General features: G+C 37.6%; 4 protein-coding genes across 9 annotated transcripts; 3 read left to right on the top strand and 1 right to left on the bottom strand.

Moving 5' to 3' along the window:
* Window positions 1-2,781: 2,781 nt before the first annotated feature.
* Window positions 2,782-12,205, bottom strand: LOC129248143 (ATP-dependent Clp protease proteolytic subunit). The gene is made up of 3 exons (XM_054887587.1): window positions 12,084-12,205; window positions 6,287-6,703; window positions 2,782-3,240 (listed from the first exon to the last, which is right to left on the bottom strand). The coding sequence occupies exons 1-3, from the start codon at window positions 12,123-12,125 to the stop codon at window positions 3,013-3,015; spliced, it is 687 nt and encodes a 228-aa protein (XP_054743562.1). The 5' UTR covers window positions 12,126-12,205; the 3' UTR covers window positions 2,782-3,012.
* Window positions 12,206-20,076: 7,871 nt separating this feature from the next.
* Window positions 20,077-21,747, top strand: LOC129248451 (60S ribosomal protein L9). Of its 2 annotated transcripts, none has more exons than XM_054888004.1 (3): window positions 20,077-20,145; window positions 21,043-21,302; window positions 21,372-21,747. In XM_054888004.1, the coding sequence occupies exons 2-3, from the start codon at window positions 21,062-21,064 to the stop codon at window positions 21,701-21,703; spliced, it is 573 nt and encodes a 190-aa protein (XP_054743979.1). In that variant the 5' UTR covers window positions 20,077-20,145; window positions 21,043-21,061; the 3' UTR covers window positions 21,704-21,747. The 2 variants fall into 2 exon arrangements, with proteins under 2 accessions (XP_054743979.1, XP_054743980.1); XM_054888005.1 differs by lacking the exon at window positions 20,077-20,145 and adding an exon at window positions 20,161-20,184.
* Window positions 21,748-23,367: 1,620 nt separating this feature from the next.
* On the top strand, window positions 23,368-30,046 carry LOC129247839 (alpha-methylacyl-CoA racemase). 3 transcript variants are annotated; one of them, XM_054887177.1, is made up of 3 exons: window positions 23,368-23,673; window positions 28,146-28,231; window positions 28,294-30,046. In XM_054887177.1, the coding sequence occupies exons 2-3, from the start codon at window positions 28,181-28,183 to the stop codon at window positions 29,314-29,316; spliced, it is 1,074 nt and encodes a 357-aa protein (XP_054743152.1). In that variant the 5' UTR covers window positions 23,368-23,673; window positions 28,146-28,180; the 3' UTR covers window positions 29,317-30,046. The 3 variants fall into 3 exon arrangements, with proteins under 3 accessions (XP_054743152.1, XP_054743151.1, XP_054743153.1); XM_054887178.1 differs by lacking the exon at window positions 23,368-23,673 and adding an exon at window positions 23,726-24,204; XM_054887176.1 differs by lacking the exon at window positions 28,146-28,231 and having other exon boundaries at window positions 23,369-23,673.
* A 7,438-nt stretch (window positions 30,047-37,484) lies between these two features.
* On the top strand, window positions 37,485-56,811 carry LOC129247058 (importin subunit beta). Of its 3 annotated transcripts, XM_054885941.1 has the most exons (7): window positions 37,496-37,699; window positions 46,690-46,784; window positions 48,521-48,762; window positions 48,819-49,847; window positions 52,996-53,922; window positions 53,991-54,412; window positions 54,492-56,811. In XM_054885941.1, the coding sequence occupies exons 2-6, from the start codon at window positions 46,727-46,729 to the stop codon at window positions 54,390-54,392; spliced, it is 2,658 nt and encodes an 885-aa protein (XP_054741916.1). In that variant the 5' UTR covers window positions 37,496-37,699; window positions 46,690-46,726; the 3' UTR covers window positions 54,393-54,412; window positions 54,492-56,811. The 3 variants fall into 3 exon arrangements, with proteins under 3 accessions (XP_054741915.1, XP_054741916.1, XP_054741914.1); XM_054885940.1 differs by having other exon boundaries at window positions 37,485-37,558; window positions 53,991-56,811; XM_054885939.1 differs by having other exon boundaries at window positions 53,991-56,811.
* The last annotated feature ends 13,949 nt before the right edge of the window (window positions 56,812-70,760 follow it).

Here is a 70,760-nt window from a genome sequence, read left to right as displayed (position 1 = left end):
AAGTGTACAAATAAATGTGGATATATATAGATATATATTTTTTTGGGTGTTTGGCCGAGCTCCTCCTCCTATTTATGGTGTGTGTTTTGATGTTGTTCCGCAAATGGAGGGACCTACAGTTTCAGGCCGATTCCGAAAGGCAGATATTTTTATGAGGAGCTTTTTAATGGCAGAAAACCACTCGGAGGTTTGCCATTGCCTACCGATGGGCGACCGCTATTAGAAAAATGTTTTTCTTAATTTTGGTTTTTCACCGAGATTCGAACCAACGTTCTCTCTCTGAATTCCGAATGCTAATCACGCACCAGGCCATTCGGCTACGGCGGCCGCATATATAATACAATATAATATATTCCACCTTTTCATATTGATCGCTGCAGTACGTAAGATGTAACATGTTGTATTTCCATATACATATATAATATGTTATATTTACATATGTATAATACAAAAAAGTAAAGTAAAAGTTGCGACTATTTTCCGCTAGCATTTCGTAAGCCACATCTTGCGAAATATACATTGCATTGGCATTACATTGCATGTAAAACAAAAAGAAAATCTGATACATTATTAAGTACTGCTACGAGCAATGTAAAAAGTCGGAAAGATGGCTTAAAATAAAGTGCTGTTTATGAAGCCCAACAGTCTGAATTAACGACCAAGAAGGCATTCCCATGGCAGCCGGTTCTACGTTACCGGAATGACTCGAGTTTTCCCGACCAAGGGCTGCCGCACCAGTAAACTAGCCCTGTCTGGTGTACCGTACCCCACACCCAGTCTATCGTCACAGGAACAATCCTACGCAGCATGTCTACTCCAAATACTTCTCTTCAGGGCTGGTATCGAACCCAACCCTAGACCAGAAGTATTCTATTGTTGTATTGGCCACAAACGGCTCCACCCGAACTCCAACTCGGTTATGTGCAATAAGTGCAACGGGTGGTGCCATCTTAAGACCTGCTCAGGCCTTAAGACACATAAGGAGCGGTCCACACGGCTTGTGGCCACGTCCTGCTCTCGACACCAGGCGGCCCCTGCCTCAACGGCTTCAACGTCAAATGTGCCGGCACTTCAAATTGCCGCCACTAATCAAACCTAAACGGTTAGGAGTCCACCGGTGCAGCATGACTCCCTCTCCGACCCACAACCCTCCTACTCCAACCCCAGTGCGGGGATAAGCTCCAGTCAAGTGCAATTTTTGCATTGGCTGGTTTCACTTTCGGAGGTGCTCTGGCCTGCCCAACACCCGTTAGTTGACACGTGACTTCGTTACGCCCTGCTGCAGAGCTCTGTACCCGCAAGCGCCCCGCGTGGCGCGGCCGCCCACCGCCATCAGGCCGCAACAACTACTGCGGAATGCACAGCAGGGCCAACGCAGACAACCTCAACCGTCCCTCACTCCGCGCGTTACGGCTATACTCCCGAGGAGATTCAAGCTCCTTCAACTGAATTGCAACGGACTCATGATCAAGATAGACGAGATAGTGGACTTTATGGCCCGTCATGAAATTAAGATAGTCCAAGAGACAAAACTGCACGCTAGCTCCTACCTGGTCACCTGGGATGGCTACAACGTACACACAAAGGATCGCGAGCGAGATAACGGTGAAGGCACAGCGTTCATAGTCTATCGTACAGTGCAGTATCGTCTCATCGGTGAAGGAATCGACCGCAGGGACAGCACCTTAGAATGTCAAGGTATAGCTGTCCGGTCAGGCGATGCCTTCAAACCCTATCTATCTACTTGGTCTACTACGCCGACGACTGCACGATAATGGCATCGGGCAATGACATTGATGGCCAGTGCTCCAAGGTAAACAACTACCTCGCCCGCCTTTCTCGCTTCTTCACTGCGCGGACCCTACAACTTTCCCCACGAAGTCCGCGACGACCAGCTTTACCACCTGGACAAAGGAGGTCAAACTGCAACTTAAGGTAAAAGTCAATGGTACACCAAAATTCCGACTGTGAATAACCCCAAACTCTTGGCAGTTAACTTCGACAGTTTGCTCTCCTTCTTGCCACTAAAGTCCAAAAAGGTCCTCAAATCGATTGCCGGCAGCACTTGGGACAAAGAAATGTTGCTACTGACAATAGACCGACCGTTTTTAAACTATGCTGCGCCTATCTGGTCGCCCGGAACCACTGATTCGCAGAGGACGAAGCTAGAGACTTGTCAAAATATTGTCATTCGGACTGCGACGAGATGTCTTTCCACTTCAACATCTACATGACGATGCCCATATGCGCCCTGTGAAGGAGCATAATAAACTGCTCAGCAAGCGGTTTCTCTTAGGGTGTTACCGCACATGCCCCATCAAACCCACTCATATAACACCACTCTCCCTGGACCCAACCTGTCGAGTCAAGTCAAGTTTCCTGGGCCTACCGTTAGATGAGCTAGACGTAGATGATGGTGACTACACTACACTGACAGGGCAAAGTTACTGCTACTGCTAAAACACCAACAACAATGACCAAGGTCTTAATATGTGTTTGTTGGTCTTAATATGTATTGGAAGGGGATAACCCAAATATGTAAGTTTATACGTCGAAATAAAGCGAAAACATGCTCAGAACTTTTTACTTGACTTAATACTATTTTCAACAACTACTTTTGTTAGCCACATTATCATTTGAAATAAATTATTTAGTAGAAACACATCCGTGGGCTTTTAACCAAATGATTTTCAGCGACTTATAATTTTCTAGCTGTAAAAAACTAAATTGCTGGGTATTAACCATTCATAGCTGTAGCATAAGAAAATATTTCCATACAAGTTAAATCTGAATATTTAGGTATATTTAATAAAGTAAAAAGTAATTAAAACTATAATTGTTAAGACACTAGTAGCCAGGAATATCGGCTAGAATGAATATGTAATCGGTATTAATGGCCAAAGAGTGAGTATAACACATATATTTACGTACACATGTATACACACATAAACCGATTTTAACCTTCCATTTTATTTAAAATTCTCCTTTAACGACTTTTATTTCCTGAAACTTTTATGAACTTCTTGTGTCCGCTTCCGTCGCCGTTTCAGGAGGATGCTCAAGAACATGGTCAATCAAACCCATTTTTTTTGCCTCTTCAGGTGACATAAAGTTATCACGTTCCATACTCTTTTGAAGAGTATCATAGGATTGCTTTGTGTGCTTTACATATATATTTATCAATTGCTGTTTTAGCTTTATAATCTCCTCCGCCTGAATTTGTATGTCCGTCGCTTGTCCCTGTGTAAGAAAAGAAATTAACATTTAGAGAATGCGGACAACAACTTTCTATTTCTATATATAAATATTGACCAATACATATGTACAGAATAAAAAATAGCTATAAGCATATCGTAATTTAAAAGTAATTGTAAATACAATTGTTAATAAATAAGAAAAAAACCAAACTTGAAATAATGAAGAATGCAAAACTTTGTTTATTTATTTTCTTTTCATATCATTTTGCTAAGTCCGTTAGTTGTTGAGATAAATACACCTTTAGTTCACAATAATCTATAACGTAAAGCAGTGTAGCTTTCAAAAGTAACTACTATTACGAATTACGAGATACTTTGGCATCCGAAATTGACCATCTATAGGTATGGTGCGGATTTTGGAGAGTTGAATGAAGTCTTTAGCAATGGAATTTGATATGGATGATTTAATAGGCTACCTCAACGACGACGACCTTAACTCCAAACCTGAGGTAGAAGTAGAACAGACATCATCTCGTTCTGACATTCCAGGTAGTTCTAGTCCCTCCGCAACACGGCATAAGCCTAAAAAAGTATCATTATTGTGAAAAAAGGAATCTAGAGCTGAATCTACAGCAGCTAATGTTTACTGCCAACGAGTCATTATGTTCTGATAATTTTGAAACTCCTATACAGTTCTTTCTTTATTTGTCTTTGACACCAGAAGCCACAGACACTGGAGTACATGGAACCAAAACAGAGCGATTTGTTCCGATTGCCATTCTGGTCGACAGTCAGGGAGCACTCAAGCCGTTGTCCGCATTGATCCTTGAGTGCATCGAGAAATATGATTTTCTAGGAATGCATAATCGCATCCGGTTCTTATGGGTACCAGGACACAGGGTATAACTGGGAACGAAGTAGCGGATGCATTGGTTAGAGAGGCTGCGGTCTCGTTATTAATAGGGCCCGAACCATGCTATTAAATAACACACCAAGAAGAAGCTTAGAAGTGAAGCCTTAGCTAAGAGTCGTGAGCTAGCACCAAATTATGGGGCTATAATTGGGGCGGCCGCCATAGCCGATTGGGTTGGTGCGTGACTACCATTCGGAATTCACAGAGAGAACGTAGGTTCGAATATCGGTGAAACAGCAAAATTAAGAAATACATTTTTCTAATAGCGGTAGCCCCTCGGAAGGCAACGGGCAAACTTCCGAGTGTATTTAAGCCATGAAAAAATCTCCTCGTAAAAATATAAGTAGATGATCTACTTTTTCGCGCTTAACTCAAAATCCGTAATTAAAAAGCGCGATTTCCCATATAAAATTTCTCTCAAAAAATCTGAGATTATAAAATAATCCTAGATAATAACGATACTTTTTGACATTCAACCCTGTGTTTTCTGCGTTATCGATAATTATTATTACGAATGTAAAGAAAAACATCAAAATAAAAACTAAATGAAATGGATGCCGGCAAAGAAAACCGGTCTGTAAACATAATTCTAATAAAATGTTTGTTAAATATTAATTATGGATTCATTTCCCATACGTAGGTATTGTTGCCATAATTTTTTGAAACCTCAGTAAACGTCGAATACTTTTCATTACGAACAGCCAATTGCGCAATTAAATTATTCTATTACTATAACTATTCCTTCTCCTTGTATTTTCTTCATATCATTAATAATTAAAGAATACAAAAACATCGAAATATTCTACCAAAATAATTTCTATGAAGAAAAACCTCTCAAAGCAGTATTGACAGCTGATTGTCAGTTTTGCAGGTAATCTGCCATATGTGAACGGGTAGGTTAATTTGGTGGATTTATAGGTGATTAATGCATATGTGAACGTGTTATAATACAGCGTAAACTTTGCTGCATATTTCGGATGATCTGATTTGCGACCTCGTGCTTTGCGAGAGGAAGTCGGCGTTGCATGATGAATTCTTCGCTTCCTGTTGAGGTCTATAAATGTTGGCTATGGCTTCCACCGCCCGGTGTTTCCCAAAACAACTTCTTTAGCTGAAATCAGTTTATTTAGCAGGAATCATTTAGCACGGTTTTACTTCTTGTCTCTTCAACAGCTTCTATAACCACTTCACTTAAGGGTACCTTTCTGGACTATAGATTGGGTTCATACGCTATCTCCATGTTCTGGCACGACAACACCCTTTTACTCAAATCCAATGTAAACCCCACGACAGCATGAAATCTACGCCAATTATTACATCCCCGTAATCTCAGCCAGTAAAAATGTGTGAACAACTGACAAAGCAAATCATAGCTTTCGTAACTTGTAGGCAACGACTGATTCCACATTACCCCTTATCAAATCTGACCAGAAAATCGCTTTCTTCGCACCTGTAATGGTGAGCACATGTGAGCTGTAGCAGGTTAAACTCCTACCTATCCAGAAACGACCCCAATATATGTCCAACATGTGAAGGCACACCACACCTTTTCACATGTCCCATCAAACCAACACATTTAACACCCCTTTCCCTGGACCTCTCTGGACCAGACCTGAAGAAACAGCACGTTTCCTGGGACTACCGTTAGATGAGTTAAACGAAGACGACCGGTAACTATATCGCACTGACAGGGTTTAGTAAGCTTCTACAACAACAACGGCACATGGCATCGATCATTCACAACTCCTTTCACTGCGAAATTATTGCTTTCTAATCCAGAAAATGGGAACTAGTTCACGCCCCTTAGAGCTGGTTCGTTTTATTTTAACGGATGCTGTGTATCGGGAGCCCCATTGTCAGCAGTTCGCTTCCTTCCACCTGAGTTCGTCTTCGATTATTGTAACACTATATATCCGAACTGCTGGGTCGTGTCATTTGAGATAAGAGATCTCGTAATAGTCTCCTGATGATTTCGTCCATGGAGGTACGCTCAACTTCAAATCAATGGACTTTGTGTAGATACTTGTTTGAGAGTTTAGTTTTAAGAATATGTATTAGCTGTAATTCAATTTAAAGTTAAATTCAAAAAAATATGAATAAACTTATAAGGCATTAAAAAATAATTTGTATTAGCGCAAACTAAAATAATATTAGGTTATATTTATATGTTATATACCTGCGCCCCTCCGGATGGTTGGTGTATCATGATACGAGCATTTGGAAGGGAATATCTCATTCCTGATGTTCCTGCTGTTAAAAGTAAAGATCCCATGGAGCTTGCCTGACCAACACACCATGTTGATATTGGCGGTTTCACGTACTGCATAGTGTCATATATGGCCAAGCCCGCTGTTACAACTCCACCCGGAGAATTTATGTACATATGTATTGGCTTATTAAAATTTTCAGATTGAAGGAAAAGAAGTTGTGCTACAACCAATGAACTTAAGTCGTCATGTATTGGTCCCATGACACATACTATACGCTCTTTTAATAATCGCGAGAATATATCATAGGCACGCTCACCTCTACCCGTCTGCTCAACAACCATGGGAATCAAGTGGATATTTCTGGATTTTGATGACGTGATTTCCTGAAAATATAAAAAGTATAAAAACTTTAAAAATAAATACAAACAGTTTTTCTGCAATAGTAGAAAACCTTAATATTACCCTTTTGTAGAGAAACTACGTGCACCACAGTCATTAAGCTAGAATCCAATATCAAGCGTTACAGGTGCCGTGGCTTTCAGCATTTTATTCCGCTATACGATTTATTAGTTGAATATCATAACGACGGCAACGCTTTTTATGGAGTTCCAGGATTATATTATGTTCTCATTGCAATATAAAATCAATTTTAAATTTTTATATTTATGAACAACTGTCAAGCTTTCTCATTGGGATGTTTAAAACCTCAGTTTGATTGGACATTTGTTTGTTTACATATTCTTATAAACATTCTTATTATCTACGCAAAATTCAATTATTTTATTTATTTTTTTTTTATTAATTATATTTAATTACAATTTAAAAATTATAATTAATGAAAGCACTAGAAGAATTAATTATAGCCCTGGCAGTATCAGGCTATATTTATTATTTAATTTTGAATCATGATATTTACCAAAATGCCTTCCAGTACAAAACTTTTTTTGTTAGTTGTGAAAATGCATACATACACATCTGGTCATTAAAATAGGTACGCTGCCTTTATCTACTACTATCGCTTTATTACAAATTGCAAGACTCGTTATATGAAAATGCATTATTGGTTGCGCAGATTCAGCTATTTTCATAAAGTGTAATTTTACGTGGCCACTTAAATAGGTACTTTGCGAATAACTCTTGCATTTTAACTATATATGGTCGCATTGCATAGTTGAGGAGCGGAGGTTTGTTGTCAATCTGCACAAAAAAAAAATCGTACAAATTTATCGCTCAGTCTCATGGACGGACCAAAAATTTTGTTGTGAATGCCCTTAAGCCCAGAACATCTACAGAACCACGTGATGGCAAAAAGAAAATGACTTGCATCCTTTGAAGTCATCAAAGGCCTTTGCAACTAAAACAACAAACAAGGTATGGGTTTTCCAAACAGAGGTGTTATTTTGATATTCAAAGAAAAATGCTATTTTTTAATATAAATGATCGGATGTTTATTTCATTATAAAGAGAAAGTATGCCGTTAATAGTGGAAGATAACATCAGGCAAATTACGCTTACAGGACAATATCCTTTTCAGGAAATTTTCAATTACCAAATTGCAAAGTGACTGCCCTATATCCTCGATAGCCTCACGAAATCCATTTTTGAAGTCTTGAATCGACCCTGGGCTGTTGGCGTAGACCTTCCCTTTCACGTGGCCCCAAAGAAAAAAGCCGCAAGGTGTAAAATCACAAGATCACAAGAATCGGTGGCCAATTGTGATCACCTCTTCGAGAGACAACACGGTCCGGAAACTTTTCTCGTAAAAGATCAATGATTTCGTTGCTTGTGTGGCCCGTAGCGCCGTCTTGTTGAAATTCCGGTCATAAAAAATCGTTAATCATCTCTGTATAGATCCATCACCTATAACATCTGTTATTGGAAAACCCTTTAGTTATCCAACAATCAGCCAAGCGTATCCTGTAAAATTTTACTAGGAAAGGCTTCGGTAAAGGAAAAGTGATATCATCAAAGAACACGGAATTGCTAAATCTGCAGCTCCCACTTCATCAGTCAGGCGGCACTCGAGGCTTTCTCATCCTGTGAGATTAAGATCTCATTGGCCCTTAGTGTACCGAGAAACTGAATATGTTAGGTACGCACAATCGTATCCGACTAATTTTGGGCCCAGGACACAGGGGTATACCTGGGAACGAAATAGCGGATGCATTGGCGAGAGAGGCTGCGGCCTCGCCTTTAACAGGACCTCAGCCCTTACTTGCTATGGGACAACACACTAGGGCTAAGGGAGGTTTGCTGGGACCAAACAATGGGGCTACGCCAGACAGAAATCCTTACTGAAAGGGTACAACAATAAGAGGTTTAAAAACTCATAACCCTCCCCAAGGATAACCTCAGAATGCTCACGGGTATCCTCAGAGGCTACTGCAGACTGCGTAGTCATCTGCAAATGATCGAGATATGGTCCACTGACTTTTATCGCTTCTGTAAGAACCCCGTGAGTCTACGATGCGCCTTCTCCTTGAACGCAGCACTATAGCTCGAAAAAGGTTGAGACATCTGAATTATGTGCAGCCGGAAGAAAGGCACATGCGCTCAGTCCAACTCAGCTCTATCTCAAGATTAATAAGGGAACTAGGTCTGCATGAGGCACTGTGATGAGTAGAGGGCACAAAACACCATTAGGTCGTAGTGCAAACCTCCAATAAATCTAAATCTAGGTTTACTGAGGCAACTGGGTTTGGGTGAGGTATTGTTTTGAGTAAAAGGAGCAAGAAATCTTTCGGTCGAGGTGCTAACCTCCAATTATTCTCTTATATTCTATTACACAATTTTCAGTTCAGTGAAGTTATGTATTTCAGATGTGATCGATGGTAAATTAGGACTCTATAACAAAGCAAGTAAGTAAAAAGGAATATGACAGACAAAACACATTCCCATGGCAGCCGGTTCTACGTTACCGAAATGACTCGGGTTTTTCCCGACCAAGGGCTGCCGCTCCAGTAAACTAGCCCTATATAGTAACCAGTATATCACCCCACCTCTTACGTCGCAGGAGCAACTCCTCGCAACAATATTGCTCCAAATACTTCTCCTCAGGGCTGGTATTGAACACAACCCTGGGCCAGAGGTATTCTATTGCTGCCATAAACGGCTACACCCGAAATCCCCCTCGATTAGGTGCAATAATTGCAACTGGTGGAGCCACCTTAAGAGCTGTTAAGGACGTGATGCCTCAACGGCTACTACCCCGCTGATAAGCCGGCACTTCCAACCACCACCACTACCCACACCGCCACGGTAAGAAGCCTATCGGAGCAACACAACTCAGCCCATCCTCTTCCCTCCTGCTCCAACCCCAGTGCGGGGACAAACCAGCAGCTCTTGGTCCCCCGCACAGTCTGTTCCATGTGTCAGACCGAAATACCTCGAAACCTGGACATGATCGCGAGCGAAACAATTGTGGTGGCTTAGCGTTCATAGTCCACCACACAGTGCAGTATCGTCTCATTGATGAAGGAATCGACCGCAGGGACAGCACTTTAGATTGTCAAGGTATAGCTGTCCGGACCAAATGGGTTGAGCACCTGAACACCTGCAATTTCCCCACTGGTGTGAGTAAGCTCTGGTCCACCGTTAGGTCTCTGTCGAACACCACGAAGCACAATGACAAGGAGGCTATCACCTTCAGCTGTTGCACTTCGTCTGACCCGAAGAGATGCGCGAGCTATTTTAGTCGACTTTTTACACTGCATCCTCCGGCCGACAGAAACAAGCGTCGTGCCACCAGGAGCTGCAAAAACTGACGAACGACAGTGCGCCACTTGCTTTCTCCAGTGATGAGGTTCAGGGGGCCATCAATAAAGCAAAATCAACCAAAGTCATTGACCCGACGGGCTGAGCACGCTGCTGCTGAAGCACCTGAGACCATTAGGGTCCCACTACTGAACCCGCCAACCAAGGGGAATCTTATCGACCGGAAACTCTCCTTTCTCTGAAGAGGGCTTCACCTACTCCCACTCTTCACGAAACATCTGGTCCCTGCCCACATCAGCATGGTTTCCGACGAGGGCATACCATCACCACTGGACTCACAGTCATAAACGCCAAGATAACAAAAACCGCCCCTGCGAGAGGACTGTCCTAGTAGCGTTGGACTTGAAGAAGGCTTTCGAAACAGTCAGCCATTCCACGCTACTAGATGATATTTATCAGTCGACACTCCCGCCTGGGCTGAAGAGGTGGTCCGGCAACTATCTGAGCGGTCGTCACCCGTCCGTGATTTTTCGAGACCAAATATCAAAACAGAGGAAGATCAAGCAATGTGTTCCGCAGGGTGGTGTCCTTTTACCCTTGCTGTTCAACGTTTATATCTCGAAACTCCACCAACCACCAGAGGGAGTCTACCTGGTCTCATACGCTGACGACTGTACGATAATGGCGTCGGGGAATGACATCGATGGCCTGTGCTCCAAAGTGAATAACTACCTCACCGACCTTTCTCGCTTTTTCACTGCGAGGAATCTCCAACCTTACCTCACTAAGTCCACGGCGACCCTCTTTACCACCTGGACAAAGGAGGTCAAATTGCTTCTCAAGGTAAGAGTCTATGCCACACCAATTCCGACTGTAAAGAATCCTAAAATTTTGGGTGTAACCTTTGACAGTTTGCTCTCCTTCTGTGCGCACACAACCGCGATTGCCACTAAAGTCCAAAATCGCACGTCAGGAGACACCTCTTAAACTACTCCCACGACATCCAGGACAAAACTAAAGGTTATCTACTGGACCAGACAGTGCTTAGACAGACATTAAACGACATTCATCGGGAGACCGTTACCACCTTCTTAAGCTCACAACCCCTGACTGCCGCCATGGGAATCGAACCACCACCCACTGCGAAGAGCTCCAACTTCCCTGAGAGTCCCGGGTAACCTTGGCACAATTATATTCTTGATACTATAGCAGGTTAAACTCCTACTTATCCAGAATAGACCCCAACATACCAAACCAACGACCTTTTCACATGCCCTTTAAAACCTACTCATATAGCGGCAAATAAACTGCGATTTTTCAACTGAACTGAACGGGTTGCCTGAATCATATCAATATCCATTAGCATTGCCTGAAGATTTCACACTTGATGCATTCAAAATTCTTCAATCATCTTGATTTAGTTTTCTTCAAATTAGAGTATATTAACTTTTAAAGGGTTTCAGGACAACAGAATGGTATTTGGTATTAAGACATTTCAGAAAAAAATCCCAAAGACCATCGAAGAGATACTTTCAAGCAAACAAGGAGCGACAGTGTATCTACATGGATTTTTGAACAAGGCAAAATTTTAAGTGGTCATATCGCTAATCTTCACGTGTACACTATAGAACGAATCAATTTGGATTTAAGCTAAAATACGAAAAAAGTGTACAAGATCTGTTAGATACTTTGGTTATACAATAAACCAACATAGTTTAAACCCAACCCCAACAAAGCGAATGGCGTATTGTACACTCATCCAAAAAATCAAATGAGCTGCTCTTCTGATATCACTTGGAAATTTTCTGAATGGAGCTAATTTTCAAAGCTGACAAAAATATTTCAAACAGTTTCACGAGCAAAAGGGCAATTATCAGAGAGTCTTGCACACTATCATACTTCCGTTGCATATAGTCAACAGTTTTAAGACATCGATGCACATACGTATATTCGTCAAAATCAACCAAAAATTGATTAAATTATAACCAAAGCATCTAATTTAATCAAATAATTCCATTTTCATAATTTCTTATATATAAAATAGCATACCAATACAGGTTTCAAGCATCTTTGCAGCGGCTTTCGAAACATATTTAACTATTACCTACACTTTAAACTAGATATTCTAAAAATGTGTCGATACATCGATATTTCCTTCGCTATACCACCAAGATTCCACTCGCGATTGAGTTACATCATTATTTATAAATTAGGATTAAATAATATGTGCCATACCATAACCGTGGTCTTAACCATAACGTCATTTACTGTCATCTATTCATGGTGCCATAATCATACACAGGTGGTATTTATATACTCTGCCTAAAAGCCTGCTTCTGCCTTCGTTTCGAGAGAACAGATACTTAAGAAAAAATAACAACATGAGCAGTGACGCGGAAAATAGTAATTTATTCATTAATAACGGGTGATTTTTTAGCTATTATCTTTTTAAAGAGTTTGTTTAAATAGCTGACGCACGTTTCGTGTTTTGTTTCACTGTCAAACATCTTCAGTTTGGTCTATAATTTAACCATGAATCGTCTTACAACCGAACAACGCTGCAAATCATTGAGTTTTATTATAAAAATGCGTGTTCTGTTAAGAAAGTTTATCGCGCGTCTTCCATTTTATGGTCAGTTTAATGGACCCACTGAAGCGGCTATTCCAGCTATTGTGACTAAATTTAGAACCAAATTTACATTATTGGACATCAAACCACCAACACGCTTACGTAGAGTGCGAACTGAAGAAAATATCGTAGCTGTATCGGCCAGTGTTAATGATGACCATCAATTATCGATTCGCCGCCGTTCGCAGCAATTGGGCCTCTGTTGCTCAACAACGTGGAAAATTTTGCGAAAGGATTTAGATGTGAAGCCTTTCAAAATGCAGCTGGTGCAAGAATCGAAGCCGAACGACCTACCGCAATGTAGTAAAGAATTCATATCTTAAAAAACGTATGAGCCATGTTTATGTTGAATTCTAAATTTCTTTCAATTTCTAAATACTTAAGTTCATATAGAATTAATTATTTATATACGAAGAATTTTTTATGTAATATTTTTTACTCAAGTACTCAATCCAATTTGCATCCTGCATTGAAATATTTAAGAAACTATTGACGAAAGTTCTTTGCATTATATGTTAGCGGGTTTGTTTTTACATCCGAACCAGAAACTGATACAGAAGTAAACGTCAAACGCTACGAATGTTGTCGAGAACATTATTGCCGTGCAGAGAACATTTATGTATAGAGAAGTATAAATGACAGGAACGTATGGAATTTTGAGGGGTACTCGTTTCGCGAAGACTAATCGCGACAGACCCATTTTTCACCAAAAGATAACAGTAGGAGACTGAATTATGTAAATTTAGCAGCAGTCGATAAGAATTTGTTGGTGATTAGAAGCAAAGATTGTTAGGTAGCTTTTTAATATGACTATGTATTTGAATTTTTTCCAAATCATACAAAATTATATACATATATTATGTCTGTCTGTCTAGTGCTCTTAAAATCCTTTCAACTGAATCAAAATCCTGTACAGAAAACACTTCATTACCAGGCACACAGGAAGATGGCATATGCAAATTTGAATTTGTGAATTTATTTATTTATTGTGCGGCCGCGTGCAAATATAGCAAAAAATGTCTAAGCATTGTGCTGTTGTTATGAACAGCGCTGAACAGTTCACATATGTATTATGTGTATGTATATGTATATGTTTGTTGCTCAACCAAATTAAAATCCTTTATAAAGAATTGATTCATTACCAGGCACACAGGAAGAATAGGCATATGCAAATTTGAATTTGTGAATTTATATATATGCGCATATATATATGCTGTGAGTATGTATATATGTGCACTTGCCACATCAAAAAAAAAATAACGGTAAAACTTTTCAAGAAATCTAGCGCGCATTCATAGGCACAGCGCACATTCATAGGCACAGCATTGTATGTACAGTAACCTTCAAATATGTACATGAACCTTCAAATACTCTGGTTTCAGAGTAAGTTTCTAACTTTGCTGATATATGTATATGTTTTGTGCACTTTTTATCAATTGGAGAACTACATACGTAAAATAACATACTAATTTATTATTAACCTACTATCAGAGAACGGCCTCCGTAGCCGAATGAGTTGGTGCGTCACTACCATTCGGAATTCACAGAGAGAACGTAGGTTCGAATCTCGGTGAAAGATCAAAATTAAGAAAAAGTTTTTTTTAATAGCGGTCGCCCCTCGACAGGCAATGGCAAACCTCCGAGTGTATTTCTGCCATGGAAAGCTCCTCACTCCTCCTCGGCCACTCGATTTAACCAAAAATTCAAGATTTGCCAAATATTGGCAAATAATTCTACGCGAAATATTCCAATATTGACTATTTTCGAATTGTCGAGAAAATTGGCATATGGGCGGCTCGTTTAATGAATGAAAGTACTTTGCTCGTGCATCGAGAAATTAAATTTTCTAGGAATTCATAATCGCATCCGGTTCATATGGGTACCAGGACACAGGGTATAACTGGGAACGAAGTAGCGGATGCATTGGTTAGAGAGGCTGCGGCCTCGTTATTAATAGAGCCCGAACCATGCTATAAAATAACACACCAAGAAGAAGCTTAGAAGTGAAGCCTTAGCTAAGAGTCGTGAGCTAGCACCAAATTATGGGGCTATAATTGGGGCGGCCGCCATAGCCGATTGGGTTGGTGCGTGACTACCATTCGAAACTCACAGAGAGAACGTAGGTTCGAATCTCGGTGAAAGATCAAAATTAAGAAAAAGTTTTTTCTAATAGCGGTCGCCCCTCGGCAGGCAATGGCAAACCTCCGAGTGTATTTCTGCCATGGAAAAGCTCCTCATAAAAAAATACGTGCCGTTCGGAGTCGACTTGAAACTGTAGATCCCTTCATTTGTGGAACAACATCAAGTCGCACACCACAAATTAAGAGGAGGAGCTCGGCCAAACACCCAAAAATAGGGTATACGCGCCAATTATATATATATATATATATATATATATATGATACGCCAGATCATTCAATCTTTTAATCACTTAATATTAACCTCAAAATGCTTACAGTTTTGGAAAAGATCGCTTTCTTTCTTTGCGGATTAAAATGATGTACCAGATTAGCTTCGCGGAATCTTTCGGAGTTCATAGCATGGTCAAATCTGTTCTTCATCTTGTTAACTTTTAGCAGAGTATGTTGTCTCACATGATGGTGTAATTCTTCCATGTCATTCTGCAGTGTTTCCCAATGACTACCTACGTCCCCATTTTAGGAGCGGCACCTCTTCCGAACGATAAATCACCCTTAAATCTCTTCCAAAAATGGTCCTAGCAGGCGATTGGCTAGTAGTTTCATGTACAGATAAGCGATATGCTAACAGGATCATTTGGATGTGTTTGTCCCAATTTTGTTGGCACTTTCCAATTACATTTCGCAAGTGCTCCTCCAGAGTCCAAGAGAGTGAATCTTTCGACCATTACATCTGATTGGGGATGTAAGAGCATTGTACGTGGTTTGCAGTTCCTTCCTTAGTTTGAATGCAACTCAATAGGTACTCCAAACCGAGTCACCCAATTCTACACAAAAACCTCAGAAATGGTTTTGGCCTCTGGATTTGGTAAAGCGTCCACTTCTGGCCACTTACTTATGTAGTCCATAACAAGGAGCACATATTTTTTGCCGGAATGACTTGTTGGAAACGCGCCCGCAACATCCATGACTAATCGCTGAAAGGGTAAACCCTTGATCTACTGCTGTAATCTTCCACGACTTCTCTCCTTTGAACCTTTCGCTGCCATACACTCCGCGCAATTTCAAATCCATTCGGCTACTGATTCTCTGGAATTCACCAGCTGTTTATTCTTCTGTAGCGTTTTAGTGACACCCAAATGGACTCTACTTGCCCTATATGGAATTCCGAGATAGCGCATCAGCATTTCCATGTTGTTCCCCTTTTCGATGCTCAATTGCAAAGTCGTAATTTTGCAGTCTTTCGATCCAGTGCTTCATGGTCGAATCTTAACTGGAATCGTTAATCGTAGAAGTATTTGTGGAAATGTTTTACGCACTCAACCACAGCTAACAGTTCTCGTCACGCAGTAATTAATCTCCGGCTTTGCGGGGACTCTACTATGGTATGCGATAACTATTTCTTGCCCATTGCAGATTTATGACAGTAATATTCCGTATGCGCTAGCACCTGAATCCACAACAAACTTTTCTCCGGCGACCGGATACGCAGTACAAAAAAACTCTTTCAATTGCTGGAACTGTTTCTCCTGTTCTTTGTGCCACACGAAGTAAGATTGTGTAGATCTCCGAGCAACATTTGCGAGTCCTGGAACAAAACGACGGCAATACGGCAATTTCGTGCATATTTCTTGGTCGTGGCCAATATTTTAATCCTTTTATTTTCTCCTCGATCGTCTTGATTCCCTCGGTTGTCACCTTGTGGCCAGGATGACTTGTGTCTTGAACAAGGCCCATTTCTTCGGATTCAATCGTAATCCCGCGGAAGTGATGCACTGAAGAAGTTTCCAAATTTTTCAAATGGGCGCAATAAATTTTACCAATAGTGATGATCCAGATAGACCAAACACGTTTTTCAGTAGCGGATAAAGTATCAAGAGTGTAGCCTATTCGTGGCTGTTCTGTCTACACAAAATCGGGCGTTTCCATCTTCTTAACCAGCACAACCGGTGAGCTCCATGGGCTTATTGATGATTTAATAACTCTGCTTTGCTACATATCCTGGATTATGTAATTTGCTTTTTCGCACTTTGCTAGTGGAACTCGAATTTGCTTTGCATCTCCTGTATCTATTCGATGTTTCACGATGGCAGACTTTCCAAAATCACAGTTGAAAAGGTAGCAATCTCTTTGATTTCCTCATCCCTTACCCTCTTACTTCCGGGAACCAAGTCCTTATAAAATCGAAGGTTTTTATCGCTGCTTCCTGGAGTTCTTCCCTTTCCTGTTGTGGTCCATCGCAATTTACTATGGGTTCTTCAGCCCGGTATTTGCCTAGAACAGCTCCTTTTGCCAACAAAACTGGAACCCTCTTGTCTTTCTCCGTCTTCAATAGTGTCCTTTCACAATTATGTATGCCGCTTCCTTAGCACATTAGCCCATATGACTGTTTCAGATTTTGGCGAAATCCACTACAGAACCCTTTTACCCAAATCGACGGTAAATCCGTGCACCAGCATGAAATCTATGCCAATTATTACTTCATCCGTGATTTCAGTCAGTAAAAATGTGTGGAGGATGGTTCCATATGTAGAAGTCCACGCAAGTGGGCAAAGTTACTGATCGCCATTCACTTGGGAGTGGCCAGGACGATTCTTCTGCATATGGTTCAAGCAGCTCACAACTCCCGGGACTAGCCCAAGTATCCTCTTCGGTGTCGGATTTGTTGTGGGAGAGAGACTTCGTCGCCAAGTACTGTCGATCTGGACAAGCGACTCGCAATAATCCGCTTCAAAAAAAGTTCTAAGCAAAAATTCTACAAATTTATCTTTCTAGTCGACGCTCCTGTAAAACTCAATTTTATATGTTTATATTTTCGAAACTGTTTCTCAATTTAAAACTAATGCAAAATATATTGCAGATTTAAAAACATCCTTTCCAGTGAACATCTCTGCATAAGAACTATGTTCTTATTTCAGGTGTCCAGCAGCACCATCTTTTCGCTAAATTACACATCTTTAACAAAAAATTACTTAAAAACTATAAGCCGCCGAAGGGTACGGATTTGAATTTTTAGATGGTTATACACCCCTCTACCTCACCTTAAACTTTGTTATCATCCAAGAATGTTACATTATACTAAATTTTTTCCTCTTTATACTTACCGCACCAGCATGCATGTATAGTCCAGTCAAAAGAGACGAAAATAATAGCCAACTTCATAATTTTAGGAGGATGCGAGTTTATGGTTTTATTATGTAAAGCCCATCACTGTGAACTTAAATTTGAGTTTTCGGGGTCGGGGGTTGTGTCCCGCGGCCGCCATCTTGGAAATAAGGGTGCAACTAGTTTTTGCGATTATCTCGTGAATTTCGAAAGTTACGAAAATTTTGTAAAATACTTTTTTGTAGATAATAATATTATCTACAACTTTCATTCAAAACTTTTTTTTGTAAAATTAATAATAAAAAAGTTATAAACAAAATTACGCGACAAATTAAGGGATCAATTGTTTTAAAGCGTAATAACTTCTTTTTTATAGATTTTATGGAAAATATACTTTAGAGCTTTTTTATAGAGCATTCTTTTGTGAACATTTTTGTCTATAAGTTTTTTCCGCTATCTTTATTTAGTCGTATGATTTTGAGGTGCTAAGCGGAGCAACCAACACATTAGCGAAGCGCGTACATGATTACACAGGCCGACAAAATTTAACCAACATTCAGACCCAGAAACCAGACTACATATTTCCGAAGGTTTATGATGCGCTGAATCCAAATCTGGCCTCAGAATTGCTCTATCTGCTCTGGTTTTCGAGATATCCTAACCTAAAAGTGCAAAAAACTCCATTTTTGCCCATATTTGAGGTTATGTACCCTTGCAGATGTTTTCTTTTACCAAAATTAAAGGATGGCATCTTTACATACAAGCCTTCTTTTTTCAATTGGCGTTTTGTTTGCTCAAATATCGTTTTTTTCGCAGAGATATCGCATTTTGAAAATTTCATGTTTCGAAATTTTCCTACACCTGAAAATCGATTAAGATAACATAGACATGATATAGTCGATTACTAATTTTCTTGAATTGAGTCTTATTTTTCTTAAAATTTTGTCTCACACCATAAGTGTGTCACACACAGCCCTAACCCCTAGAAACCACCTCTATCATACCGCGAGCAGGCTAACCCACTTAACCGCAAGCAGGCTTACCCACAAACTCCAAATTTGCATACTATTAATCCATATATATCAGGCCCTCAAGCCCAAGAAAATTAGTAATCGACTATATCATGTCTATGTTATCTCAATCGATTTTCAGGTATAGGAAAATTTCGAAACATGAAAATTTCAAAATGCGATATCTCTGCGAAAAAAAATGATATTTGAGCAAACAAAACGCCATTTGAAAAAAGAAGGCTTGTATGTAAAGATGCCATCCTTTAATTTTGGTAAAAGAAAACATCTGCAAGGGTACATAACCTCAAATATGGGCAAAAATGGAGTTTTTTGCACTTTTAGGTTAGGATATCTCGAAAACCAGAGCAGATAGAGCAATTCTGAGGCCAGATTTGGATTCAGCGCATCATAAACCTTCGGAAATATATAGTCTGGTTTCTGGGTCTGAATGTTGGTTAAATTTTGTCGGCCTGTGTAATCATGTACGCGCTTCGCTAATGTGTTGGTTGCTCCGCTTAGCACCTCAAAATCATACGACTAAATAAAGATAGCGGAAAAAACTTATAAACAAAAATGTTCACAAAAGAATGCTCTATAAAAAAGCTCTAAAGTATATTTTCCATAAAATCTATAAAAAAGAAGTTATTACGCTTTAAAACAATTGATCCCTTAATTTGTCGCGTAATTTTGTTTATAACTTTTTTATTATTAATTTTACAAAAAAAAGTTTTGAATGAAAGTTGTAGATAATATTATTATCTACAAAAAAGTATTTTACAAAATTTTCGTAACTTTCGAAATTCACGAGATAATCGCAAAAACTAGTTGCACCCTTATTTCCAAGATGGCGGCCGCGGGACACAACCCCCGACCCCGAAAACTCAAATTTAAGTTCACAGTGATGGGCTTTACATAATAAAACCATAAACTCGCATCCTCCTAAAATTATGAAGTTAAATGCTCTTTTGACTGGACTAGTACGGCAGTGTAGAATAAATGCAATATTTTACGAGAACCAAACGCTATGAATGGTTCAAAATCATGGTTTCCTTTTCTTATATGAACACGCAAACTTTAATTTCTATGACAGGTGTAGACGAGAGATTAGATTTCAACAGTTTCACTGATATTCACGAAAAAATATATATCGAAAATTCGAAGTCGATAATTAGTTATCCCGATACCTTTCGCAAGAAAACGTTTCCCTTTTCTTTCCAAGTGCGCTTCCGGTGAGTCGAGAAATAATATATTGCAAATTATTTTTTGATGTAAATATTTAAATTATTAATAGTGTACAATTTTTTTGGCAACTGATTCGAAATACACAGAGTATTAGTTATGCCACTTCATATTTGTGTTGTTTAAACTACTTAGTTACATTAGAAGCATAATTTTCCACCGCACTGGTTAAAGCGCGTGTTTTTCGTGGAAGGCGTGCGAAACTAATTCCATAAAATTTCGTGTATAAGGAATTAAAAACTATAAGGAAATGATTATATTTCGGTAGTCCTTAGCTTAGCAGGGTGTTAGCGTTAAATGGTAGTGTTTAATAAATACGGTTTTGACAATGAGAGTTATAACCGCGTGAGTAATTTGTTAAACTTTAAGAATCAATTTAAAACCGGAAAAAGGTGCCATGTAATATGTTATCCTTTCTAGATATATGACAAATCAAAATACGGCAACTACAAAAACATTTACCAACTAGCGTTTCTTTAACATAAAACATGGTGTTACAAATTCCAAATCCAAAGGTTTTTCCTGTATAAAAGTATGCCTCTCAATGTTGTGGGCATTTCATAAACAAAATTTAACATTTCATTCAATTTTATATTCAGAATAGTGACAATACAATTATTTACCAAAGCTGATTTTTGTCGCGTTTTCTGTGTTAACATTTTAGTTATTGAAATAATTAGCAAATATAGCCCTCTTCGCCAAACAATCAAATAATGTGTGGCCATATAGAAAGTTTAGCCAAAGTGGTATGCTTTGTCAGCAGTAGTTTAATTTATGAAACTATGGCTTTTGCCTTGCTTCATAAATGACGTTATCATATTACCATCGTTCCCATATCAAAATCGTTGGTCTATAATAATTATACTTGCCTTTCATTTCTTTTTAAGGTAATCGGTAAACGTTAAAATGAGGACCATAAACTCAAGCCAATGCGTGAAAATACCCAGGGGAATAAAAGCTTCAGTTAAAGCACGAATTGTAAAAATAACTGGAGCTCGTGGAAGTTTAGTTCGGAGTTTTAAACATTTAGCGTTGGACATGTATATGGTTAATAAACGTACGCTTAAAGTGGAAAAATGGTTCGGAGCAAAGAAGGAGTTGGCATCTGTCCGTACTGTTTGTAGCCATATTGAAAACATGATTAAAGGTAATCTTAATATTTTTGTAAATATTTTACATAAACTGTTTTATGATTATTTATTTATTTTTTGTGAAGGCGTAACATATGGATTTCAATATAAAATGCGTGCTGTCTATGCTCATTTCCCAATTAATTGTGTTACGTCTGAAAATAATACAGTTATTGAGATCCGGAATTTCCTTGGAGAAAAATACATTCGTCGTGTACAGATGGCTCCAGGAGTGACAGTAGTTAATTCCACTGCTCAAAAAGATGAACTGATTGTGGAAGGTAACGACATTGAGGCTGTGTCTGGGTCAGCAGCTTTAATCCAGCAATCTACAACAGTAAAGAACAAGGATATACGTAAATTTTTAGATGGTTTATATGTATCAGAAAAAACAACAGTTGTAAAACGGGAAGATTAAATTGATGCAAAATAAAGATCGTGCTAAATGCTACAGAATTTAAAGATAGGCGTATTTGACTCGTCACTTCTCTGTTCGCTGTTTTTAGGTTCTGCTCCTTCGACAAAAAATTTGTATGGGAAAGCATGTTACGGCAACCGGACAGAGGTGAATGAAATGAAAATAAAATGGGTAAAGTGAGATTAGTTGAATACTATCACAATCTTGCTTTTCGTCGACCTTTGACAAATCTTCCACATCGCCTGCTTTAGCAACAAATCAGCTGATTCCTTTAAATTCACTGCAAGCCTGTTAACGGTCTGGCTTTTGCCACGTCTAAATGATAGAGAAATAAACTGTGTGAGAAGAAATGTAGGCGAAAGTAGTGCTCGTGCTTGGTTGTACTTGTTGTATTAGTTTATCAAAACAGTGCCAATTATATGTCTATTTCCCTACTCTTCACGTTATTTAAATATATCATAAAAGTTTTGTTTTGCGGTCAAGTTAATAATCTACGACCAGCTTCTTATAATGGTGTATGCATGAAGTTACGAATTTTCTTACGTTAAAATTCAAATAATTCTCTTACAATAACTTCTGTGAGTTCGATCACTAGACAGTCAAATGACAAGGCACAATATAATGGCAACACACTTGCTTTACTTTATTTCCAACAACGGGAGTTCTCTGATGTAGGGTCTTAATTTGGAGATTCGGTAATAGGTAAGCACGTCAAACTCATCTCTGATGTGAGCAGACTCTGGGCAATCGTAAGGTGGCTTTCGAACCCGACGAAGCACAATAACAGCGTGGCATTGATTTCGTCCATACTCCATGGCCGATTGTTATCTAAATAAATAAATAAAATTCCTCGCCAGATCCTGCGATAGAGAACCATCGAAATGTTTTATTATTTGCAGGCTAAAATCGGGGGCTGTGCTTTCCATTTCTACCACGATATATTTGCTTATAATGTCTACGTGCGTGGACCGAATTTAAAAATTATAGCAGGCAAATGTAGTCACTATATCAGCCTTTTGATTTATATTACCTTTTATAAATTAAAATTAAGAATTAATAGCAATATTTAACTTTAAAAATGCATCTTTTATCTTTTTTGCATAAGCTTGAAAAAATGCCCTATTACAGACGCCTATTTCAATTAAATACAAACACAGAAAAGTAACAAAATCACTTATAAACATTCTTTATTAAATCAAGATTCAATTTAAAACTATTTGTACTAAATAATAGTCCAAATTCTATTATTACAAATGTTCTTCTAACCGTTTGTAATACCGTGTAGAATAAATTTGACGAGCGAACTGTCAAACGAACGATGAGAGAGAGAAATAAGAAAAACCCAGCAACCAAAAGGGAACAATTATTTTATTATTATTTATAGGGGCTCTTTCAAATATACATATATATTACAAAAACAAATATTTTTACAAATACTGAAAATTTGGAATACAAATCGCGCGAAGGAACGTTTTGCCAAATTGATTTTAGTTTATCTGTGTACACAACTTCGTCATAACGGTAGAAAAAAAATTTAATTGCTGCAAAAAAGTGGAAAAAATCTTTTCATCTAATTATTTTCAACACATTTAATATAAAATTTGTATGCATAATATATACAATTTTTAGTATTTAATTTTCCTTGTTCTATTCTCATATGAAATACGCAACATTAGAGGGAACGACGTACAATGAGGGAGTGGTTTGCTTTTAAAAAAGAAAACTTAAGAATGACTATTCTCAGGTGGCAATTCGTTTACGAGAGAACATATCGAGAAAATCGATTAAAAATCCCGGACTCACCCACCACTGATTGGTTCTTTATTCAGTCACTAATTGTTATTTTGAACCGTATATCAAAAATGCCTCTTAAGGATGTAAGGGTTGTGGAATTCGTCGGACTGGCACCAGGGCCGTTTTGTGGCAAAATTCTTGCCGACTTTGGTGCGTCAGTGCTGCGGGTTGATAAGGTAAGTGTATACACTGTTAAGGATATAGATACGGCGATAACGGTTCTAATTCGCTCGTGGCTATTTGCCTCAATATAGGTTATCAGGGAGCGTAATTCTCATTATTTCCAGTTTAAGTATTGCTAACATTTGCTGATATTGGCTTTTTTGTTATATATTCGCAAATAAATTCTGAACGGTCAAAGTACACAATTTCTTATATATGATATATTCGAACGACAATAGTAGAATGTATCGATAACAGTAGTGATTTGTTGTGAACAAATGCTGTAGTAAAGTATAGCGCTATTAGGCACCTGATAGCCATCGAAACATTATCCCAACAAACATTTAAGGTTGGAGAACGATCAGAAAACGTAATGTGTTTCTCAAAGATAGAAGGTTAGCATTCTGTGGCTAAGGCTTTTGGGTACAGTGGGATATCAGCGGAAGGTCCAAAGAAGAGAAGTGGAAAATTATTTCAATAAAATGCGGAATCATCATTTGAGCGAGTAGCCATAAATTTGACACTCGTTGTTATGAACTACTTCAGTAAGTGGCCAGAATTGTACGTTCTACCAAACTAAGATTTCAAAGCTTTGACATTAGTTGTGACTTTTATTTAGCAATCAGAATTATTGTAAGACGTTTTATTTTTATAAAAACGTAACCATTTCGTAACACTTTTATACTTCGGATATTAATAAACATCAAGACGCACGCCACAAATAGGAGGAGGAGCTCGGCCAAGCATCCAATATATATATATAATTTTGCGGCCGCCGTAGCCGAATGGGTTGGTGCGTGAATACCATTCGGAATTCACAGAGAGAACGTTGGTTCGAATCTCAGTGAAACACCAAAATTAAGAAAAACATTTTTCTTATTGCGGTCGTCCCTCGGCAGGCAATGGCAAACCTCCGAGTGTATTTCTGCCATGAAAAAGCTCCTCATAAAAAAATATCTGCCGTTCGGAGTCGGCTTGAAACTGTAGGTCCCTCCATTTGTTGAACAACATCAAGACGCACACCACAAATAGGAGGAGTAGCTCGGCCAAACACCCAAAAAGGGGGGACGCGCCAATTATATATATATATATATATAATCTTGTGTATTGTAGAAAAAAATTTAATTAAGAACTACGGCATCTCGATTCGACATGTGTTGCCGTCTTAGAGAAATACGAAATATGGGGAAACTTGTTAGCACTCTATCGCTGCCTTAGTACTGTACCAAAACCTATACTACTGGCGCCGCAATGTAATTCCATCTCTCGTTCTGGGTTATATGCATATAGATAATACTGGGTTATTTACTGATATAGGCATAAAGTCATTAAAATCATCTACAAGGTCCGGCACTCGAAGTGCAACCAATTGAAAAGGCCATAAATTTGGTTTGGAAAATTACTATCAAAGTAAAAAATGTGTTAATATATTACAAAATTAAGAATCAATTTACTTTTGCTCGATATGACCACCTTTTGCCTTGACTATGGCCTTGAGACGGTCCACAAACGAATCTGCCCGACTTGCAGGTATTTTGGCCCACTCGCGGATAATACCTTTTTTCAGCGCCTCGAGACTGGTGAATCTTTTAGTTCCGACCTTTCTCTCCAAAATGGTCCAAAGAGAATATTTCGTCGGATTCATATCTGGTGAACTTGAGAGTCATTGTGTGGACGTTTTGAAGTTCGGAACGTTGTTTTTTTAACCATTCTTGCTTCACTCGAGCTTTGTGAGACGGTGCCGAGTCCTGTTGAAACGTCCATGATCTGCCACTCAAATGTTTGTCTGCCCACCAGGCTGTTGTTGTTGTTGTAGCAGCATAAACATCTTTCTATCTTTTTGGGCGTTTACGAACTGCTCAATTCGAAAGTTTTTCCTGTCAGAAAAAAGAATGTTCGGAAATTTAGCGCTTTCGGCCAAGCGATGAAACTCCTTCGCTCTCTCAAGTCTGACTTGTTGCTGCTTTGATGTGAGATCATGCGGGAAGTTTTGTATAGTCTTAATGTGAGAGTCATTAGGCATTATGCCCGATCGAGTGAAAGCGTATTCTAAATAGTATATTTTGTCATACTAAAACTTACACTTGTCCAAATTAAAATTCAAGGTGAGGAACTTTAATCCGTAACTTTCGGCCCGGGGAACTTCAAGCTCCTACAACTGAACTGCAATGTACTCATGAGTAAGATTGACGAGATAATCGATTTCATAAGTCGACATGGAATGCCAATAGCTGCGGTCCCAGAGACAAAGCTGCATTCTAGCTTCTCCTTGATAACCTGAAGGGCTACAAGGTTCACAGAAAAAATTGCGAGCAAGACAATGGTGGGGGCCCAGCGTTTATAGTCTACCAAACTGTGCAGTATCGTCTCATTGACGAAGGCATCGACCGCAGGGACAGCATCTTAGAATGGTAAGGTACTAAGGTGACTTTAATGTAAACCATTATTTCTGGCACTCAAGCCTGCCAAACAATCGTAGGGATAACTTTTGGCAGAGCAGGTAGATGATTCGACTTTCTGTACAGTAAACGAATACGCCACAACCAGGGCAGTGGGCATTTGCAGCAGCTCGCCTGACCAAACAATTCCTAGCGCTGGTCTGATCAATAGCGGCGACCTGGCGACCTATACTATCTCTGGCATCGGCCCATTTTCGTCTTAATTGAGATCCCTGCATACTTTTTTTTTTGGAAGGAGGTTGAAATCAAAATGTCAGAAAACTCTCAAAGATGCCGTCACACCAATGGTACGTTGGGCACGCTCCCACTAATACTATAACAATCCTGCGCCTCAGCTAATTCTACCCTGGGACCACAAAAGTATAACTTCTGGGTACAGCCGTGTTTATGTCCGAAGACACCTGCATCCAGGTTCCTCTCCTGCAGGCATATGAAGGCTATACACCGTCGATAGTCCCAATTACTCCCACTGTGTTTATAGGTGGTTCCAAAGTAAAAAAGACATGGGGAAACTTTCAGTAGAGGACACATTCGTTGCTCTTCCCATCCAAACCGATGTGCGTGCAGGCGAACGCGCATTCCGCAAGGTGATCACTGCTGCTTTCGAACTCGGGCACTATCGGTGCGTAGAATTGAGCCTTAAAGTACGTTCACATATGCATTAATTACCAATAAATTCACAAAATTAATCTACCCGTTCACATATGGCAGATTACTTGCAAAATTAACAATCAGCTGTCAATACTGTTGTGAAAGGTTTTTCGTCATAGAAATTATTTTGGTGGAATACTTCGGTGTTTTTGTTTTATTTAATTATTATTAACGATATGAAGAAAATACAAGGAAAAGATATAGATAATTTAATTCCGAAATTGTATTCTTTAATTAGCAAACATACATATGAACTTCATAGCTATCAAAAAGGTTGATAACTCATCATATGGAGACGCTCTGCCCTTTTTTTTGCAAGAACTTTTGCTATCATAGAATAAACAATTTCTAGTGCGGGTTAAGGTGAAATTGCGGTAGCTAGTATAAAAAATCGAATTACCTTGTGTTTCTGCTTGATTGGAGAATAAAAAAGGCTAACTATATAACGGCATTAGATCTTCTGCAAAAATGCTTTGATGACATACGTCTTATCTTTCAGGCAAACATCTAGAAGATATTCGGATGGACATGAAAGTCGACCCCGTTGGCAAGCTGCAGGTGCAAATTTCCCATGGCATCATAGAGAAACTGTTGGTCCATCAGCTGAATAAACTGAGCCCGTGCATTTATAGGGAATCGTTGTCGAGTACTTTAAAGCGTAGTACAAGTAGAGAAGCTCAAGCCGTTCAAGTTGCTGAAATGTATAAATCTTGAAAACAAATTAAGGAAAATATTTTGTTGCTTTGAGCATTGCCTCACTTCGGCCATTGTCTCTATTTGGAAAGAAAATAGTTCAAGCCCTGTGTTATGGATAAACCTAAACTGGGAGATAGTGGTTCACCAAATTATGGCAATACATATTAACCAACTCCGAAATTTCATCGCAAATAACACCAATCGGTAGAACATTGATTGACAGATTTGTCATACTTTTACAGATTTTACGTGGATAAGTTTAAAGTTTTGGTTACGGAAGAAATAATTAAAGCCTATCCATGTTAATATCATATCATTGAACATCATGGGTTTACTTCTATTGGCAAATAGACTAGGGAATCCACAGAGTCAAGAAATAAAGACATATAAAGTTGTCCGTTGTGCCATACTAGAAAAGTGACCCGAGTATTGACTAATAGACTCTTATTAAACAGAGATTTGTAAGACCCGTTCGTATCTAGTTTAGTAAAATTATCTGTTAAAAAATGTATTTCATCAAATCGATATTTTCTATTCTTCTAACATCTTTCATGAGCATAAATACTGAACAATGAATACTAGATTCAATAATTTAAAAAATAATTAAATTAATAAATTGAAAATACAATAACTATTGGTTTATCGACGGTTTGAATGACTTCAAATTCTATTTTCACCAGGCCAGCACTTTTCATGAAAGATCTAAATTATTAGCATGAAGGATACATATATACATTTTTTAATAATGCAAATTAAGATGGAGAAGGTATTGATCCTGGGACAAATATAAGCCTATAAGTACTTATACTTTTTTTTTAATAATTTTAGGTTTGGGAAACTAATTTCGATGTGTTACAATGCGGAAAAAGTACTCTAAGGATTAATATAAAGGAAGCTGAGGGACGTGAACTTGCTCGCAGACTTGTTCTAACTCATGATGTTTTAATTGATCCGTTTCGACCTGGAGTCATGGAAAATATTGGCCTTGGACCAGATGACTTGTGTAAGGAAAACCCAAGGTTAATTTACGCCCGTTTAACAGGATTTGGCCAATATGGACCCTTAGCCAAGCGAGCCGGACATGACATTAACTACCTTGCTATTTCTGGTGTGCTCTCTATGCTCCGCTCTCAAAATAACAAGCCAACACCACCTATTAATATTTTAGCAGATTTTGCTGGCGGAGGTTTAAGTTGTGCTTTAGGAATTTGTTTAGCACTTCTAGAACGCCATCGTTCTGGGTGTGGACAAATAATTGATGCTTCCATGTGTGAGGGTGTTGCTTACTTATCCTCATGGTTGTTTTTGTCTCGTTCCCTTCCCATCTGGGGAAACTCTGCAGGACAAAACATGTTAGATGGAGGAGCTTTCTTTTATGATTCATACGAAACAAAAGACGGTAAATACATGTCTGTAGGAGCATTGGAACCACAGTTCTTCAATACATTTAAACAAAAATTGGGATTGCCTGAACTTACTCAGTATCCTGAAAATCAATCCCAGAAAGAAAGTGCCAGAGATGCAGTAAAGAAAGCTTTTCTAGAAAAAACACAAGCTCATTGGTGTAAAATATTTGAAAACGTCGACGCTTGTGTTTTCCCAGTTGTTGAATGGGAAGAAGTAGCAACTTACAATCACAATAAATTGAGATCAAACTTTCAAGAATTGAATAATGAACTAGCGCCTGTGCCATCACCTATCCTGAGTAGAACTCCTGGAAGTCTAAAAAGTAAATATAAAAATTCTAGCGCCGCACAATTTTTTAAAAATATTGGTTTAAGTAACGATGCTTCAAACGAAATGGTCGAGAATGGCGAAATTTTATTTACCAACTGTAATGCTAAGCTGTGAGTGCTTCTTTTGACATAAAATATGAAGAAATCCCTGTGCAAACTACTTTTTCGAAAAACATATATGTAATCGAAAAAGCAGTTCTAATGCATTATATAGTTAAGTTAATTGTAATGCAAGTGGTTGCATACGTATCCACATAAAAAAAGCAGAGACGCTTCGATTATTCAGAAATTCTCGGTAAATTACAGAAAATGTGTTGCAGTGCAATTTAAGCCTTAACCTGTTAAGTAATTATGTCGTATATGTGCGTCAATTTCAAAAGTTCATTTTTTAGTTAATGTCGTATATGTGCATGACGCCGAAAAAGGAAATTGCATTAGCTATGAAATTTAAAGTTAAGCAAAAAACGAAAATTTCCCTGTTTTTTGGCATTATAAAGTAAGCATGAACACTGAATTTCCTGATAATCGTTATCATAATCGCTCAGCCAACGCGCACGGTGAATCCAATATTTGGTTGAAAACTGGTTTTGCATCGACAGTCCATCGCTTGAAAGTAATTCAGCACAGTAAATCGAGCTGTCTAAGAAAAACTAATCGCTTAACAGGTTAAATAAGCATTATTCGTTATTTACAATGAAGTGAAGCTATGTATTCCAAACTACATTTCGGTTAATATAAACCCCATAATTTTATGTTATTGAGAATGTTAATTTCGTTAGTACGCAAATATGGGCGTTTTCTACAATGTATGTACACAATGTAAAAGTATCGCATCAATACTGTATGCGGTTTTTGTATCTATACTTTGCATCAGTAAATTATTGATACCTTGTAAAGTTATGCCTTGCAACCCTATTGACGTTTTGGAACATTTCATTTTACTTTGAATAATAAAAATTAAATAGTAAAAAAAAATAATCTTATAATGATAAGAACAATTTCATTAAAACTTACCTTTTCTTCGTTTTCCGCCATTTTTTCCTTTGTACATGTACACATATTGCACCAGCTTTTTTGCTGATGCTTTCGTTACTTTTTGTTGCGTATCGCGAACATGAACGATACTTTTAGGAACACGATACATCGTCAAAGATTTCACGGTTGCGTTTAGGATAATCCTACTTTTTTTTTGGCGCCCTATTCCTGTGCAGGTAAGTATGGTATATAGGTGATTTTTGCAAGTATGCGTTCGTTAACGCAAAAACAATCACTGCCGCAATTATTACACACTCACCTGGTTTTTTGCTTTCAAATCAGTGTTAAGTAAAAAATATATTTGGAGTACAGACATGTGTATGTGTATGTCGCCTAATTTACGGCAAACTCTGACATCGGTTTCTGCTGATAATATTCTTTTTTGGCTCAATAGTGTGGATGAGTAAAAGAATGTGTGAATAAGCAAAAGTGTCACAAGTTTTAAGAAAAACACAAACCAAGAAATAAGTACATAGAAATGTAATAGAAAGAAGGCAGGTAATAAAATTTCTTAATTGCTGTAAATTTTAAAATACAATATATTTATAGGCTATGTTCAGAAACGCATTATAATGCGCAGTACTTGCAGCGCTGGCAGCACTGTCAATGTGACAATTCATGCAACTGATAGATTTGTTGAAAAATTGCAAATAGATTTGTTGCATTTATGAACGCGCTGTGCAGTAAAATGGAATTGTTACTAAGTTCGGTCATGGACGATGTATGTGAGGAAAAACCCGATAGTCTCTTATTAAATTTAAGAAAAAAAAAACGTGTAAAGCTTAAAAGAAGGACATATCTTGTCAAAAGTTTAAAATCAAAACGGAAAATACCCAAAAATAAGTCTTTTTTAAGCCATGATGTTGATTCTCTACCGGATGTATTGTTTCTTTTTTTTATTCGCTTATATGTGATGAGTAAATTAGAAAATTTTCCTGGGCGATGCTTCTATCTATTTTAAAATCTTTATTAACTTTTTTTACTTCATCTACGACCTTAGCCCAGAGCACGCTCTTTTTCCTCCTTCCCGACGTGAACTCGTTCTCCATGCTCAGTTGGACTCTGAGCAGTAATTTTATCTCCGATGTACTAAAGTAATCACTAAAACCAAGAAAAGTATAATAAAATAAAGTTTAAATATCGTATTTTTCATCAATTTTTGTATTAAAAGCTAAAATAAATAATTAAATACCCACTTTTCATCAGACATTGTACTAACGTATTTATTGGCAGTGTGAAAATTTTTGCTGCAAATAATGCACGACTTTTGATACAAAAATTACGTTTAAGAACGCGTTGCATTTGCAGTACTGCCATATTTGCATTTTTGAACGCACTGCTCACCCTGAAATGGTATGTTGCGCATTATAATGCATTGTTGAACATACCCATACTCTGTATTTATAATACTCATAATTGTTTGTGTTTTCCGGGTAATTTCTGAAAGTTCTTCCACTTATACAAAACTACGGTAATCCTTAGTGTCATAGCATATAGTAACGCGAATGTTCCCGAAACGACTAGCAATCAAGAATGGTAGAATAGAAGATTGCACCTTCCAAATTCACCGAGTCGTGAGAGTCCATCAATAAACAAACAAAAGGAGGGGGAATTACTTGTTTGTGAAGAAGAAGAGTAAGCAATGGAAACAACCAAACACAAGAGGAACGGTATGCTAGACAGGGCTAGTATAAGTTTTCAAATTATAATTAATTTGATGTTTTTAAAAAATAATTAGAGTTTTTAGCTCTTCTTTATTTCACTTCAAACTTCTGACTGACTGTACACTTTCAATACTTTCTTATTACAACTTATTTACCTAATTAAACTTATTAGTAAATACGATTCGAATACGTTTGCATTTCCGTTGGTAAATACGATACGAATACCTTTGCATTTCCGGCACGCTTTATTATGTTATGTTGACCTAATGTCTGCTTATAATTTTGTTAGTATCGAGTTCACTCGAATTCTATGGGAAAGAATAAATTGAATTTGAATTTTACTGGTGTTAACTTATACTGGACCACAGCCCGTGGTCAGGAAAAATCCAAGTCATTCCGGTAACGTTGAACCAGCTGCCATGCGAATGTGAGGGGACACGTGACTGCGTTGCCCTCTGCTGTAGAGCTTCTCACCCGCAACCGACCCCTGTGGCGCGCCGGTCTACTACCATTAGGCCGCAACAACAACTGCGGAATACTAAGCAGGACCAACGCAGACAACCTTACGTCGTAACCTTCACCCCCCTCTTTACGCCTAAACTCCGGAGGGGATTCAAGCTTCTCCAACTAAACTACAACGGACTCATGAGCAAGATAGACGAGATAGTCGCCTTATGAGCCGACATGGAATCAAAACAGCTGCGGCCCAACTGACGAAACTGCACGCTAGCTCCTCTCTAATTACCAGGGATGGCTATAATGCACACAGAAAGGATTGCAAGCGAGATAACAGTGGAGGCCTAGGGCTAATAGTCTACCAAACTGTGCAGTATCGTCTCATTGACGAAGGCATCGACCACAAGGGCAGCACTGTAGAATGCTAAGGTACTGCTATCTGGATATCACCGTTAAATTGGTGCGCTTATCAGTGGTGAAAGCCGATTGGTAACAGGTTACTTTAATGCGTATCACGATCTTCGGCACTCAAGTTTTCCAAACGGTCGTTGAGGACAGCACTTGGCAGAGCAGATAGACTCGATTTGGACATTCGGCAACTGGTCACCCAACATAAGGGGACTAAATGGAAAAGTATTTGAATACTGCAACTTCACCTCTAGTGTGAGTAAGCTCTGGTCCATCATAAGGTACTGTCGAACCCGACGAAGCACAACGCCAAGGTGGATATCACCTTCAACGGTTGCAGTTCGTCGGACTCGAAGAGATGCGTGAAGCTTCAGTTTCTGATAGGGTATTACCGCAGGTCCCACCGATGCAGACACCTGCTTGAGCCTGAGCGGCCTCTCGTGTACGTCACAAAACCGGTAGAATACTCAAGACCGAAAGGGACGTTTTCTGAAACAGTGTCTTTTGTACTGAAACAGGAAACAATAGCTCTATGGAGCAAATCAGTTCGCAAAGTCTATTAACCCAGTTTGAAGAGCTTACCGCTTTGGAAGGAACAATAAGGGGAATACCGACGACACAGCAGTTCGAGCATAAAGTGTTACAACTGCGGTAAGGCCGGACATACCTGAAGCAATTGCAGTATATCACGCAGCCCACCGAAGATGAACCCAGGTGGAAGAAAGCGATGTGCAGAGACTGACAATGTCGCTCCCAATACACAGCTCTACGGTGCGAGAACTGGTTTCCACAAATGTATGCTCCACAGCCTCTTTCTCGTAAATTGGACAGAAAAGCAACATCTTGACGATAAGAGAACTGTAAATGGTCGATTCTTACTCTGGACCCACGTGCAACGAACTCGATCATCCTGGCAGGCTTGGTAAACGCTAATGTGAAATTCAGAAGGCTACAAGTTTCATATAGCTACAGAAGAGAGAGCTACGACTTCCGGAAAGGTCGTTCACACATTTTTATTGGCTTAAACCACGGATGAAGTCATAATTAGCGTAAATTTCATCCCGCTCCACGGTTTTACTTTGGATTTGGATTTCGAGTCAAAATATGGAGATACCTTTAAGCGCCGGGTATGAGCAACGTACAATCCAGGAAGGCAACCCTAAGTCAGTGTCAAGGGATTCTGTCAAAATTTGAAGATAATGTAGAAGAAGGCTGTGGGACACGTGAAGTATTGGTCATAGAAGCTGCTAAGGAGACGGCGAACATAATTATTGAAAGAACACTAGTAAAGACTGGAAAAGACAAGAGGGTTCCAGTAAGGCTCCTAAAAAATTTCAAGTTACCAGTTATTTTAGATAAAAGAGCTGTAATTGGGAAATGTCGGGCTATAGAAGCCATAGTAACCTACGATGGATCACAACAGGAAAGTGAAAAATTCCAGAAAGCAAACCCCTGACTTCATTAGGTCTTGGTTGCGACTGATTCTAAAGAAATGCGAGTTGTTTAAAACAGAAGCAAAGTACCTTGGACATAAAGTGACAATTGAAGGCGTCAAGACAGACGAAGAGAAAATACGCACAGTAAAAGAGTGGCTACGACTAAGAAGTGTGCGAAGTTTCCTAGGTCTGTGCACATGTTACCGTGGTTTTCTTCCAGGATTCGCACATGTTGCCGGGAGTCTCCATAAGCTCACTAAAAATAATTACGCTTTTGTGTGGCACAACGTACATAAGTCGTCTTCGTCTAACTCATATTGCGGTAGACCAAGAAAGCGAGCACTGTATCGCTATCTGCTGTCGCCATCAAGGCTAATTCATGTTTTTGTTTTGTCGGTACATTTGCACGTTTAATATAAATTAGCAAATCATTTAAAATATGTCTTTGCATTTCAATTAAAACTAATTTTTTTACTTGTAAGCGTCGGCAAACAAAAACGCACAAAACCGCATTTGGAGGTATTATTATAATTCGTGCCTCCCAATTTAACAAGCGGCACTTACGGCACATGCATTCAAGGTGGTGGCACTATGTCAACAACAACGTTTTGCACGTTTGATTATCACGTCAAAGTAGAAAGCAAAGAATGAATTCGCATTTTTCATGCTGTGCTGTCTGCCGCATGACCACGGCGAAAGAAAAACAGCAAATTTGCTAATTTACCGATACCATCTTTAGTAGATTCCCATTGGCCATTTTGATTAGTTTCTTTAATTTAAAAATCAAATCACAAATTATAAAATCTGAATATTTATAAACAAATAACTTCTCTTCATTTTGTTGGTTTATTTGAAGAGTCTTAACACATATGAATTCAAAATTAGTAATTAGTAACAAATCAAGTAACCGAAAGCGTTCTCTACTACTCTCCTAGACTTGCAAAGTTATTAATTAAAAATCTTTTCTTTACATCTGGCCGTTAGTTGTAAAGCCGAATAGACAATACAATACAATATAAACTCCTGTGGTCAATGAGGGCTAATAAAACCATTCAGTACCAACCCTTATAGTTATAATAGTCTACACCATCACTGATTGAGGGTCTTATTTCAATCTATCTGAAGGTAGTTAAATTTATTTGAGATCTTTCAACATTAGTCAAATTATACACACTTACCGACAGCACCCAAACATTGTGGAAATCCAATTTTCACAAATCCCTCAACACATTCTTCAATTTTTTCTTGGGTAAGAAATCTATTGGACAAATACTTAGGAGCGAGCTTATCCTAGACCGCTGAGCAAAAATCATGTAAAATATTTCATAAGCTTCCTTTTGATACACCGAACAGTCTGCCGATCACCCTGTAATCAGCTGAGGAACCAAGGGCATATAAAGCAATCGCGATACGTTTGTGTAAAGGGATGCAGTTTTCCTAAACATTGTATCAGTTTTTGCAATGGACGTGCCTTCGTTACATAAAAAGGCGAAGGAATCCCGGCTAATCCTAAAGCGCTGGATGGAAGGAATGTCTAGCTCCCAGAACTTGCCGAGCCTCACCTAAACTATATGGTCACCCGTTGATTATTATATTAACTAATATAAAAAAAAGCTAACATACTCTCAATTGCTTATGTGTGCCCATAGACGCTTTGGTCTGAATTGAATTGACGTATGCGTATTTCTGCCATAGCAGCCAATTGCGCAATTAAATAAGATATTGATTATATGTATAAACAAACAAAAACTCCAAATATTCCACCATTCCACTATGAAGAAAAACGTTTAAAACAGTTTTGTTAGCTGATTTTCAATTTGCAGGTAATCTCCCATTTGTGAACGGGTAGCTTAGTTTTGTGGATTTATTGCTAATTACTGCGTCACGTATGCTTTAAGTTAGTGGTTGTCAAAATCGGGAAAAATAAAGAAGCAGTTTTCGAAAGGCGCTAACTTCCGTGTTCTTTACACTGTGGTAAATAACTGTTCATGAACACTCCCCAACGAAGAAATCTATGTTTTTTCATAAAACGGGGTCAACCATTTAGTGGCCTCTCCTAAACTAACCTGTAATTTTGTATTTGTTGCAAATAAATATTATAAAATTAAAAAATTGTGTGGACGCAAGTACAAAGTCTTATTTTAAAACAAATAGATTCTTTACCTAATGGTTTAAACTTCTTATCATTTACATAATATATAATAAATAGAGTGAAAGTATATTTGGACTCAAAATATTTCAAATTTTAATTCCAAAAAATTTAACGCCCTGTTACATCTATTATTAAAACATCTACTTTCCAAAAACTAAGTAAATTATGTACATATAATTAAACCTCCAACTTTATTTAATTCTTTAATTAAAGAAGATGTGATACTCCAATCGGAGATGAGAACTCCGCCTTGATTTGTTTCCACATTTTTTAAATTTGCATATTCGTTTTCTCACACAAAACAACTGTTCTATCTGCTGATGAAAGTGGTACTCGCTAAAGTTCTTGTGTGATATGCAAAAATGTTTGCTTAAAGCTCAAAAAATACATATCTTGTCAAATACTCATTTTCGAACACAGATCTGAAGTGAATAAAAATTGTACAACAGAGCCAGTGAAAAATTTTGCAGGAGCATAATTAAGAAGAAAACCAAAAAAACGTACGTACACGCATAAAAGATACGTTGAGCAAAGCAAGCGGAGATTAGGCAAAGTACAAAAATAATCCTAGCCGGTATTGACGAGTGTTTCGTTCTAATATTGTTGATAAAATTTCTAATATGCATTGATCTCAATTACAGAAGAAGTGAAATCAACAAAGACAACTATTTTCAATATAGTTGTTGCATTAAACACACTTTTCCCCAATAGAACTTTTCTACTGAATGGAACAGGCCCTTAGTTGTAAAAAACTTTGCGTGTAACCTATTAATGATAGAATAAAATATCACGCGTCTTCACACCGTGAAGCAACACAAATGAAAGCTAATGACAATAGAGGAAGAATAAACTATAGCAAGGGAAAATAGGATTTGGCGACTTTATTCTCATTCATTCTTTTACAATTTAACATGCGGCATTTCATTTTTATAATATAGTTTAATTTAAAAAACAAAATATTCACCAAATATTTACAAACTAGTCGCTTGGACATATAGAGATTTTTTTTATTTTCTATCAAGACGTCCCACATAATAGCTGGTTCCGTCAAATTCGTCAAAACAATGTAGATGGTGCCACCTTTATATGCACACATCGTGCGTGTAGTCTATGAATAGTGATTTAAGTGGCTTGTATAATACACATGGCATCACTGCGAATTCTAACTACTTTTAGATTGAATTAATTTTCTGGTGTCTTGCAAAGGTTTGTAAAGTTAAAATAGTTTGTTATCCCTGCAATATACGTTTCACTGGAAAGAAATAGGTGGTTTTTGGTATTGTTATAAATATTGGAGTAAGCTGCTATTTACCTGTGTGTACAGTGTTCTTGGTACTGGAGCCTTTCGTAAGTATAATCGTGTTTTCAATGTGGAATATAATAGGGATCTTGTTAAACTTAATAAGCATATACTCGAATATTGATGTACTTTATATTTCAATTAGTTCTATCGGGAATGGTAATAAGTAATAAGATGTGGGTCGCGTAGCTGGATGATTTGTGCGTGACTACTATTCGGTAGGGCCAGGGTTCGAGACATACTGTGAATATGAAACGGCAAATGATAAAAAATGTGTTTTTTCTAATAGCAGTCGCTACTCTGTAGAGAATGATAAACTTCGAGTGCATTTAAGTCATGAAAAAAACTTCTCATAAAAGCCTATCTGCCGTTCGAACGCGACTTAAAACTTAGGCCCGCTCAATTGTTGATGACCACAAGTTGATGGAGGAGCTGTGTCAAGCATTGAACAAAAAATGTACGCGCCAATTATATGTATGTATTAGTGCTTTAGATAAGCTAAACTAATAGTTTTTAAACTGTTCAAACTGGACAGCAAATCATTAATATAAAAACTCACATTGAATTATTGTGTGAAATCCTTAGATTAGCAGACCCTCTTAAGTTACAAAGCTCACTTTGCTATATATATTTAAATTTCTGAGACCTTTTACCCAGCTCATACATATTCTGCTGGGTGGCTTTCGGCAGAGTTACGTTGGTGGGTTTCTACCGTACCCGGGGCCCGTTGGGCACCCGTCTAGTCAGACTTTTGTACGTGAATTTAATATACTATTTCTATTATAGCTAACAACTTGAGATTCCACGTATATAACCTTCCAAGGATATAACCTTTTAAAAAGTTAAACATGTTGAAATTCACAATACCGAATATTTTATCATAAAAAATATGTACCCAATCCGCTTAAAATATTTATGATCCCTCCAATTAGTGTTGCGCTCTTAATGTTTTTTCCACAAATGGAGGGACCTATAGTTTTAAGCCGACTCCGAACGGCCAATGAATTTTTATGAGGAGTTTTTTTGTGGCAGAGATCTGAGGTTCGCCAGCCGAGAGGCCACCACTATTTGAACAGACTTTCTGTCATTTGATGTTTTATGCACGGAGATTCAGAGCTGTGCTCTTCCGAATGGTAGTCACGCACCAAGCCATTCATTATATATATACATACATATATAATTGACGTGTATACCCTTTTTGGGTGTTTGACCGAGCTCCTACTTCTATTTGTGGCGTGAGTCTGGTTGTTGCTTCACTAATGGAGGGACCTACATTTTCAAACCGACTCCAAACGACAGATATTTTTTTATGAGGAGCTTTTTCATGATAGGAATACTCTTGGAGGTTTGCCATTGCCTGCCGAGGAGCGACCGATATTAGAAACAACTTTTTCTTCATTTTGTTCTTTCACCGAGATTCGAACCTACGTTCTCCCTGAATTCCGAATGGTAGGCACGCACCAACCCATTCGGCTACGGCGGCCCATTCAATACAAATATTAATATTACGAAAATAAAGCCACTGATTATTAAATTGTTTGCAACGTAAGTAACTTTAAGTATTGAATATGGTAGCCGTTACTTCTTACTTTTTTAGCACATCGTGTTGACATGGAACTCTAAGATCAGAGAGAAATGTTGTTGGAATGCACTTATGTTAATTCTCAAACTGCCGACTTTCTACGCTACTCTACGCTTTAATATACCAGAAAGATTCTGGCACAATCTTTGATAAACTTTGAAGGGGGGAAAAAGTCACTGCTGCAATAGTCAAGCCTTGGCGTACCATTCGGAGGCTCTTGGATATTTGTCAATTTGTCACAAGCATAACTATTTGTATTTATTTTACTTAAAGGAGAGTATATAAATTTAGGAATTTAGCGCATTCTTCTTTTCGTATGAACCGAAAATATTAGGATTTTCAAGTCGACAAATACGTGCTGTATTATTGGACCCGAAATAATAATAAAAAATGTATATATTTTGATATTATTTAAAAATAACATTTGTCACTACATCACATACTTAATAGACATCATGAGTCCAACTTAGTATATGATTAATTATAAAATATATTTTTGTGCTAAATGACGATGGCGGCCGAACGTTGGCTGCACTACGTTAATCGCTTCAAGCTGCTTATGAAATTCATCAGGTGGCTAATATCTAGGTCTGCCCTATCAGGCGTGGCAATGAAATGAGAGCCAAGATGCCTAAATCTTAACCCCGCGGGAGAAGGATAGCTAAGGAAAAGATGCTGAGATGATTCCACCTCATCCTCTACTTAGCTGGAGCAGGGTGCTCGATGACAGAATTAAAAGCTAAATTAAAAAGAATAACTATTACAAAGAAGACAAGACGGATTTTATTTTTTAAACTTTATTTCCTATTATATACTCCATAGGCGTGGAATTGCCCAACAGAATTCGTCTAAACCTCGAGGACTCATGGCAGTCCTCCACGTATTATTCGCGATGAGTCCATGATGAAGATTTAATTCTTCTATCTTAAGTGCGTACACAAGAGCTGGTTGTCCATTATTAGTAGGGATTTTTTCGTTAGGGAGCGTTCGATGTGATTCCTCCATGAAAGCTAAGTTTTCTCCCGGAGTGTAGATCTCAGACCGCTCTCCTCAGGTTCCTGTAGGATATCTTTGGCCGGGTTTCGGTGAGAGAACTGAATGTGAAGGAGTGAACTTTAAGCATCCTCCCATCGAAAATTCGATATCAGTTTGGAAGAGACCAAAGTGAAGTTAGTCCTGGCCGTGGTAATGAAAGTGGGATCCCTACACCTGTTCTACCATATATAAACAAGTCTACGATTAAAATCAATTCAAAAAGTGATTCGCATCATGTGTTAATCCGAACTTCTCCCGCATGCGGGGTGGGCATTTTGCGTCGGTACCTATTAATAAAATATAAATAAATATTTTATGTTATTTAGGAACAAATTACTTTTTAATGAATTGTTTGTTCTTAATGAAATGAAATGAATATAGAAGTTCCTGTATTTAAAATACGAATGTAATATTCATATACTCTTGGTGCTAAGCTAAAAACATTGCTCAGAAATTTGATAATGTCTTCGGTTCGAAAGCAGAATAAGATTGCACTAGCAGTGGAATCGTCGAGGAATTTTCTGCGTTTCCATGGCAGCCGGTTCTACGTTACCGGAATGACTCGGGTTTTTACTCCCGACCAAGGGCTGCCGCCCCAGTACACTAGCCCTGTCTAGTGCACCGTATTTTACCCTAGGAATTTTCTCAACACTGCTACTATATGTAACATCAACAACAATGTGTGACCGCCGTTCTTCAAATTTGCCAAATTATGATTTGGGATGAATGCACCATAGTTCATAAGAAATCGCTCAAATAACTTGACTAGGCTCAGCAAAATTTTCGAGAAAAAGATTATCCGATATGAGGCGGTCTCATACCACTTGCAGGGGAATTTCGCCAACAATAACTTATGATACCACAGTCAATGCTCGCACATGAATCGTATGCGTACTTAAAAATATCGTATCTGTGGAAGCATGCAGAAAAAATTTCACTCTCCACAAATATGTGTGTTGATTTACTGCAAGACACGTTTGCCCAAGGTAGGTAAGTAGGTGGCAGAGAGTCTTCAAACCAACTCGTGATACCACAATTATGTAGTAGTGCCCTCTCTCGCTTATTCGTCTGCCCTACAATTCCCTTGTATGTCACTATGTCCTGGCATCCACATAAAATGGATGCGGAAATATTCTGCCATCTCGTTAAGAGATGTCTGTCATTTACTAAACTTATATATTTATTTAACAGTGATCTACACTCATAATTCGGATTATCGAATTGCCACTGTAGCTTGTTTCAAAGGTGGTCTTCTCAAACTTCTCATTAGAATTTCAAAACAATACATAAATTTAAGAGTTGTAAAATAAATATGTACAAATGTATAAATGAAGGCGTGATCGAAAACACGCAAGGAGAGAAAATAAAAAAAAATAAAATAACAATAAAATTATTTTAAATCCAATCAATATGGAAGACATGAATTTACACACTACACGTTTTTTTTGTTTTTGTTTTACATTTAAATATGTATGTACATTCTTTTTCAATGTTTTTTTTTTTTTTTTTTTTGCTGGCTACTTTAATTACTTCAGTGATTTAACATTAAACTTCAATGGCGTAATAATCGTGGCTTAAAATTATAGGTTTTTGTATAAAATATATAAATTTTTCTTTGCATAAATGTGTAGGTGAATTTCAAATGTACTCCAAAAGTATCCTAACCTAACCTTGTTTAACTGAAATTAAATGAAGAACCAAATTCAGCGAGTGAAGTGCTTGAATGCCATATGAGAATAATGTTCTCATATAATAGTACCATAGTTCCTGTGTTCCACTCGCCAATCGAGTCAATCCTTCCTTAACCAAGCAAAACCTACTTGTTGTTGTTGTAGCAGCATAACATTCCCCGTGCATATACGAGGAATGCTGTTGAAGTGACAGTCCTTGGCCGGATATAAATCCGGGTCGTTCCGGTTACGTAGAACCGACTGTCGTGGGAACGAGCAAAACCTACTCGCCTACTGAGGCGATTGATCCATCCTATTCCTATTGACTCCAGACTCGTTTAGCTCATCCCTCATTTCTTATCCCATACTAATCGAATGGTCGCCATCGCCAATGCTCTCATTTTCGTGGCCACCATTCGTGCCATTTGCACCGCCGTTCATACTATTTGCATTTGGTTCATCTGGCAGCATATCTCTCATTTTATTATTTCTCGGCGTATTGGGACTTACGGCACCGGGTGAGGTGGCACTACCAGTAGACTCGGCCACTAGCATACCCGAATATTTAACGTTATTTATGTTCAGATTTACAGATTTACTGTAGTAACCATTTCGTGACAGGTGGAACGCCAGGCCGGACAACAGGTTCAATGCATTCTTTACATCACCAAAACCTGGCTCCACAGACTGTGTGCGCCTAGCGTCAGTGGCACAGCTCATTGCCGGCGTGCCATAAACGTTATGCCGCTTTGACACTTCTGTGGTCATTGCCATTGTTGTTGACACTACCACCAGACGACACCCCACTGGTCGGCGGTGAATTTGCAATGGCCGAATCACTAGACCTGTCGTTATTGCCATTTATTATGTTACCGCCATATCGATTGTGCGCCAAATGTTGGCGTTGTTGATGAACATTCATTAATGCTGCCCGATTGTTCTCTTCGCGGCGTGCCAATGAATTGATGATGCTGTGTACATCTCCGTCATCTTCTTCATCGGATCGGCGGCAGATTGTCTGTTGCCGAAAATTGGCCGCTGCAGCCATGTTGGGTGGCATATACATGTTGCCTGGAAAATTCATAGAGCCGCCATTGACTTTGCAACTGACTGCGCATTGCCTCATATTGGCCATAACCGGAGCGACGGCCCTCGCGACGATTGCCGTCAATAGCCGCCTGTAATTCAGCAAGTGTGCTAAGATTCTTCTTTTTGCATTCGTATTTACATACCGCAGTATGTCCTTCCACTTCAATTGCTGATAGGCGAGCAGTGATGAAATTAGTGACAATCCCACCCCCACCAAGAGATTTAATCGACGCTTGGCTATTTAGATTCCATTTAGACAGCTTTATTAGAGTGGTATGCATTAGATCGCTTAGAGTTCAAAGATATTTGCCACTTGTGACAACAACTATGTTATTTGCGTAAACAATTACTTTCTAGCCTCGACTATCAAGCATTAAAAGCGATCGTTTACCGCCAGGTTCCACAGAAGTGGAGAAAGAACACCTCCTTGAAGAGTTAATGTGAAAACTGTGTGAGCGTACAGTAGGAGATTATTTTCCGACTAACTAGTAGGTTACGTCGCCAAGTTAAGCAAGCCAAACAACGTTTTATTTGGAGATTGATCCAACGCCCACAGTTTTTAGAAGGAACTATGACGAGCTGATTGGCCTAAAGTTCTTCTGAAAGACACGCGCAATCTTCCCTGCTTCGGGAATAAAAACTATCACGATGGCGCAAACATTTCAAAATAACTTTTGGACATCGAAATACGGTAAAGTTGATTGCTCAACAAATAACATCGAACTTTTGTCAAATCCAAACCGTCATGAAGAAAGATTTTATCCGCCAACTACCACAATTCAGGTTGGCTCCGAGTATGCCGATTTTAGCTCCAAAGAATGATGTCAACAAACTATTTTGTATTATAGAGTCGTGTATAGTTAAGCGTGTTGACCTCAAACCGCTTATATAAGCTGGAGTAGCTTCTTTGTGTGCTTGCTTTTCATGTAAATTACCTAGGATTCTTTTGAAGTTCGGTTGCAATCCGTCTGATAAGTCGAAAAATAAAATGTATAAAACTAATATGAAAAAATATTAAAAAACAAAAATATTGATAACAAAACAAACAACTCGTTTTGGGGTTATGTGAAGTCATTGGTCTACAGTAACAAGCCGGCGACGATTTGTGAGCTCAGAGCCAATATTGAACGCGAAATTGCTGGAATTTCGGTCGATTTATGTAAAAGAGTGGTCGAAATTTGGGTTCAACGATTGGACTTCGTAAAACATGCACGCGGTGGTCATGCAAAAGAAATCGAATTTCATACTTAAATGTATATGTTCAAACTCGATAATAAAAAAAAAATTAGTTAAAAAAGTCAAACCGTTTGTGTTTTATTCAAAAAAGTTCAAAAGTTGAAGCGCTCTTACTGAAAAACTCTATACATATATCTTTCATATATTAAATTTTGTTACAATTTTTATATAACTGGTGGAGTAGTTAATCGATTTGGTAACTGAAAAAAGTAATAAAGTTGAATTCAGTGTTAGCTATTATATATTTTTGTTACAGATTTTCCATAAAATAAATGTTAACAGTTCAGTTATAATATTAATTAATTAATCAGCAATATAAAAAATGGTTTTGTAGCTTACATGTATGGGGAATGCTGTTGGAGTGACAGTCCTTGACCGGACATAAATCCGGGTCGTTCCGGTAACCAACTGTCATGGGAACGATATAAAAATGTCTTCTTCATCAGCTGTATGTTAGGACTCGTCTTTTCGATTAGTTGTCAAGTATTTATAGTAACATTGTTTAACAGGACGAATGAATTTTAGCAAGCCCATAATGTCTCTCCTTTTTTTCGTTTGTCGCAGTTCTATCTTTAAGATAGAACAGATGCTGATCTATATTTTTCAGAAATTGGGGTTTGCCTGATACAGATTTCCTTATAAATATAATATTAATGTTATTAAATTCTTAATATTTATTATATATATATATATATATATATAAATATAATTGTCGCGTACACTCTTTTTGGGTGTTTGGCCGAGCTCCTCCTCCTATTTGTGGCGTGCGTCTTGATGTTGTTCCACAAATGGAGGGACCTACAGTTTCAAGCCGACTCCGAACAGCAGATATTTTTATGAGGAGCTTTTTCATGATAAAAATACACTCGGAGGTTTGCTATTGCCTGCCGATTTATTATAGCCGCATTTAAATTGTATGAGGTGGGGTTTGCACCTTTCTAAATTTATCCAGCGTATTTTAAGCCAATTTACTGGGAACCCTGTGACGGTCACTTTTCTGTTAATAATTTAATGTTATATAGTATATAAGTTTTGTATAAGTAGAAAAAAAATCTCTGTGGGTCATTTGAATTAGATTAAATGGCGCTTCCTTTTTACATGTTTTAATTATATTATATCAATCACCTAGTGAAAAAATTTTGTGAATTTTTTTCGCATGTGACTTAACAATGAAAAAATCTGAATCATTGGGCAAATAGCTGATTCAAAAAGGTAGTTTCAATGAACTTAAGACAGTTTTAATATATGTTTTGGCCAAACAAACATGTGGCTTGTATTTTTAATGGATTCATGGCAACCAAAATTATAAAACAGCCGTTCCCTAATTTTTAGGTAAATTCAACTTAAAAAAAAAAAAAATTATTTTTTGAAAGTTGCTGGTGCATTTAAATTGCGTTATTGAAACGATTTTAAAATTGCCTCTGAAATAAATTGCTTATTATTCAATGGCTAAAATGTTGTTTATTGGTGCTAATATTTGTTATCCAGAAAAATAATTAGAAATATATAAAACTATGACAGTACCACTATGACTTGACACTTAAATTTTAAGATTTTTCAAAAAGTGGAGTTAATCGATTTGTGCACTGAACGGCTCATACATCAAAGTAACTTTTCCATATACATGCGTATAAGAAATTATAAGTTGAATCAACAAAAATCAATAGAAAAACACTCTGTTTTATTATTAAGAATATTTTGGGAATGTTTCCTTGAATCAAATTTATTTTGTGTGATGATGTAAAAGCAGATATATACGAGTATAAATGAAAATGATTTCAAACTTTTTGATATCGCTCGGAATTGAGAACATCATCACGAAAAGGAGTCTGAATGTATATCGTTTTACTTTTCAAATCGAAATGAAACGCAGAACACACATATTTTTATGTTGATATGATGGAATTATTTAGCTAATAAAAATTTTTTTTAGGAAGCGCAGCATTCGTAATTTATTTTATAAAATTTTATTTCATATTTTGTTCGAACATACATACATATACCGCAGAATTTTTCTTTGACATTTGTGTCTGAATAAAACGCAAAAAATTATCTGATATTATTTATTTAGTATATCTTTAATGTTCTTGCCCTTTAATCATATTATTAAAATTGACTTCAGTTTTAAACACTGGTTCTTAGTTAAACTAAAATATTTTATTTTCAATCCAACTGAAAAAAAGTATTTGTTTTAAACATTTTGTAACAAGTTATTATATTTAACATTGGTATTGACCACAAAAACTCAAAACATTGATATAGACAAATATTGGCAGCAAAACCTGTAATTTTGTAGGTGTCCGAATCGTGTTCTATCATATGAGGCTATCGGATCATATTCCGATGTTTAATGGGTTTCCTGTTTTCAATTTTGGATACTTCGGCATATGAATATGGAATTAATTATTATTTTTATGTCTTTCAGGTTCAAAGGAAAAAATACTCAAAACAACAGTTTCAAAATGAATGCTCAAGTGGCTCTACATTTGATTAGGGTGTTGGAAAAAACGGTTTCGCCAGGTGAGTGATAGATTTATTAATATTTTATATTTGCAAAAAAGGTATTCGAATAGCATTCAGTATAGTACATCATTTCGTTTTACATGGCAATATGGGCACGAAAGATGATTTTTAAAATACACATAAATGCTAACGAGAAAATATTGTACAAGGAAAGCTAAGCCAACTACAAATTATCACATATGAATTAAAACACATAGAATTTTCTAAAATATTAAGGATTGCTGAGATGGTTAGGTTAGACAAAATCTATTGTAAACGCCTACTGTGTATTATGGGACTTTTTAAGCACTTCGAATGGATAGTAAACAGTGGTTTTGTTGTATTTGCCTCGTTAATTTAAATGTGAGCCCCTTTTTCAAAAGTTATTCAAAAACAAAATTTGATTTTATTTTTGAAAGAGGAAAGGAAGACAGCAAAATTTAAGATTACTTCAAAAGCAGGAGAAAACATAGAGAGGCGTTTTTAACTATTTGGAAATGGAGGTTAAATTATAAGGAGTGTTGAAATACAGCTCCACCAAGTTTCAGAGAAAACTTTTCCTATTATTTGATGTTAAATCATTATACTTAGCTTAAAATTGCCAATGCGACTTTACACTAAACTCGACCCCATATTTCCAGGAGTAGACAACAGGTTTTCAATGGAACCTCAATCCTCTAATTTCGCGGAAACCATATCATGAGTTCCGTATACAGTAATGTCATCCGCAGTTTGCCGCAATGCTCCTACGATCAAGTACTGAAATAAGCCTAATTTCGACGTATTCAGAAGCGGTCGAAAAGGAAATAAGGCATTACCCGACCTGTTTCGGATCGAGGGTCCTATTTGGCGTTGGGCTGACGTACTAAATGATTACTTCTCTCTACTCTACTGAACATTAAGCAAAATTTTATATTAACATATCCTTCACTTAGTTTGTGTACATTTGCAGTAATTTGAATTTTTTCCAAAAAAAGAAAAAAAAAAACGCATGGTCCTTTATTTTTTTACCTGATTTTTATTTGTTTATTTAACGATTCGAGATATTCGTTACTCTGAATCAATGTATACCTGTAGTAAAGGTAAAATAGAAGAAATGATTGATGGCATTTATGTACGAAACTCATATCAAAATTTTCCATGACTTTTGTATATTTCTGGCTGTATATTATTTATAACGCGTGTGATTTGGTTCTTCAGCTCTGGAATTGCCTCGGGCTTATTGGTCATTCTTTTTGCGTCGCCCCAGAGAAAGAAATCAAATGCTGTCAAATCGCAATTTAATTCAGGCCATAAAAATTTGTTTATCTTGTTATGTTATATGTAACGTTCACCGATCACCGTAGATGCGTTACTGGTATCGTTTGCGACACCAAACTATGACTCGTGGGTGCATAGATTATTCCTAAATGACGTTTTCAGTACCTCAAATGTGACAATTTTGCTTGTCAACGTATCCGTTTGGGTGAAATGTGCTGACAGAAAAACACGCAATATGCAAAATGCACTTCATGTAGAATGACCATTTTCATAAAAACTTTGTATCACTTTGTGCCTTATCTATCACTAAGTTTGCCAATAAATGTGGTATCGATTGTCTGAACAAAAAAAATTAACATATCACAAATAATTGCAGTCAAAAATCTGCCTAACAGAAATACGTGTACAATATTTTTAATTCAAATTAGTGGACAAGAATTCGAATCAAGTTTAAGAGAAATACTAAATAAATTGATTTTTTCTTAACTTTTTAGACAAAAATGAGCTTTTATCAGCAAAAAATTTTTTGGAACAAGCTGCTGAAGAAAATCTTCCTGAATTCTTAAAAGCACTTTCGGATATATTGGTATCTGTTAACAACAGTCCAGTAGCACGTATGGCTGCAGGGTTGCAACTTAAAAATCATTTAACCAGTAAAGATGAGACTGTCAATCAACAATATCAGCAACGATGGCACCAATTTTCGGAGGATACACGCGAGTACATAAAGAAAAATGTATTTAGCTAATTGTATAAATTTTTGTACTTTACTCACGCAAATTTTATTTTTAGATCCTTGCTGCTTTAGGAACTGAAAATACTCGACCTTCCTGCGCTGCACAGTGTGTTGCTTATGTAGCCGTCACAGAATTACCGCTAAAAGGATGGCCAGTTCTTATTCAAACGTTAGTCAACAAAGTTGTGACCGATAATTCCAGCGAAATGGACCGTGAAGCCGCCCTTGAAGCTATTGGGTACATCTGCCAAGACATACGTTATGGCGTGCTAGAACATCAGTCGAATCAAATTTTAACAGCTATTATTCATGGAATGAGAAAACTGGAGCCGAGCAATCACGTTAGGCTAGCAGCCACAACGGCTCTACACAATTCCTTAGAATTTACCAAAGCTAATTTTGAAAAAGATCTTGAACGAAATTTTATAATGGAGGTAGTTTGCGAAGCAACTCAATCTCAAGACACACAGGTTTGTGTTGCCGCTCTACAGTGCCTGGTTAAAATTCTGACACTTTACTATCAATACATGGAACCTTATATGGCCCAAGCTTTGTTTCCTATTACTTTGGAAGCTATGAAGTCTGAAAATGATCAAATAGCTTTACAGGGAATCGAATTTTGGTCAAATGTCTGCGATGAAGAAATCGATTTAGCAATTGAAACTCAAGAAGCGAATGACGCTGGACGTGCTCCCATTCGAGTTTCAAAACATTACGCTAGAGGCGCTTTGCAATACCTAACACCTGTATTAGTCGAAAAACTAACAAAACAGGATGAATGTGATGATGAAGACAACTGGAGCCCAGCAAAAGCCGCATCTGTTTGTCTGATGCTATTAGCAACTTGTTGCGAAGATGAGATTGTTCCGTATGTTTTCCCCTTTATCAAAGATAACATAGAATCACCTAACTGGCGTTTTCGCGATGCTGCTGTTATGACCTTCGGATCCATTTTAAGTGGCTTGGAAACTAATACACTAAAACCTTTAATAGAACAAGCAATGCCTACACTTATACATCTAATGTATGATGAGAGCGTAATAGTTCGAGATACTACGGCATGGACATTTGGACGGATATGTGATGTAGGTTTCTACTAATTATTGAAATAGTTAATTTTTTTGACGTTTCAGATTGCCACAATTTTTTCTTCCCATTTGGATTTTATGTTTTTACCATACATAGGAAGGAAAATTGTTATGTATATTTAGAACACATATTATGATATTTAGAGAATCAACAACTACGCCATCCGAAAATAAGAGTTCTTTTATAATATTTCTTTATCTATGCTAATATTATAAGAGATTCGTTGTAATGCCACCATATTCTGTTCATGCATACATCTTCTGAGCTCCTTACGCCCATATTTGACTAGCTCTTACAATAGTATATTAGCTTTGGTGCCTCTGCTATTCTCTAGCCGCGTTATTGAATTTCGTATTTCATCTTGAGACCTCAATTCCGTTATCAATAATGTGGGTATCAAGGGTTTCATCTTTTAGGTATGCCAATGAATTTTCGGGAGTTTTTCCTATCGGAAAATTTCGGAAGCACTTTGGTTAGCCTCTATTTTTTACTCAACTTCTGCTAACGCTCACACCTACCTTTGTTTTGCTGAAATCCGAAAAATGCATCTTGAATGCATTAACTTTAATGACAAATAAATAAATTTCTATTCCTTGGTTTCTTGGATATACTTTTATTTTGAAATTTTTCGTAGGAAACCCTGAGGATGTTAAGGTTTCTTGCCCCCTCTACTTATCACAGTACCTCATCCAAACTCAGCTCTCTCAATAAACCTAAAATGGAGATGGGGTTTGCTGAGCGCATACGCCGAGAAGCTTACTCCTTCTTGCTATGGTATAACATTCGAGAAAAAGGTGTGTTGAGGTTTCCGTGGATTGGTCGCAGAAGCGACAGGAGGTATTGGATTATATTCGTGCCTGTGCAGATGGTTTGTCTTTACCGAGGGTTTGAGATGCTTGAATCACTTTTGATTATACATCGCGTCAAGGCCTTACCTGCCTCAGTAAAAGTCACATTTTTGTTATACTGTAAACCGCATAATCATTAATGCGGTTACGGGTCTGTCGGTTTAGTGATCGTTCCCGGTAAAGAGAGTTTTCCAGAGTTAAACAGAGTTAAACAGATCGTAGGCCTTTCATTGATTTCCTGTTTTGCTGACATTGAAAACAATATAATCAGATTTATACATTTAAATGACAAGACGTTTGTCCTAACCGTAACCTAAAACGTTTGCCACAGTATACTAAAAAGATGAATGTATCGTTTTGTCTTGTACTCTCAAGTATTTTCCCAGAGCTCATTCACAATAGTTCAGATTTTTGTTTTACTTGAAAGCACTAAGTATTAGGCCGCTTATCGGGTTCCTTCACCTCATTTTTATTTTATTTCCCTACCGGTTTACTTTTTTATCTAGGTCGTCAATGTTTTACGGTTTCAAGGGCATTGCTAACTAAGAGTTCGGTAAATCTTGCCGAGTCGTTAATGCAAAATTTGCCTAATTCTATCTTACCATTTTGAAGAGTTTGGTGTATCGTATGATTGTTGTTCTTGTAGCATCCTTAACCGGATGTAAAACTAGATCGGTCAGATAATGTATGCTCTAATGTTGTATATCGTATCCGTAGTATTTTTCTTTCGTTTTTCATTTAATTTTTTCATTTTATTAAATCTATGATTACAAAACCTTACAGGTACAAAATGAAGATAAGACTTAAAAGTGGTTATCCGTTTCATGTTCATTTCGTTTTATTTAGTCTATGGCATGACTGGCATATATTAAAGACTTGAGGTATACAATTTTACTTAAAACATAAATATTAATAACATATCACACAATAGAGTAATAGAAACTAACAGTAAAGAGCGTTAATGGAAGCTTTAAAAACAGATTTCGGAGATGAAAAATCATTTTTTTTAATGTTATACAAAGTGCTCAATTATAGGTGCATGAGAAAAATAATTAACTGTTAGCACATGGAGATAAAATAGATTTTGAACAAGAAGAGCCTTGCTGGGTATAGATGAAACATATGATCACGTCGCAAACAATTTTAAAAATTTGTTCAACATTTTTGCAAAGAACTGAAGATTAATTTATAGCAGAAATTAGACTTTTAAATTTGGAAGGATTTATTTTATGATTTATTATTTTTACTCATAGGTACCTATGCCATTTGCTCAGCAAATCCAAAGAATAGTTTCGAGCTCAGTCACCAATACTGGATTTAAGATTAATATTTATTCATTAATTAATGGCAGTTCGCTTTTTTGTTGCTTTTCATATACACATTTATAATATACCATTCGGTAAGGTTTCACTGGCAGAATTCACCACAGTGGGTATCAAGTCCAGGGATAATCAAATAGCATGCATAAATTATGACTAAGTTTGCAAAGAGAAGAACATAATTATTTCTTCTTTAGTTCTAGAGAAGATATGTTTAATAAATTCCTTTAATTCACATCTTAATTAACAATTTAGTACATAATCAAAGGGATAATTAAATATTCTGAAGATGCTATTGATATATTTGGTAAAAAAAAATGGTATAATATCTAAACTGTATTTATTAGCGAATACGATTATATGTAACTATACATACATACACTATCCATTTTCGAAAAGCTGGATTCTCCAGGAAATTATTTGAACTTTGACATTATGAATATGCGCTTCATAGCTCATTCTTGCTTTTGTGAGATTGTTAAATGCTTGGCGGAGATGTCGTGAGAGAGCTTTTAATTTTGTGTACGGAGCATTAATGCATGGTAGTCGAAAGTAACTAACGATTGTCTAACATTACTCGGGGTCGTCTTCTTTGCTTTGGCTAATTTCGAAGTAAATTGGTAAATCTCCTTTTTTAGTACTTAATTGTGTTATTCACCTTTACTCTGGAAATGCTCATCAGCTCTGATGCGTTCGTAATTTTTGTTATTCCGATCACCATAATGATTCCAATATTCTTATAAAGAATTTTTTCTTTTAAGTATTTTTTTCCTGAGTTCTTTACTCTTGGCGCTCCATATGCTTTTAGCTGTAAAGAATTTAGCAAACTACATTAAATAATTTTAGATTCTTTGTAATGTGTAGGAATGAATGACGAATTTACAAATAGAGTGGTACATCATTACGTGTTTTATTAGTTACTCTGAACAACTTTTTCCTGTTTTAAGCCAATAGTTTATAATGCATACCGTTTTTAGATTGTTCCAGAGGCAGCGATTAACAAAACCTACTTGAATACCCTTCTCGAATGCTTTATCAAAGGACTAAAAGCCGAGCCCCGCGTTGCTGCTAACGTTTGTTGGGCATTTATAGGTTTATCAGATGCCGCTTATGAAGCAGCCGAAGTTAATGAGGGTGAAACCCCAGAAACATATTGTCTATCACCGTATTTCGAATATATTATTACACAGTTGTTAGAGACGACAGATAGGCAAGATGGCACGCAAGCGAATCTACGAGCGGCTGCTTATGAAGCGCTAATGGACATGATAAAAAATTCACCACTGGATTGCTACTTAGTAGTTCAAAGAACAACTATTGTTATTCTGGAGCGGCTTAATCAAGTATTACAAATGGAATCCCATATTGCTAGTCACAATGACCGCCATCAGTTTAATGACTTACAATCTTTACTTTGCGCTACCTTGCAAAGTGTGCTTCGAAAAGTTCGCGAAGAAGACGCTCCCCAAATATCTGATGCTATTATGACTGCACTCCTGACAATGTTCAACTCATGCTCTGGTAAAACGGGTGGAGTTCAGGAAGATGCATTTTTAGCCGTTTCAACACTTGTTGAATTACTTGGGTATAAATTTGTTAAGTATATGGATGCATTTAAACCATTTTTGTTTATGGGACTAAAAGCTCATCAAGAATATCAAGTATGCTGTGCTGCTGTTGGCCTAACTGGAGATATATGCCGAGCTCTAAAGCAACTTATTATTCCATATTGTGACGAAATTATGGCTTTACTTCTTGCAAACTTATCCGAACCAACACTCCACCGCAGTGTCAAGCCACAAATCTTATCAGCTTTCGGGGATATGGCATTAAGTATTGGCAGTGAATTTGTAAAATATTTGAACGTTGTACTAGAAATGCTTCTTGCTGCTTCACAACTTCAGGTAACATAAATCAATTGTATTTAATACATTAAAATTTTATATTTACATTAAAAATTGTATACTTTTAGGTGGATCCAAACAGCTACGACATGGTAGAATATTTAAATGAATTGCGGGAAAGCGTATTGGAAGCATATACAGGAATAATCCAAGGTTTAAAGGGCGTTGAGCAGCAGCCACATCCTGATGTTTTTCATCTGGAGCCTCATTTAGCTAATATAATTGCATTTATCAAACGCATTGCTCTCGAAGGTGAAACCTCTGACTCAATGATAGCTAGCGCTGCTGGATTCATTGGTGATTTGTGCACCGCATTTGGACAAAGGTTGTACCCAATGTTAGAAGATGTCACGATTACTCAATTTTTAGCCGACGGTAAGCGTTCAAAGGCAACGCGAACCAAATCATTGTGCAACTGGGCTACGAAAGAAATTAAAAAATTACGTGATGGGCAAGGGATTTCTCAGTAAAACGGAACAAGACACATAAAGTAAGCTTTTTAATTATATTGTAGTATGATATATTCCATGATATGTTATAAGTTCGTATTTCGCTCTCGTCTCAATAAGACTTTTGTGAACAAAACTTTCAAAAGGTGGAATGATCATGTACGCAGATGGAGTTTGATAATTAACTTAATTATATTACACATAAATTATCTCTATTATTATTCGAGTTAAAATGCTTATTTGACAATATCAATCATGTTATTTAAGCGGTTATCTCAATGCTGTATATTATTTTTGAAATGCTATATGTATTTTAATATACAAAGTAAATAGTTATTGGCAGACTTGCAAATGCAATTCTAATGTTCCATATCCAAACAAATCGATTTGCGAAATTTCTTACCTAAAAAGTGAAGTATATTAGAAAAAAGTGTTACGCAGGAATCCATAAGACCATTCGATTTATCGGTAATTATTTAGCTGAAAATTTGGGTGGATTTAGGCAACATATATAAGTATTAAAATTGTGTTGTTCTCTAAATCTTACATACATTAAAAAATAAAATCCACAACTCAACTTCATAGTTTGTTATTTAAAAAACTCTTTTTTTATTGTAAGTATAATGACTAGGCAGACACTTAAATCTTAAATCAGGTTTTTTGTGCAAGAGTTTAATTATTTTAACTGAAGGAAACGTTAAGACTAATTTTGTGCTGTTAGAAATATTTTCAAAATTAAAAGATATATGTGTAAATCAATATATTCAAAAAATAAAGTTATATAAAAGTTTGGGATATGTCAAAACAAATTTAAACAAAATAATTTTACATATCACTAAAATGTCTGTCCTAGAATTCTAAACGAGTAATCAAATTGAATGATTTGCAGTTCTTTGGAATCGCCAAAACTTCTCATCTGAAATCTATCTAAAAACTAACAATTTTTTCTCCAAAATGCATAATTTGACTCAATTAGAAAGTAGCAATATTGAAAATACGTAAAATATTATATGTCAAACATTTTTGCACTTGCTTTGAATTTTAGGTCATTATTTTCAATAATTGTTTTAGACATGGTTATAAAACAACCCAATATTCGACATATATAATGTGTCCCGTATACTTTAGGAATTTCATGAAACAAATTTTAGATCTTTACTCTAAAATCATTTGCAATTGATATGAATTGATGCTTGTTTGTTTTTGGATCCATAGATTTTTCGGTATAATAGATTAAACTCAAAATTAATAATGGTAAGCATGAGTTTAAAAAAGTTTAAGACAACGGCATTAGATAAAGGGATTCTATTTGAAGAGGCAAGTGCCATTATTTTATTTTATTTGAATCTATAGCTCAGTTGATTACGAGATGTCGTAACTTGATTGGTAGAATTAGAAACTATTAATTTATAGACGTGAAAAAACTAATTTACAAAGGAACTAGCTGAATCTTAATATATTACCTACATATATTTTATATATTTCTCATGACTAAGTGGATTTGGATTTTATTAGTGTAAATTTAAAACATATTTGGGTTTTTCACATCTCTCACTTAATGAATGGTTTGAAACCCAAATTTACTTCGACGTTCGGGTAAATGTCTTATTGCTCAAAATTGCTGCTAGGAAATTTTCTTGCTTTCAATATAACCACATAAAACGGTATTAAATAAATTATTCGGTACGCAAACAAACACTGATGTATGGAAATGGCATTAGTTTGCACTTTTTCATTTGCAAAATACTTTTTACTTTAACAAAAAAATCGTACTGCTTTTTAAGTATTTAATATCCGTTTGTCGTACGATTAGTCATAAGCTTTGATTGAACCATTTTTATATATGTATGTATGTATCGACTTTGAATAAATCCGTTCAACAACATACTGTACATAGCGTCAAGCTAATTGTTGATCGCGTTCGTATTGAAATACTATAAAAAATGAACAAATTAATGGGAACAATTGTTAATTGACTATTACCCTTAGAAGAACAGAAGAAAATATCAGTGCTTTTATATTATTTGTTCTTCTATTATTATCTGCTGTCACTGAAATATAATATGGGTATGGTAATTTATTTGTTAAAATTAAGTAAGACGTGTTTGACAAATCTTGATAAAACAGCTCAAAATGTGTTAAATGTTAGCTTTTATAAGTTTTGAAATTTTGTTCTGAAGGTCTTATATGCATTTTTCATGTCAAAATATTCATTTTAAATAATTCATGGTTTATAAAAACTAATTATAAGGTTTATTTCACTCAAGTTTTAAATTTTATTACTGAAATATTTGTAACAATGAATTCTTGTGCAGACTAAGGCATTCATTTTTTTAAGAAATAAAACTTGTTACATAATCCTTATGGCATTCAGTACATGATTAAATTGAAAGATGAGTATAAGAATAAATAAAAATATTTTGAAGATTAAGCATAAGAAGCGATAAAATGTTTTTAACTCACAAAACTGGAACTACAAATATAGTATAGTTCATAGAACTATTCTTTCCGGCTGCTTCGTTGTTAACATACGAAATTTGTTTTTCATTTACGGCCAAGTTTTTTGTTTTGACATTTAGAAATAATGAAATTTCCATAATTGGACGTCGAATCCGTCACCAACCAAATGGTATGTGCGCACAAATTGGGAGAAAAATAAAAAAGCAATAAGTTTAAATAGCAGAAACAAACTCCAGAGAAGGTCAAGTGAAGAAACAAATGAGTGGCACAAAAATAAAACCAGCAAATCACTGTGTAATCCAAGAAACGATGAACATCTCTTCAAAGTTGCAAGATGTAACATGCATTGTCTGGTAAAAATTGGGAATATTTTTTTTGTACGAAAGCAAAATGAAGTAGGGATTCGGAATGTCCCGCCTTCGAAAAAGCGATAAGAAGCAAGTGCAATTGAATAAGGAAGATTAGTACTATTAAAACAAAACGTAATTTATGAAGTTAAAAATTTAATAATGAGATTGAACTTTTGGAATGATTTTTGTGATTAAAATGAAGCAAATGTTTTTAAGCTTAATTAAAACACATAAAAAAATTATTTCTGCCATATAAGAAATATATAAAAAAGTGCTAAAACAACAAAAGGAAAAGGTAAGGTAGGTGTCTGTAGCGGATCTGCATCCTAAATAAAAACAACAAATAAAAAAACCCGCGCAACAACATCAGTAACATATACTGCTTGAACATAGTAACAACTAAAACAGGGGATTCGCAAAATAATATTATATAAGTACCCAAACATATGGCTGAGTAAGTGAACACATGAATTTACATGTATTTTATAAGTATACATTATTCAATTTGTTTTATTTATGATCGCCCAGGCGAAAATTTAGCGGTTAAGAAGCCTTGCCTTATTTAGACAACCCTCCTCACAATCTGTACTATACGACTCAACACGGCGGTGTATTTAAGAAAGCCAAACATGTTTTACCCAACGCGAGATGTTCCGCACCGCAACTTGATTTCGTTACTTGCTAATTTGATGGTGGAACAATAAATCTGTGTTGGTTCTCATCCTTATTTATAGTTTTCTTTAACTTATATATATTTAATTGGCGCGTACACCTTTTTTGGGTGTTTGGCCGCGTTCCTCCTCCTATTTGTGGCGTGCGTCTTGATGTTGTTCAACAAATGGAGGGACCTACAGTTTCAAGCCAACTCCGAAAGGCAGATACTTTTTATTAGGAGCTTTTTCATGACAGAAATACACTCGGAGGTTTGCCATTGCCTGCCGAGGGACGACCGCTATTAGAAAAATGTTTTTCTTCATTTTTTTGTTTCACCGAGACTCGAACCTACGTTCTCTCTGAATTCCGAATGTTTAACAAACCGTGCCAGTCGTTTCTTTCTCGTGCTAACCGGCGCCAATTGGACACACCAAGTGAAGCCAAGTCCTTCTCCACCTGATCTTTCCAACGTAGAGGAGGCCTTCCTCTTCCTCTGCTACCACCAGGTGGTACCGTATCGAATACTTTCAGAGCCGGAGCGTTTGTATCCATTCGGACAACATGACCCAGCCAACGTAGCCGCTGGATCTTTATTCGCTTCGCTATGTCTATGTCGTCGTAAAGCTCATACAGCTCATCGTTCCATCGTCTGCGATATTCGCCGTTGCCGACGTGCAAAGGTCCAAAAATCTTGTGCAGAATCTTTCTCTCAAACACTCCAAGCGTCGCTTCATCGGATGTTGTCATCTTCCAAGCTTCTGCGGCACACGTTAGGACGGGCATGATGAGAGCCTTGTAGAGTGTTAGTTTTGTTCGCCAAGAGAGGACTTTACTGCTCAGTTGCCTACTTAGTCCAAAATAACACTTGTTGGCAAGAGAGATTCTACGTTGGATTTCAAGGCTGACATTATTATCGATGCTCATGCTAGTTTCTAAATAAACGAAGTCTTTTACAACCTCGAAATTATAACTGTCTACAGTGACGTGGGTACCGATACGCGAGTGCGCCGACTGTTTGTTTAAAGACAGAAGGTACTTCGTTTTGTTCACCACCAAACACATTCGCTTTGCCTCTTTATCCAGTTTGGAGAAGGCAGAACTAACAGCGCGGTTGTTAAGGCCGATGATATCGAAATCATCGGCATACGCCAACAATTGTACGCTCTTATCCAACATCAGGTTAAAGAAGTAACACGACAGCGAGTCACCCTGTCTGAAACCTCGTTTGGTATCAAACGGCTCGGAGAGGTCCTTCCCAATTCTGACGGCGCTGCTGGAGTTGGGCAACGTCATCTTACATAGCCGTATTAGTTTTGTTGGGATACCAAATTCAGACATCGCGGCCTACAAGTAACTCCTTTCCGTACTGTCGAATGCAGCTTTGAAATCGACGAAAAGTTGTGTGTCGATTCTCCTTTCGTGGGTCTTCTCCAAGATTTGGTGTATTGTAAATATTTGCCACTAAAGCCACACTGATAAGGTCCAATCAGTTGGTTGACGGTGGGCTTCAGCCTTTCACACAATACGCTCCCTAGAACCTTATAGGCGATATTTAGAAGACTAATCCCGCGCTAATTAGCACAGATTGCAGGATCGCCCTTCTTATGGATTGGGCAGAGCACACTTGAATTCCAATCGGCAGATACGCTTTCATCCGACCATATTTTGCATAGAAGATGATGCATGCACCTTACCAGCTCCTCGCCGCCATGTTTGAATAGTTCAGCCGGCAGTTCGTCGGCGCCCGCGGCTTTGTTGTTCTTTAGCCGTGTTATTGCTATTCTCACCTCGTCATGTAGCGGAACGACAATTCCGTCGTCAACGATTGGGGTATCGGGATCTTCACATTCTCTGTGACATGCGCAGCTGTCACTGTTTACCAGGTTCGAGAGGTGTTCCCTCCATAATTTAAGATTGTTCTGTACGTCATTCACCAGTTCGCCATCTTTGTTCTTACAGGAAAACGCCCTGGTCTTAAAACCTTCTGTAAGCCGACGAAATTTCTGGTAGAATTTTCGGGCGTTGTTCCGGTTGGCCAGCATCTCACGATTTTCGCACTCACCATATGAAATATGTATGTACATAAATAAGCAAAAAATTTAAAAAAATTTATATATAAATGAAGTTATTCAAAATTGAAATAAAAAGTAATATAATGTAATGACTACGAAGAACATAAGTATGAATAAATACATAAAATATTCCGATTTTTTAATGTAGCATAAAAAGTGAGTAATAAAAAAAAAAGCTGAAACATCGAACAGAATAAGTTAAAGCAAATAACCTTTAATCTTTGTAAAATATCTCAAACTCAAATTCAAATTCAATTCCCTTACCTGTGCTTTTCAACCATAAAATATTTACGTATATACAAATTTACAGACATAAACCCACACACAGTTTTCAATAAAATTACATGTATGTAAAATGTATTCATATATGTACACAAGACTAATTAAAAGTAGAAGCTGAAAAGGATCTAAAAGGCTTTGGAAAGTTGCTTCATCTATTCGCCAGTTGCTAAGTCTTGGCGAAAGGAAGAGGCCCATAGAAGTCTCAATGGGAGGAACACATGGAGTTTTGAGGGGTACTCATCTTGTGAAGTCCTTTCGCCATACACGCATTTGTCATCAAAAGTTAACAGCAAGAGACTGAATTGCTTAGATTTAGTTGCAGTTGAGTATAATTCCATTGCAATTAGGAACAAGGAATGTTAACGTGGTAGGCTAGCTATATGTGCCCATAATTATGAAAGTGGTCTAAGTCATAATTTCTTGTTTTGAATTAAATATCAATTGAATTGAATATTTGTATATTATGCGACTTTTTAATATATAATTTTCTTAGTCTTGATTAATGGAAATTTATTATCAATAGTTTTTAAAGCTCTAATTGACTTAGATAATTTTTAAAATTAATTTAATGTCCTATTGACTTAATACAATAAAGAGCTATGCGTTTCATTTGAAACAATCACTTTAGTGAAATAATTCATGAACATTTATTAATTATTTTTAAAAAGTAATCCATTTTTATAATTTTTAAGACTGGGCTGGGGTATATAATGGAAGTAATTTAATATTTTCGTATATTTTTGGTCTTCCCCTTTTAGGTGAAAGATCCAAAATGTGAAATTTAGAATCATCGCTTTGTTGAACATTTTATAAGATTCATTTTTCAAGAAATGCATCCACTGAATCTTTAGCCGAGAGACAGATTCGTCCGCGATGTTTTTTACTCTTGTTTTTATTGGTTCTTCTAGTGACTTCGTGGAAATAAATTCGTTTTGCCGAAAATGACTTATTCTCTCTACACTTTTCCATCAATTCTTGCCTTTGTCCCTTCGGCTGCAGTTGTGACAGATGTCCTTTCCACCAAGTTAGCTCTTTTGGGAGAGCTTTGCTTAGACCTGGTGCTACTGGTTCATTGGCTGCTGAGCAAGTTGTTTCGCTTCCTCTACGAAGGGACTTTGACCCAGGCGGTACTTGAGTCGTTTTCTGGTGGCACCACTAAGCCATATCTTCTTCACTTCAGCTTGTGTCGAACCTTTGCTTCATGAGGGAGAATTAAGGAGTTTCTCCTCTTCTTCTGGAGATGAAACGGAAGTTTTTCCATTTGGCCCTAGGTCTATTTCGTCAACTTCCATCTCGATTTGCGTTCTAGCAGAGTTCGGGCAATCGCTGCTTTTTGTTGCTTGCGGCAGTTGTTGGTGTTCGACAGAGGCTGCCGAGAGATCGCCGCTGACCTGATTTAGTAGTAGGCATTGTTGCTTTTGTTTTATTTTGTTTATATTTTTTGGTTTCAAACATATGTAAGTCGTGAGGTCGAGCCGCAACAGTGCCGCAGTGTTGCGGTAAGGCTAATTACATCCAGGGGCGCCCGGTATCCGGAGGTTACCGTTAAAAGGCACACTAACGTAGTGCCATTACCACTTAGGTAGGGTGCGAATAACACATGTTTCACCGCCATTTTTAGTCAAAAGCAGGGCCACCTCATGCGGGCGTGGAATACTGGTCGGTCTTTAGACTTTAGGCAACTACAGCCCCAGTCCTGTGAATTTGATATGAAATTTAATATTTAATAATATTTCATGTATTAAATTTTAAAAATGAAAAGTGCATATTGAATGAAAAAATTTAATGTAACGATTTACGGCTTCGGTCCCTGTTGTTGTGAACATTACTGTATGTGAATAAAACTCACAGAAGCTTCAGTGATTTCTTCAAAGCTGACTCTTTTCTTCAAAATGACCCACAATTTTTTAATCACGTTTATGTCGGTACTCGGGGTTGGTATATTTGTAACTTGACCGCATTTGTAGAGAAGCCACATCTGAACATTATGCTCCTTAGGATCGTTACCTTGGAAAAATGTTACATTTGGTTTATTCTCAGTGATAAACCCAAATTTACCAATTAACCAAAATTTTGTTTTCAATATATTTAAATAATCATTGGCGTCCATTGTGCCGTCAATAAACATTAAGTCTCCTACTCCATTAGTTCAAATACACCTCAAAACCAAAACGTAAATTTTTCTAAATTTAAGTCTGGGCATTATATTTCGATTTTGTAAAGCTGTCATGGGTTTGCGCCATACTCTAATCGGTCCATCGTTTTAATACAGCATATCTTTTTCTCAATAATCTTCTGGTTCGGAAATGTGGTTTAAAGTAAAAGAAACGCATTTTTCTACATTTTGTGCAAACAGCAATGGTTTCTTTCGTGCTGATCTCGATGAATATTTGTGGTGCAGTATGGCAGTGCAGCAACTTCATGAGAGACAACAATATAATATTCCTCGTTGAGCTCCTTTGCAAGTGTACTGAAGGAAATTCTCGGGTTTTGATCTAATTTTCGGATTGTCAAGCGTTCTGCACCCGTTCTAGACCCACCTGCATGCTTTTGCCCTCATCTAACCTCTTTCTGCTTGATTTATAATATTATAAACTGTATTTCGTAATTATAATGTAATATTTCCATAATATCAAAGGATAATTTTTTGCCAGGCTCTTGAAAAACGCAGTATTTAAATGAAGTCCGAAACGAAAGCATCAAGGTGATCATGGCAAAGCAAAGATAACCTTAAATGGGAGTTAATCGGGCAACACATTCTAGAGAAATAGTGTGTTATTTGTTTTTGTTGGTTTAAAGTATGTTCACATACACATTAATTACCAATAAATCCACAAACATATGGCAGATTACCTGCGAAATTGATAATCAGCTGTCAATACTGTTGTGAAAGGTTTTTCTTCATAGAAATTATTTTGGTGGAATATTTCGGAGTTTTTGGTTTGTTTAATTATTACTAACGATATGAAGAAAATACAAGGAGAAGGAATAGCTAATTTAATTGCGTAGTTGGCTGCTAATAATAAACAGTTGGAGGAAATTCATAAACGATGTTTACTGAGGCTTCAAAAAATTATGGCAGCAATACGCATGCGAAATTCGATATCACATTTATAATAAGTAATAAGAGGACACATGTTTATGAACACACGTTTTTTTCTGTTATATAAATGCATAGTTAATAATACCTAACAAACATTTTATTAGAATTTTGTCTACAAACCTGTTCTCTTTGCCGCCATCCATTTTATTTAGATTTACTTTGACGTTTTTCTATACAGTCGTAAAAATAATGATCTATTACACAGAAAACTCAGGGTTATATGTCAAAAAGTATGGTTAATATCTAGGATTATTTTATAATCTCAGATTTTGGGAGAGATATTTTGTATGGGAAATCTCGGTTTTTAATTACGGATTGAGAGTTAAGCACGAAAAAGTAGATCATCTACTTATATGTGATCGTACTCGTATTATTAGTTGTTGTCAAAGAGAAATAAAGAGTGCTATTTTTTGCTACTGAAGTCGAAAAATTGAATTTATTTTCTATGTCAAAACTCGTTTTGATATACTGTATATAGTATACGGAGCCGCGGACACTCGCCATGAAAAATTCGCAATTGACCAAATATTGGCAAATATTTCTATAAGAAATTCGAATATGGACTATTTTTGAATAATCGTCAGTTATTTCTTCAATCTTAGTTTAGAAGTTTTGTCATCGTTGAGACAAGTGCGTTAGTTTTATGAATGAGAGTATTTTGCTCCTAGAAATATGAATTCAAACTTACTAATGAATTTATTTTTGTTGTGCTATATAATATTTAAAACTGTTCAGCGTCGTCGCGACTAAAAGAATCATTTCCGTTGCGAATGTTTTTTGTTTTTGTAGTCATGTAGAGCCATAGAGGGAGTGGCCTGTTCTGCTTTTATTTTTTTTTTTTACGAGGAGGAAGCATCGAAAGTCTTTATCCCGTCAGTGTGGGACTTGAACTCGAACCGTCAATGTACCAATCCCCACCCGGTACTACTGTTAAGTAAATCGTCGGGAGATGGTTGAGCACTAGGCTTAGGAGCACATCAGTTACTCTTCATTTGCAGTCCGTCAAAAGTTGGATGTACTTTAATTCTCTCACAGTTTTGTTTATTTCCGAAGGAAACCACACCAGTTAGACTTGTCCACGTTTCAGATGTTTCTAGATGCTGGAAAGGATGCCATGCTATCTCTTTTTATTTAGCAAGTTAGGGTATTTCACTTGCAGTGCTTTAGCAATTTTCGGTATCATTACTTTGTATGCGTTAACCCCCACGTTTACGTCTGCCTCACCGCAGAGCTGATTAAATGAGGCTGATTTAGTTCGCCGGATCTCTTTTTTAGCAGCTTTCTAAGATTCTTAAAAATTTGTCCGCCTAATTTTATTATAAAATGGCTATTTGTAGCCTACTCAAAAAGTTTTAGGCTATTAATAAATTTTAAAACTGCTGAAGGCTTAATTTCTACCAAGAGGTTTGGATTTATAACGCCGTTTCCCAGATAATTTAGTCTGCGTCGTGCCAGCAGGCAACAGTTGTTATATCTTGAGCCTTTTTATAGAATCTGCAAGAATCATTTTCGGCCACAACAATGTTTTTCATGTGGTAATTAAGTTTGCAACGTCCTGTTAGCAGTTCAGTGTAGAGTTTGATGTCTTTTCTGCTGAGGCTAAAGACTGCCTCTACCTTTATACGTTCTGGATCAGTATTCGATTAGGCCTCGTTGTTCCCGCTTACGTAAAAAGGTACTTTTGAAACTGTTGTTTACCCCATTGAAAGGATCAGGACCAATGAAGAGAGGTTTTGTACCCTTTTTCGTTAAAGTCTTTATTATCCTTATGATAGGTTATAGTCCTTTCATCGTTGGCTATGACCAAATCTAGCGAAGAGAAAGCCTCCAATAGAGCTGCGTCTCTGGCGTTCGTTCTCCTACTAACCTATTCTACTGCCCACGCATTAAAGTCGCCGGATATGACGACCGGGTTCTACGTTTCTACCACAGTCGGTTCTATGTAACCGGAATGACCCGGTCAAAGACTGTAACTTCAGCAGCATTCCCCGTATACTTATTCTACTTATGGGGAATGTTTTTGCTGCTACAACAACAACAACAACCGGGTGTTGGCAGCTCGCAGTCACTGCAACATGGTCCAGGAAATCTTGGAATTCTTGTATCTTACAGCTCGGGTGTATAGTAGCTTGTAATAAGGGTCCAAACGAAGCCCTTCCCCGCATTAATTGGTCTCGCTTTCTGAAGGAACCACATGCCAATATTGCTGCTTGGATCATATCTGCCACCCAATCATTGCGCGAAGCAATTTTGAAGGCCCTCAGGTTTTTACTACTTCAACCTTTATCTCTATTACCATCTGCTTGAGTTAATCTTGAGCCGCTTCACAATGACTTAAGTTTAATTGAATAAATATCATGTTGTTGCTTTAGGTAGTGCTCGTTTGTAGGCTAGACACCTGTTACTACCATATGTGTGGTAAGATGGCCCTTCCTTGGCCAGCTGGAATAGGGCTGCCATTATGGCGCATTTGTACAGCCCTTTGCTAAATGCCCTTCATTTTCACATTTCCTACACAGCTTGGATCTATCGCAATCTATACAGTTTTTCGATATATAGTGAAAATATAGGCAACGGAAACATCGCTATCCTTCGCAGGCTGCAAACCACCCACCCAACTTTCAATTTTGCTTTAGAAAACAAAAAATTTGTGGCGCTTAGTGGGCAACTTAGTGTCCTTATTTGAGTGTTTAATATGCTTTAGGCAAGCTTTTCACTGCCGCTACGCTGATGTTTGGTAGATCAAATTGATCTACTATGGCTTGTACCACAACTTCCCTTCTAGATAGTTCATCGAGATTCCTGCACTCTATTGTTAATTCATGAATGAGAATTCTCTCTTCGGCTTTATTGCCCAGGACTTTTTCTACCAAGCCCTAGTATTACGCGTTGCCTTCCTCGCCCCTCGCGTAAATCAATTCTCATCACCGTTCCGTTCCGTAGTATCGTAGATCGTTGTTTCATCGTGTCAGCTGATACGGGCGTACGTTTATGTTGGTGAGTGTGAGCACCATTAGCATTAGCAAGAGAGGCAAACGCAGGGAGAAAGAATGACGCACTCATCGTTTATCTTTGATCAACTGGGGAATTGCTAGTCATCAAGGCGAGTAAATTTTTAGAAGTGTGGTCAAGATCAGATCGTTAAGCGGCTCTAAGCGAATTTGAAGGAAGCGGCTGATTGGCTGTCGTAACAGGGGTCATGACAGCGGTTTGTTTACGAAAAAAACTGAGATTATACCTCGTTGCCATCAGAACAACGACTTATTGGATAAGTGTGTGAATACGTGTGAAACTCTCGGGCAGAATTATACTGCCGAGTGCCCGATAATGTGGCTGCCGAAGTTACTCTCACAATTTTGTTTTTCACCAAACTAAAGGCCAAACATGATAATCTTTCATCCTTAGCTAGTCATTGTATGTTCATTACGTCTAGGATGGTTAAACATTCGCGAACTCCTATGCTATCAGTAACAGTCTTAACAACGCGTGGTGAGGTTGTGCGCTCGAGTGATCTCGGTGGTTTGGAGCAACGCATAAACGGTTCGCGTTCTCCATTGCTCGTACACTATTTCGGTTTGAGACTTACCGCACTGAGGTACTCTCGCTCAATGACCGGATTTAGCTTAAGTTTAGCTATGCAAGTTAGTTTAGGTTTAGCTGGCTGATCTGAATAGATCTCACATCGATCTTTTTTTTTTTTTGTTTTGTTGTCGGGACAACTAGCAAGTGCAGCACTCACACTCAGACATTAATTAAGTCCATTGTACTACACTTGTGGTGCCAAGGAGCCAAGATGGTCGCTTCTTAACACATCAGTGCTAAAGACCTCAAACCTGATTCGAGCGAAGGCGGGGCAGACGCACAGGAAGTGGTCCGCCGTCTCATCCTCCTCTTTACAAGCTGGGCAAGTACACTGTCTGAGATGCCTACCTTTTCCATGTGCTTCGCCCACAGAAAGTGGGCCTCAGAGCCCATCTTAACTAAGAAGTCAGAGGTCTCGATAGCCGCGATACCCACGTGTCCCGGAACCCATGTTAGTCTAAGGTCATAAGCGCAGCTTGGCTGTCGCTGCAGACACATATAGATCTGCCCCTCCATCTCTTTTCCACAACAAAGTTCATCGCTTCTTGCACTGCATACACCTCCGCTTGAAACACAGATGCATGCATTCCTAGAGCAAAGTGCAGTTTTGTCCCGCTGGATTCCACATAGACCCCAGAGTCGGAGCCATGGTCGGTCCTGGAGCCATGCGTAAAAATGTGAAAACCGTGTTTGCCGGGCTCATTTTCTGAGTCTTCCCACAACTGAGCTTCTGGTAGCATTACACTGTAGATGGCCTTCAAGGCCTCTCCTTGGATGAAAGCATCAAGTGGTGGTAAACCAATCAGAGCATCTAATGCCGGGCCTGAAGTAGTCGGAAAAGCTCCGGTACAACAGATGGCCACAGAGCGTTGTAGTCTCGATAAGGTCCTCCTGACTCCCACGAGAGAGAGTCTACTCATCCAGACCACTGATGCATAGGTGGTAATAGGTCTTATCACAGCCGTGTAGATCCATAGGACCTTGCTAGGATAAAGACCCCACGTTTTCCCAAAGACACCTTTGCACTGCCGGAAAGCTGTCAGTGCTTTGGGGCAAGCAACATCGTCCGTATATGCTTGTGCGTAGACTCCCGAATCGTTTAAGGTGGTGAGCAGAGGATTGATTACCCTGCACCAGAGCAATGGAGACAGCACACCGCCTTGGCGCCAGCCTCTATTAACCCCGGATGACACCAGCAGATCTTCCTCTGCTCGCACCGAAACGATTCTTTGGGCCAGCATCGAACGAATCCAATTTACTAGCACCCGGTCTACGCTGTGCCTACTAGCAGAGCTACACATACTGTCAAAAGTGGCATTATCAAACGTCCCCTCTATGTCTAAAAAGATGCCCATAGCGAAGTCCCCCCTGTCGATGGCCACCTCTATCCTAGCAACAAGGTTTTGCAGTTCCGACTCGCAGGATTTTCCACTTTGATAGGCATACTGAAATGGAGACAGAGGATGAGCCCTCAGCGACTTCTGGCGTATGCGCAATTCCACCAGTCGTTTGAGACTTTTCGGCATGAAAGAGGTCATGCTGATGGGTCTAAAGCTTTTGGGGCTGGTGTAGTCGTCTCTTCCAACCTTTGTGATGAAAGCGACCCTCATCATCCTCCAAGAGCGTGGTATGTAAGCCAGAGCCAGGCATGCCGAGAAGATTTTCTTCAGGGCTGCTGTCACGGACTCTGCGTCTTCCTTCAGCATGGCAGGATATATGCCATCTGGTCCGGGCGACTTGTAGTCGCCAAAAGATTTGATTGCAAATCGAATGGCGTCCTCATTCACCACAGATCTGGCAACACAACAGTCATGCCGAAAAGGTGTAACAGCTCTGACTACTGTCTCTATCAATAAGGGCTGTTGCCGGCTGACGCTTATCTGATTACCAGGAAAGTGAGATTCCATCAGCAACCTGAGTGTCTCACTTTGCCGCTCCGTGAAGGAGCCATCAGATTTCCTAAGTGACACCAGCTTTGCAGTTGGGTCCTTTTTTAGGATCCCAACAAATCTCGCCGTGTCACTCAGAGATTCAATACCGCTGCAGAATTCCCTATATGAGGCTCTTTTCGATTCCTGAATACGCCTCTTGTAGTTCTTCATAACATGACGGTATCGCTCCCAGTCCTCAGCAAGGTTAGTCTTGCGGGCCCGGTTTAGAAGTTTTCTCGACTCACGCCTCAACTTCTGTTTTTCTGGGGTTTCTAGAGGGCAATGGCATTTGTGCCTTCTCGCCACACTGAAACTCAATGTACCTGTGGTCCGAGCACGAATCTTCGGGAAGGACTCACCAGTTCTTGATTGACCACCTCAGTTTTGAGTTTGATAGGATGAGATCAATCAAGCTGTTACAAACGTTGGCTGTGAGCCCTTGTTATGTATGTCTAGGCAAGAGGACGCGATAATAGATCACAAGGGTTCGTAGAGTTACCAGTGCTGTTGGAGTCGTGTTATACACAGTGCGTGATACATGTTCTGCCGATTTTTAATAAACAGTTTAAAATTCTGTCCGCAATATGCTTCAGAGATAAAAAGTATACCATACCTCAAGCAGTTATAACGAGTTCTGCTTAGAGAGGACAGTGGCAAAGAAGGTGTTCTTACGTACCCCTTTCTTCTTGGCATAAGTTATACGCGTCGTTCTGGACCAATCCCATTTAGCTGCGCGCTATGGAGTGAGACAAAGTTTCGTCAGTACTCCAACCAATATTTTACATTCCTTCCTTGGGAGTGATAAAATAAAGTTGGTTGTTTTCGTGTTTCAAATTCGAATCATTATTTTGGCAATCCTGTGGGAGGTCGGGGCTTCCCATATAGACTGTTCTTCCAGAATTAGTTCCTCGTCTAATGTGATACTTGGATAGCTCGCAACTGTGATGCTGTGATTACCATCACGAATGTACTAATCTACATAATTATGTATATTATATTTCTGTGGTTAGCTCATATTTTGTACACAGATGCTTAGGCATTTCCCAAAGGGCTTGTTCGGGCACTACTTATGAACTTTTGAAATCTTATTGCAAATGCTAAGTTGCTACTTTTCTGATGTTCGGTACACATTTTGGAGGTGAATAAGTAAATAAGATTTAAAAGCTTTCTATAGATATGCTCCTTGATAATTGCGATATTGACGATAATGTATTATTAAAAATGACAAAGAATGACATACTACTTACTATAATAATTTCACATCGAACTTTATTCTTTAAGAAATCGTGCAATTCGAACAAGCCCATATTTTCATAGGAAACTTCTAACTCTTACTAATTCAATACCGCGCACAAAAAATAATTGGGAAACGTTTAAAAAAGCCATGAATATCTCATTGAATGACTAATTTTAACTAATGCCCTAGCTGTTCTGTTTTGTTCAATTTAGATTAGTTCCTACTTCATCGGCTGTGAGAATTAATTGATTTAGGAGTTTTCTGAACGATATGTAAGGCCTTTCTAGTGAACCATTTCTTTAGTGTGGTTTCACAATGAACCCTCTTTATTCATAAGTCCATATCCTGAAAATTATTTCCTAAAACATTGGTAAATACACAAGTAAATGATAAGTACTTTCAAAACAATTAAACGCCTTATTTTGTACTAATATCTGTATTTACAGATGTTACATTTAATTTCATACGAAATTGTATATTTTTAATTAAACTTTAAACTCAATTTCGGTAATATCTATACAGAAATATGCATCATGGTTAAAAACTTGGTTATATGTTTTTTTTCTGAGAGACAACAAAGGCCCACATAAAATTGTGGAATAATTTTACACCTCAGATATAAGGATATTGTGATTTCGAGTGCGGTTTCCTAAGAAGGGGTCAACTTAAAAAAACGGTGTGTGACATATGTATATGTATTTACATGGGTACTCCTTCC

This window comes from Anastrepha obliqua, chromosome 5, assembly GCF_027943255.1.
Source record: "Anastrepha obliqua isolate idAnaObli1 chromosome 5, idAnaObli1_1.0, whole genome shotgun sequence".
In the NCBI taxonomy this organism is placed as follows: Eukaryota; Metazoa; Arthropoda; class Insecta; order Diptera; family Tephritidae; genus Anastrepha; species Anastrepha obliqua.
This window is presented reverse-complemented; position numbering and strand designations above follow the sequence as displayed.

Coding starts and splice junctions, on each gene's coding strand:
- LOC129248451 (XM_054888004.1), top strand. CDS start 21,062: ATGAGGACCATAAACTCAAGCCAATGCGTGAAAATACCCAGGGGAATA. Junction 21,303..21,371: donor TATTGAAAACATGATTAAAG/GTAATCTTAATA, acceptor TTTTTTGTGAAG/GCGTAACATATGGATTTCAA.
- LOC129247839 (XM_054887176.1), top strand. CDS start 23,395: ATGAGGGAGTGGTTTGCTTTTAAAAAAGAAAACTTAAGAATGACTATT. Junction 23,674..28,293: donor CAGTGCTGCGGGTTGATAAG/GTAAGTGTATAC, acceptor TAATAATTTTAG/GTTTGGGAAACTAATTTCGA.
- LOC129248143 (XM_054887587.1), bottom strand. CDS start 12,125: ATGTTTCGAAAGCCGCTGCAAAGATGCTTGAAACCTGTATTG. Junction 6,704..12,083: donor GATGCTTGAAACCTGTATTG/GTATGCTATTTT, acceptor TTATATTTTCAG/GAAATCACGTCATCAAAATC. Junction 3,241..6,286: donor AACCATCCGGAGGGGCGCAG/GTATATAACATA, acceptor TTTCTTACACAG/GGACAAGCGACGGACATACA.
- LOC129247058 (XM_054885940.1), top strand. CDS start 46,727: ATGAATGCTCAAGTGGCTCTACATTTGATTAGGGTGTTGGAAAAAACG. Junction 46,785..48,520: donor GGAAAAAACGGTTTCGCCAG/GTGAGTGATAGA, acceptor TTAACTTTTTAG/ACAAAAATGAGCTTTTATCA. Junction 53,923..53,990: donor TTGCTGCTTCACAACTTCAG/GTAACATAAATC, acceptor GTATACTTTTAG/GTGGATCCAAACAGCTACGA.